Genomic DNA, 72089 nt, shown 5'->3' on the forward strand with positions numbered 1-72089 from the left:
GATTGCATACTAGCTCATTATGAAATACCTTAGACCGAAGCCCTTTAGCGGCGTCCCCATGCCACTGCTGACATCTTCCCCGGTGTTTCTACTGGGTTTGCGGGCTCCGGTGCTGTGATTGGTGTGCAGGAGCCACGGGTCACGGCAAAGGTCCTGAAGAAACAGCACAGGTGGCTTTTCCTTCAAAAGGCATGTGCCGATGACTAATCGGCGCAGTATACAGTAAATATCTCCTAAACATTGAAAGTTTAGGAGATATTTACAGTAACTTTAGGTAAGCCTTATTATAAGCTTACCTATAGGTACAAACAATCAAGGGGAGTTTACCTTCTGTTTAGTGCCGGTGTTCCGTGAGAATTACCTACCCGTGAGAAAAACCTACCCCTCGTCACTTCCGGTTCACGGCACTGTATGGAATGCAGAGGTTACATTAAAACAGCGGGGCTGCAATACGAATCATCTCCGCTCCTGTGCCTGTCACTTCCCTGCTCTCGGCAAGTAAATCTAAAAGCGGTGGCGGGTGTATGTAAACATAAATCACGGAGACGCCAGCCGCTTTTATATTTACTTGCCGAGAGCAGGGAAGTGACAGGCACAGGAGCGGAGATGATTCGTATTGCAGCCCCGCTGTTTTATTTAACCGCCGCTTCGGTAGGTTTTTTCCACGGTACACCGTGCTATTTCCATACTAGTGCGCATGCGCACTAGTCTGCTCCTCTGTTGTCCCTTTAGGTATCCGGCCCTGTGAGCATGCGCACTGCTGCGATGCTCAGCTGTTCCTGGCCGGAAGTGATGAGGGGTAGGTAATTCTCACGGGGTAGGTAATTCTCACATTACACCGGTTCACACTGTTCTGACTTGTCAGGCGACTTGGTCGCCTGACAAGTAGCGGACCGTGATGTGCAATTGGAACCGTTCTAATAGGAGCGACTCAAGTCGCTCCGAATTAGAAAAAGGTTCCTGCACTACTTTGGGGCGACATCGGAGCGACTTGCTGACTTGTCAGGCGACTGGTCAGCCTGACAAGTCGCGGTCCGTCACGGTCCATTGTGTGTTACAGGAACCGTTCTAATAGGAGCGACACAGGAAAAAGGTTCCTGTACTACTTCGGGGCGACCTGGAGCGACTTGCATAGACATTCATTATATGAAGTCCTTGCAAGTCGTGCCGAAGTTGCGGTGCACGCGACTTCACAGGTCACCCCCAAAGACGTGCCGTGTTAGTGTGAACCGCACTTAAAGTGGAGTTCCACCCTAAAATGTAACTTCCGTCCATCTTCTTGCTCCGGGTCACCTGAAAAACAAATGGATGATCGCAAACTTTTTTTTTTACTTACCTTGTTTTAGAAGATAGTATACTTACCTTACTTCCTCTTCCTCCCTCGGCGGCCACGGCGAGTTGTCACTTCCTGGCTTGCAATGATTCCTGGGAGCTGAACGTCATCGCTCCCAGGAATCAATGCGCCTGAACCGGCCCCGATGTCAGTTCCGGTGCAGGCTCCGTCATACCTTGCTAAACAGCTTCTGGGCATGCCCAGAAACTGTGCAGGGATGACGCTGCAGCCCCGGAAGTGACGGCGGGGCCGGTGTAATGCATCGTGGGACCGAAAAGGACGCAGAAGAGGATCGTGCTGGCTTCAAGCTGCCCACACCTGAGATGGCAGCGCTGAACAATACATTTTCAAGGTAAGTATTTCTTCTTGCGGGTAAGTGCAACCTGGGACAGATCAGAGGCTATCCATTGTAGAATGTACTAGCCCTGACTGTCCCGGGGGTATTTTTTTTGGTTTTAGGTGGAACTCCGCTTTAAGGTCTTGGTTTTTTTTTTTTATATATAAAATAAAATATATATTTACAAAAAAAAACAAAAACATGGTACAGCAGGCACATATCAAGAATATGAAATGTTGGGTTTACATGTTCTTTAATGCTATAGCTGTGTCAACCTGTGTTTATTGTCCTGAATCTCCAATAGTGATGAGCTCAGAAGTGTTCCGGATGGTAGTAGAAACCCACCTGAACAATCCTGCCAGGAAGCCATCATTGTGCACCACCAATCAAAGGCTTTGAGACATTTCCCAGCCCGCAGCTGTACAGACCAGGAAATGCCTCACTGCCTATGATTAGTGGTGTACAGCAGGGATATGCAAACTGTGGCCTTCCAGCTGTTGCAAAACTACAAGTCCCATCATGCCTCTAACTTTGGATGACCATGCTTGTGGCTGTCAGAGTCTTGCTATGCCGCATGGGACTTGTAGTTCTGCAACATCTGGAGGGCCACAGTGTATACTGTATATCCCTGGTGTACAGTATCGGCGTCCTGGCAGGATTGCTCAGGTTGGTTGGGACTACGATCTCGCACAAGCTTGAGCCAATCACTAATCCCTAAGTCCTGAGGGTGGCCAACTATAGTCCCCCAGCTGTTGTGGAACTACATGTCCCATTAGGCACTGCAAGACTTGACAGTTCCACCACAACTTAACAAGGCATGAGGGAAAGGCTGACAGTTGCTGTCAGAGGCATGATGGGACTTGTAGTTCCACCACAGTAGCTCCCCCTTGTATCTAAATGGCCATATACACTATAAAATTTTCTGAAGACTTTTTCCTTCAGATTGCATACAAATGGAAAGTGTTTAGGTTTGACCTCATATTATATGGTTTTGGTAAATCTAAAGGAAAAAGTCTTCAGAAAATCTTATAGTGTGTATGGCCCATAAGACCAGGAGGATAAGGCCTAACACCAAGAGCTCAGCAGTATATGAGTATTACTCTAGTACCATATTATTACCATAGCAGCTATACAGAAAACACTCCTCGTGAGAGATACAAATATAAAGATGTGATTTTATGAAGCTTCATTATGAATAAAACGTCCAGAAATTTCTACCAGCTCGTCCTAGCCCAGCCATTGCTGATGCTCTGCACCATGTGATAACTCTCCGTTGACCCCGCCCGCCGCCTCGCCTCAGCAACCAATCAAACAACGAGAACTGTGACAGGCTCTCTGGTATGAGGAGAACGCAGCGCGGCGTCCCGAATTCGAGCGCCTCCCCGCCAATCAGACGCGCGGAAAGCATCCTGGGCGTGGACATGCAAATCCAGTTTGAAAAAGACGGCGGGAAATCTGAGTTTCGCGGGAGGACCTTCGCGCGTAAACCGCATCCCTTCATTCATTGTCAGCTTCCTGGAGCCATTTTTCAGCCGCGGCGGTGGCAGGGAGGTCGAAGCGGGGCCCAATCACTTCCAGTCGCACAATCCAACTGCATCTGCCCCCTCCGGTGCCCGATCGGCCTCCGACAAGCTCACCCCAGGCACCGAGGGGGTCCCTGCTATCGGCATCGGTGACTATTTCCAGGCTACGGGGCCGGGCCCGCACGGATTCCAGGGGTCGGAAGGAGGGAAGGAAGCCGAGTGTGCCCGGGATCGGAGAGCGGGAGGAGGCTGTCCCCAACCAGCATGAGGAAAGGGATCCACTCCGGGCACGACAAGCTGCTGGTGGCCGGCCTGCAGAGCTCGGAGAAGGGCTCCGGGGGGTTCGTGGCCGGGGGAGGCGCCGCCACCGCTACCGTGGTGGGAGGAGGGGGATACCTGCACATCCTGTCCTCCCCCGGCCCGGTACACCACCCCCAACACGGACTATGTCTGCCCGATCAACAGCACCAGGCGGCTGCCAGCTTCATCTACTCTACCCCGCATGGACCCGCCGCCAGAGCCGGCCTACTGCAACCCACACTGGGGCGCCCTCCGGTAATCAGCGCCCATCCCCCACTCTGCACCACACCGGGGAAGGGGGGGGGGGAGTTCATGGGGGTCGTTGTGTCTGTAGAGGGAGCTGGGCACTAGGATTTCTGTGCAGGTTCCCGCCCCGGATGGAGGGGGTAGGGGAAAGGTCACCTGTGTATTAGCTGTTTATACATCTGTCACTGGGGGGGGGGGCAGTGTCACACACCGATCTACACCAATTCATAGGGAGGGGGGCACAGATCATCAATGTTCTCATCAGGCAATCAATTGATGATCAACCAAATTTCATCCATATGACAGTTTGAGCGATAGTTGTGATATCGTACAATCTGATCTTTCAGCTATCGCTCATACTCTGATTGCTAATCAATTCTCTATTATCAACATTCCTATCAGACAATTGATCGATGATCAGCAGTGATATGACAAAATTTGAGTGATAGTTATCAATAGTGTACAATCAGATCTTTCAGTTATCGCTTATACTCTGCTTTTCCTGTGTTTGATTACTAATCAATTCTCTTTTATCAGCATTTTTATCAATCGATCGATGATCAGCAGTGATATGACTAAATTTGAGTGATAGTTATCAATAGCGTACAATCAGATCTTTCAGCTATCGCTCATACTCTGCTTTTCCTGTGTTTGTTGATTGCCAATCAATTCTCTTATCGACTTTCCAATCGATCGAAGATCGGCAATCAATTTGAGTGATAGTTGTGATCAATAGCGTACAATCATCTTTCAGCTATCGCTCATTCTCTGCTTTCCTGGGGTTGTCCACTGTCAATTCTCGACATTCCAATCGGTTGACAATCCACAACCAATTTCATTGATAGGACAGGGTTTGAGCGATAGCTGTGATCAATAGCGTACAATCGTATCTCTCAGATATTGCTCATACCCTTTTTTTTTTTTTTTTTTTTCAGTGGTTTTAGACTTGGGGCTCTTTCACACGGTCCGCTCCGTAGGCGGATCCGTGTTGCTCAGCGGGGATCGATCCGCGATCCCCGCTGAGCCGGGCGGGTGACAGCTCCGTCTCCACTTGCGGAGAGGGAGGTGTCTCAGCCCCTGCTGCCCTCTATGGGGGATCGGATGAGAGCCTGTCCGCTCTCATCAGATCCGATCCGATTACTGAACGGATGGAAAAATAGGGTTTCCATCTGTCCAGATTTCATGGATCGGATGCGGATGGCAGCGGGTGTCAGCGGAGGTGTCTCCGCTGACACCCACTGCCCCATAGAGATGCATGGAGGATCCGATCAGATCCGCCTAAAAAACTGACAGGCGGATCTGATCGGATCGCCCGTGTGAAAGAGCCCTTATCGATTTTTTTTTTTTTTTTTTTTTTTTTTTTTTTTTTTTTTATCGAAATCTTGATCCTAGAAGAATTTACTGATCCGATAAGGAGATTAGACGATGAAAGATATGATTATATGCAATCACATCTGTTTTTATCATAGCTCCTCATCTGATTTGTCAATTCATTTCCCCTCAACATTCCTATCAGATAAACAGATGTGATTGCATATAATCATATCTTTCATCGTATAATCTAAGGTCAATTCTCTTAGGATCAAGATTTCTATCAAAAATCGATAGTGTAAAACCACAGGAAAGCGGAGTATGAGCAATAGCTGAAAGATACAATTGTATTCTATTGATCACAACTGTCACTCAAACTCTGCCCCAATCAATGAAATTGGTTGTGGATTATTGACCGATTGTCTGATAAGAATGTTGATGACAAAAGAACTGACCAATCAGATGAGGAAATTGCATGATAAAAACGGATGTGTTTGACAGCGTACAGTCATGCCTTTCATTGTGTAATCTCCTAATCAACAGCAAACTTCATACATATGACCGAGTTTGAGCGATAGTCAAGATCGATGGCGCACAATCCTATCTTTCAGCTATCGCTCATACTCTGCTTACCTGTGAATGTTGACTATCGATCTAATCTCTTAACATTCCTATCGGACAATCAATCGATAGTTGACAACCACAGGAAAGCTGAAAGATACGATTGTACGCTATTGATCACAAATATCGCTCACGCTGTCATATCAATAAATTGGTTGCCGATTATGGATTAATTGCTATATTGGGCAATTTTTTTTTTTTAGCCTCAACATACCCATCAAGCAACCAATCGATAATCAGCAACCAATTTCATGTGTGAGCGATTGTACGCTATTGATCAAAACTATCGCTCACACTGTCATATCAATGAAATTGGTTGCTGATTATCGATTGGTTGCTTGATGGGTATGTTGAGGCTAAAAAAAAAATTGCCCAATCTAGCAATTAATCCATAATCGGCAACCAATTTATTGATATGACAGCGTGATCGATATTTGTGATCAATAGCGTACAATCGTATCTTTCAGCTTTCCTGTGGTTGTCAACTATCGATTGGTTGTCCGATGGGAATCTTGATACGTGATTTTATCGATAGTCGACATCCACAGGTAAGCAGAGTATGAGCAATAGCTGAAAGATAGGATTGTGCGCCTTCGATCTCGACTATCGCTCAAACTCGGTCTTCTGTATGAAATTGGCTGTGGATTAGGCGATTACACAATGAAAGGCATGATTGTACGCTGTCAATCACATCTGTTTTTATCATGCAATTTCCTCAACTGATTGGTCAGTTCTTCTGTCATCAACATTCTTATCTGACAATCGGTTGATAATCCACAACCAATTTCATTGATAGGACAGAATTTGAGCGGTAGTTGTGATCACTAGCGTACAATCGTATCTTTCAGCTATTGCTCTTACTCCGCTTTCCTGTGGTTGTCGACTATCAATTGATAGAAATCTTGATCATAAGAGAATTACCGGTCCGATAAAGAGATCACATGATTGTACGCTGTCAATCACATCTGTTTTTTATCATATCTCCATCTCATAGGAATATTGTTAAAGAGAATTGACCAATCGGATGAGATATGATAAAAACAGATGTGATTGAATATAATCACGTCTTTCATCGTGTAATCTCCTTATTGGATCGGTCAATTCCCTTATGATCAAGATTTCGATCAATCCATAGTTAACAAATAATTTGATTTGACAAATACAGCAAAGCTGAGTATGAGCAATAGCTGAAAGATATGATTGTACACAATCGATCACAACTAATCATATCTTTCAGCTATCGCTCATACTGCGCTTTCCTGTGGTTGTCGACTATCAATTGATAGAAATCTTGCTCATAATTATTTATTTATTAGAACTATCGCTCAAGTTCTGGGTCATATCAATATAATTGGCTGTTGATTGATTAAATTTTTTATTGGACAATTGATCAATAATTAATAGCCAATTTCATGGATCTGACCCAGAATTTGAGCTATAGTTGTGATAGCGTACCATTGTATCTTTCAGCTATTGCTCGTTTGCCACTTGCCTCTGGTTGTTGACTATCAATTGATAGAAATCTTGGTCATGAGAGAATTGACCAATCTGATCAGGAGATTACATGATATGCAATCGCATCTGTTTTAAAATATCTCCTTGTATGAGAAGAATGTCGATGATAAAAGAAAATATTCTACTCAATTGATATTCCCCAGCCAATTCCATTATCAATTGATTGTCTGATAAGAGAATTGATCTATCCGATGAGATTACATGGTAAAAACAAAAGATATGTTTGTATGCTGTATGCTGTCAATCGCATCCGTTTTCACCATGTAATCTCATCTGATTGAAAAATTCTCTTCTGATCAGAATTCTTATCAATTGATCTATAGTCAACAACCAGTTTGATAGGACACAGACAGAAAAGCGGGAGTTTGGGCGATAGTGGTGGTGGTGTACATTTTCAGATCTTTCAATCTTATCGCTCAAACGCCACTTTTCCGTGTGTCCTATCAATCTAATTGGTTGTTGACTATCGATCATTTGATTTGAATGCTGATCATGAGTTTTTCGATCACATGAGATTACATGATGAAAACAGATGTGATTGACAGCGTACAATTATATCTTCTGTTGGTTGCCATGTAATCTCATTGGATTGGTCAATTCTCAACGTTCCGGTCAGACAATTGATCGATAGTTAAGAGCCAATTCTATTGCCTGCATTTGATTGTCTGATAGGAATGTTATAAGAATTGTCCAGTCAAAGGTGATTCTATGATTAAAACAGATGTGATAGCATATAATCATGCATTTGTTCGTGTAATCTTATCGGATTGCTCATTTCTTTTAATATCAACATTCCCAACAGGCAAATCGATTGATAGTCCAACAACCAACAGATTCTTAGGGTAGGTTCTAGACTCTGCAGTCTTTTGAAGCAGATCCACATTCAGATCGCTTTTCAGAGATTGATGGGTCACATGATGCCACCTCAATGGTTCTAACCTCATTTTTTTGCTAACAAATGCTCTGTATTCGTCACTTACCATGCTTCCCCCCCCCCCCCCCCCCTTAGCCATGATGGTGGGCTTGCCACCTAGCGATACTCCAGGTAGTTTTTGACGCAAAGCAAACACCCCCATCTGCTGCCTGTTTCAGCTTAAGGGGGGCATTAAATACGTACCTTTTTTTTACCAGCTGCCCCCCCCCCCCCAAAATGCATGTTGTAAATGCTGCATATCAATGCAATGCGATTGCTCAATTTTATATCCAGGCTGTGCAACTCGTTGATTCAATCTGCTCGAAATTGCATAGCCTGAAAGTTGTCTGTTCAAATATTTGCCAATTTGTGTTGTAATTATCTGTTTTGATGGAATCACACTGCAGTCAGATGGTAAAATGGCACATGTGTGGTCACCATTATGGAAGTGCATCTTGACTTGCCTGTTTTTTTTCCCTCCAACATCTGATTGGGAATTTTAAACTTCAACATGGCTTTCCTTGATTTACCAGCAGTTTACTATCTGGCCTAGTTGTTGCTTCTTTGCCTACCCATGTCTGCTTTTTCCTTTGATGAGCAGGATCTCTCACCTCCCATCCTCCATGGCTTTGGTATGGAAATGAAATGAGGTGGCTGGCTGCATAATTAGGCCTGCAGTGTGGCTCTTCAGGAGCGTCTGAGGCCTGCAAGTTGGGTGTCCAATTGTCTGAGACCAGCAGCTCCTGATGCAAAATCATCCAGTTAAGCTGTCCATAGATGGTGTGACTTTTCTTTCTTGGCAGACATCCCTGCTGGGGAAACCCACTGGCAATAATCACCAAAAAAAAAAAAATCCGGCTGGTTGATCGATCACTTGATTCACTTTACTACAATCAGCCTGCCTGTACTTGGTTCGAATTGCGGGCTGACCCTGCTCAACCAGGTAAAGTTTGAACCAGTTTGATAAGTGGAACTTTCTCCGTTCATTGTACTTTGTACACTCATTCCATCTGCCCTGTTACATAATTTTGTTTTGAGACCTGTATACAGTGTCTTTACTAACTTTTTTACAAATCTTCCTGTGCATTACAGCGTCCCTAGTACATAATAATGCATCACTCCATTTTGAACAGGAATGCTTACCTTTTCAGTCGCCCTCCCCACTTCATCCCGCAGATTGCAGAACATACTGAGCATTGGATGTGCAGCCCTTAAAACTCGGCAAGCTTTTGGCATCGTTCCTACCCACGCATGCGCACCCTGGCAGCTCAGTGTTCGGTTAGTAGACTGCACATGGGTGGGGAATGAACCCGAGTGCTGCACATCCAACAAAAATAACACTATCTTCAGTGGAAGGCAATTGAATGAGTTACTGAAAAGGGTGATCATTCTGTTAAAAAAGCGGAGCCCTGCATTGCTTGATGTACTGCAGATGCTATAATGCTTTGTGGCAAGTGGGTAAAGCTGAACTAACCCTAACGCCCCTTAAACACGATCAGGAAGATCAGGTCTGCCTGTCCATTTTTCAGGAAGACCTGATCAGGCCACCCATTCTATGGAGAGGCTGATGTCAGCGGAGATGTCTCTGCTGACGCCTGTCTGTCCGGTCAAACTTGACAAGAACTGCTTAAAGCGGTAGTATACCGCTTTTTTTACTTTTAACTACAGGTAAGCCTATAATAAGGCTTACCTGTAGGTACAAATAATATCTCCTAAACCTGCACGGTTTAGGAGATATTACCTCTGCCTGCAGCCGCTGACGAGTGTGGCGCATGCGCTCTGAAGGTCCGGCGGACCTTCAATGTTCCTTGCCGGGAATTGCCAGAAAATTACTCCCGCGCGCATGGGCAGGAGTGACGTCATCGCGGCTCCGGCCACTCACAGCGCCGGAGCCGCGGTACCCGGAAGAGACGCCGAGGAATCATGTCAGCTCCCACAGCGGTGTCCGGGGTCCGTGTCGGGGCTTCGTTCTAAAGTAATTCATAATGAGCTAGAATGTGATGCATACTAGCTCATTATGCCTTTTGTCTTGTGAGTTTTTTCTTTTTCATTGGAGTATACTACCACTTTAAACAGTTGGATGGCGATGCGTTCGTCATCCGTCCAGGGCATTGGATGAAAACACATTCTGTCCATTTTCATCTTTTTTTTTTTTTTTTCCCCATAGAGGAGAGAGGGACTCTTGACAGGTCCGTCTCTGCACAGTGAGAAGAGACGGACCTGTCTCTCATGCCATGCTGAGTGAGAGGATCCGCCCCATAGGAAAGGAGTCTTAAGCCTCATACACACCATCAGAATATCATACCAAAAATACCGCTTTCAATGCAATCATTTAATGTGGGGAACAAATACAAAAATTTTTCTCATATGATACGAGACCGTATGGTTTTTTTTTTTTTTTTTTTTTTCAGTATGGTTTCTGTCCAAAAATACGCAACAAAACATAACTTCCAAATTTTGATTCGGTCTTAGTAACCTATTTGTTTTTGATAGACTAGCATGCAAAAAAAATCACTCGCACACATTGTGTGTACTAGGCTTTAGGCCTCTTTCACACTTCCCGGGTTGCTGTGGCCGCTGAAATCTTGCTGCTGGAATGGAGTGCTATCATTAGCGGCCGCTAAGCCCATTTTAAACTGTCAGTGGCCGCTGCTGTATTGCATGTAGCTGCACACATAGTCGATGGCTGCGGTTGGGGACGGGTGTCCGAACCTGGATGCAGCGGACTGTCCATGCTCGGACATCTGTCCCTAACCTTTGTGTAGCTACATGCGACCAGCGGCCGCTGTCAATCTGCTGTTAGTTTAAATGGGCTGAGCAGCTGCTGACCGCATAACATGGTCATTCCAGCAGCGAGAATTCACAAGTTCTTGCCGCAGGAAGCTGATCGCTGCAGCTACCTGGACATGTAAAAGAGACCTTTAGGCCTGGTTCACACCTATGCAGTTTGCTTTTGATCAGTTTGCGGTTCATTTTCCTTTTTTTTTTTTTTTTTTCCCCACATGCGGTTTAACTTTTTTTTTATTTTTTTTTTTTTTTTTGCGGCGTAAATTTTGTTAGGCAGATGAAACGCATGACTTTAAATGCACTACACACGTTTCCACAGCGTGTTCATTGACGTTTATTGAACCAAAAACCCAGTGTTAAATTTTAAAAAAATGCTTACATGTGAACTTGTCCCATAGGAAACGAAGGTAAATGGACTGTAGTGTTTTTGCAAAATGCAGTAAACGTGTAGGTGTAAACCAGGCCTAAATGCCTCCATCCTCCCATTTCCTTGTTACTCCTGGTAAAATGCCTTTAGGCGTCCAGGATTTTCTCATCGCACATCCCGAAAGGCTTAAGGTCGATTAGTGCCAACTATCATGAGATTTCGTCCCCTGTACAGCTGACATCTATGCAGGTGGAAATTATGAAATGCTTTGGCACAAACTGACTCAAAGCCTTTTCATATGTCTGTGACTATCCAGGGAGGCTGGGAGCAGGTAAAGATGTATTGCTCTTGCCAAGGCAAGAAGTTGGAGGGTGCTGGGTCATGTTAAATTTAATACGGGTCACCAACCCTAATTATTAGCAAATGTGTAGGGGAAGGGAAGGGAAAGATCTAAAGTGCAGAGAAAGGAATGCCTAAACCTCTGATTACACCTTAGATGGCTTTACAGGGGGATAATGTGGTTACAGAGAATGCCTGGTGCTGTTGGGGGTGGAGGGGGAAGATCTACAATCTAAGGAGTGATATTGCAGCTGATAACCATAGGCCAGAGGGGGATGGGCAGGCTTACTACTCCCCTTGTTGGTATGTATGCGTTACTAAGATGTTGCCATGCTTCAGGAACATATGGTCAATTAGAAGCATGTTGGGTAGAGATGTGTTGAAAACTGGTGATTGTACAGAATGAGGTTTTTTTAGGGCTGGCCATATACTGCGTTGATGCCACTTGAAAAATATCTCAGGTCTCATTGATTTAGGGTGGTTTACTACCTTTCTGTATTCCAAAATCTTTCTCTCGAATGTAAAAAGAGAGGTTTTTTTGGAATTAATCTTTTTGCTGCTGACTCCAATTGGATCATCTAAGGCAGGGATTCCCAAACTATGGCCCTCCAGTTGTTCAGGAACTACAATTCCCATCATGCCTAGTCATGTATGTGAATGTCAGAGGTTTATAATGCCTCATGGGATGTGTAGTTCTGCAACAGCTGCAGGGCCGTAGTTTGGGAATCCCTGATCTAAGGCATGGGTGTCCAACCTTTTGGTTTCTCTGGGCCACATTGTGTGTAGAGAAATTTTCTCAGGCCGCATATAAAATGTATACTATCGTTAAGGTATATAAGTAATAAAATGCCGCCGCGCGCCCTGCACTAATTTAACACAACTAGAGGATGATCAGATGAAATGGAATCGGTATACAGAGGTTTACTTCTTCTGAGAGATAATAAAGGAACACTCTAACCACCATGACCACTTCAGTGATTTGAAGTGGTCATGGTAGTAGGAGTCAGAAACGCTGCACATGCTCGCCTGCCCCCCCCCCCCCCCGAGGCAGCCTCTGCCCACCGTTCGTTGGAAGCTGCTGTGGCTGTGCCCCCAACCCTTCCTTCATTCCTCCCCAGCAAAAAAAATTGTCGGGGCAGTGGGCCGCATTGCCTGCGGATCCGGGCTGCAGGTTGGACATGCCTGATCTAAGGTATAAGCAGGTATACATGACATTTTCAGGAAGCAACAAAGATTGGGTATGGTTTTTTTTTTTCTTCCTTCCCTTCGGTTGATCACCCAAAAGCATATGGCAAGGGAGTCTGCAGACCAGAGATTTTACCTATCTAGCTAATAAAGATGATCTGTTAGGCCGGCCATAGACTGTTCGAGTCTCGGTCGGTTTAGCAAGAATCAGCGGAGATTTGAACTATGTATGGGCAGACTGGATGTACAAAGGTTGATGGTCAACTTGGGTACAAATTTCTGGTCTCGGGGGAACCTCTGCTACTTATAAAAAATCTATAACTCGTGACACAGTGTTGACAGTCAGTGGGAAAAATGCTCCTTAAGTGGGGTACACACTAGTAGAAAATCTGCCGAAAATTCCTGTCCGAGGTAAAAATCGTACGATTTTTGGCTAGTGTGTACACCACTTTCTGCAGCCGATGCTGCCATTTTCAACGAAAAAAAAACGGAGGGACATACACCAACATTTTTATCGTCCGTCCCCAGACAACCAATTTTCTTTGTGTGTGCAGTACGTCTGCGAAAAATCGGATGCGAAAGACCGCGCATGATCTGAAGTTGCTGACGACCCCAGGAGTCTAGGAACAAATGTGCCAAAATATCAGACGAGAAATTTTGTGAACATTTTATGCACTGTCAATTAAAAACGGTTGTGACCGCTGAGCATGAGAGAGAAAAATCGGAGGATATTTTGTCCGGTTTTCGTCAAGTGTGTACGAGCCTTTACTCTTGTCAGCATTTGGAAGAATTCCCCCCTTACAGATGGCTAAAAGGAACAATAGTGTCATTGGAAACGTATCTGAGAGGCAGAAATTGACCATTGCTAAAGGAACCCCTAGCAACCTCAGGAGGAACCCTACCCCAGGGTCTATAAGAACAGACTGCATGAGATTTCCGCTTTAGCTTATTAGTCAGAAAATTTGTATGCCCCTCTGGAACCTAGTTTACGTTAGCTGGAACTTTTTATTTCAGGGCAATCCCTGCCCGCTACTGGCTAACAAAGGGAACGATGGGTATCTTGTCTTCTTCTCACTGTTTTTAGGAGTTAAAATGGCTGACAGATGTCTCTAATTTCAGTAGTGAGACCATTCCTGTGAGTTTTCAGATCTGTGAAGTTGCTGTGGCTATTAAAAAGGGGTCCTGCACCTTTTGTTAACTTTTTTTATTTTGGAGAATGCAGCACTATGGACAGGAACAGATGCGGAAACTGCAGGGAGATCTTAATGCTGGTGCCTCCAAGCAGTACAAAAAGCCAGCAGGTAACTTAGCCTGCCACACTACCCCTTAGGTTCTGTTCACATACACTATATTACCGAAAGTATTGGGACGCCTGCCTTTACACGCACATGAACTTTAATAGCATCCCAGTCTTAGTCCGTAGGGTTCAATATTTGGCCCATCCTTTGCAGCTATAACCGCTTCAACTCTTCTGGGAAGGCTGTCCACAAGGTATAGGAGTGTGTCTATGGGAATGTTTGACCATTCTAGAACTGGATTTGTGAGGTCAGGTACTGATGTGGATGAGAAGGCCTGGCTTGCTTTCTCTGCTTTGATTCATCCCAAAGGTGTAATATTTGATTGAGGTCAGGGCTCTGTGCACATCAGTCAAGTTCCTCCATCCCAAACTCGCTCATCCATGTCTTTATAGACCTTGCTTTGGAGTGTGCAGTTATGTTGGGACAGGAAGGGGCCACCCCAAACTTTTCCCACAAAGTTTAGGAGCATGAAATTGGCCAAAATGTCTTGGCATGCTGACGCCTTAAGCTGTCCCTTCAATGGAACGAAGGGGCTAAGCCCTGCCCTTGAAAAACAACCCCACACCATAATTCCCCCACCAAATGATTTGGACCAGTGCACAAAGCAAGGTCCATAAAGACATGGATGAGGAGAAATTTGAATGGCCTGCACAGTTCTGACCTCAACCTGATAGAACAGCTTTGGGATGCGAGCCAGGCCTTCTCTTCCAAGGTCAGTGCCTAACCTCACAAATGCGCTTCTGGAAGAATGGTCAAACATTCCCACAGACTCCTAAATCTCGTGGACCTCTTTCCCAGAAGAGTTGAAGCTGTTATAGCTGCAAAGAGTGGGCAAAATCAATATTGAACCCTATGGACTGAGACTGGGTGCCAATAAAGTTGATGTACATGTAAAGACAGGCGTCCCAATACTTTGCGTAATAGTATATATGCAAATTGGCTGCGTTTCGAGCCGCATGCAATTTGCATGACATGAAAAGGCAGCCTTTTCTATGGAGGCGGTTCACATTAATGCTGACTGACCGCTGTCTTTCAGTCCGGTTCAAGTGCGATTTTTTTTTTTTTTTTTTTTTTTTTTTTTTTTTTTTTTTTTTTTTTTTTTTTTTTTTTTTCAAATCAAAATTTAATTTAAAAAAAAAAAAGCAGGGAAACCATGGCTGGACACATGTGAACCGAGCATAATGGAACAAAGCTTCTTGAGGACAAACTGCACTAGTTCACTAGTAAAGCTACAACTATAAACTGGAATATAAATGACCAAATATTTTGGCGCTATATTGTGGATCATAAAATAAGAGTGCATCTCACTTGAAGTGTTAACCACTTCCCGTCCGCGCTATAGCAGAAAGACGGCTACAGAGTGCACCTTATTTGCCGGGAGGGCGTCCATGTATGTCGTCCTATACTTAGACTTCAGCATTACTTGTGTGTGTTCTTGCTGAGGGCTGCCATTTTGTTGAAGCCCAGAGTCTTGAGCAGCAGTAAATCTTTAGGCTGTCAGATCAGCCTCTACAATTTTGGCACTGTGTGGAAAAAAATGTAACTGAGCACCTGCAGAGCAGGGTAAGACAATGTATTACCGGATTTTAAACCGGTATTTAAAGTTTTTCACACACACACACACACACACACACATTCTGCAAATGGGGCCAGCCTGAAGTGATCTGTCAGGACAATTTTCTGACTAAATGTTTTTTCTTTAGAAGCAGATGGGAGTCTTTCACCTGCACTGTCCAGATGATTGTGTGATGCAAATTGAACATATACTGAATTGACTGACGTAGCAGCCTGATTATTGTTCAGGGTAAAGTTTTGTTGCAGGCTGTCGGCTTTGTCACCCAACTGTTTCTACTTGTCAAGAGTAAAGTTCAGAGTGAGGATATCTGCAGAGGAAACTTGAGGAATTCTGCTTTCTCAGTTATACATTAAATGGGAAGCTGGCCATACGTTATACAATGTTCTTCAATTTCCTTCAGATTTACCTTTTAACCATGTAATGTGAGGGCCTTCCTGATTGCATACAATTTAAAATAGTTTAAGTTTGACCTCCATAATCTGTTGGTAGATCTTAAAAAAAAAAAAAAAAAAAAAAAATTATACAGGAACATTGTTAACCGCTTGCCAACCAGCTGCCGTACTTATACTGTTGCAGGTCAGTTCTGCCCTGTGAAATGGCCTACCTGCACGTCATTTCATCGGACCGCTAGTGGGGCGCTGATGGGCCACAGGGGGAGCCATTCAGCAGGTCCCACGCCCGCGATGGCAGCCTGGCACCTGTGATCGCTCACTGTGCAGACAGAGCGGCGGTCTGCCGTTTTAAACACTGCAGACTGCGGTTCCGCCAGTAATGAACACAGGGATCCTGTGTTCCTCCTATTTAGGAACACAGGTCTCTGTTTTTATTCAAGCCCATCCCCCAGTTAGAAAGCACCCCCCTAGGCACACATTTAACCCTTTGATTGCCCCTGGTGTTAACCCCTTCCCTGCCAGTGTCAGTACAGTAACAGTGCATATTTTTAGCACTGATTACTGTAGTAATGTCACTGGTCCCCCAAAGTCAAAATGTCAGGTGTCCAATCTGCCTGCTGCAATGTCGCAGTCCTGCTAAAAATCGCTAATCGCAGCCATTACTAGTAGAAAAAAAAAGAAATCAAAATGACCTAAATCTTCCCCTAGTTTGTAGGAAGTTGTAACTTTTGCACAAACAATCAATATACACTTTCTGGTATTTTTTTATTTTATTTTTTTTACTAATAATATGTAGCAGAATACATATTGGCCTAAAATGATAAAAAATCAAAACTCATGGGAGAGGCCATAAAAAGGTACCAGAAAGATCCAAATGTATCCAAAAGAATTTTACTGATTTGAAAAAACATCCCAAAAATCTGAATATGGAAAATGACCGCCACCAAAACCCCATTATATTAAAACATTAAGAGATTGTCACATGTTTAGAAGGTCCAGGATCCTAGTATGAAAGTGCAATAATTGTCACTATCTGCTTCCGTGTGGCAGGGCTCTGTATCCACTACCACTGTGGAATTAATCGGAACATGTATATGTACAGATGGGATAATACGTAAATGGCTGTAATGCGTACAACAACCATCTGCTGTCATTTGACAGTGCTTTGTATCCACTGCCTCTGGAATTACAGCAGATATGTGGTATTGGAGCCGGTTCACATTAGCGCGACATGACTCCTTACTACTTCAGGGGCGACTTGTGCATTACATTGCACCACGACTTCGGATCGACTTGCAGGGACTTCACATAATGGAAGTCTTTGCAAGTCACTCTGAGGTTGCCCCGAAATAGTACAGGACCCTTTTTCTAAGTCGGAGCGACTTGTGTCACTCCTATTAGAATGGGTCCTGTAGCTGTCAATGGACCACGAGGGAGCGTGACTTCTCAGGCTGACAAGTCGCGCTAATGTGAACCGGTTCTTACTAAGTGGAGCTAAGTCGGCACAGTGTACATGTACAGATGGGGAAATCCCTAAACTGTGATATAATATTGTAAAGCCCCCTCCTGAGAATCTCAAAATATGCATATACCACGCAGGAACCTGCTTAGCCCAGTCATGTAGTGTATCACATCCCCATGGTGAGGGATAGTCAAAGGGTCATCAGTCCAGGACCCTCATGAAAGCAGCCGTTTTTTTTTTTTTTGGATCTGGAGTTGACACATGAGCATGGGAGGATGATTTCAAAAAATCATTGTAAGCCAACTAGTGGCAATTAACATCTGTACTATTCCAGCTGCCACCACCCTATATGGCGGAATAATATTACTGGTGGCCCTTTCCAGTGATTGCACCGAAACTGCTCTAAAAAAGATTATATCGAATAGCGCCAAGTACTTGTGGCAAAATTACGTGAAAAAAGGTTTTCCCAAAGTCTTATTAAATTAGGCTTTTCTTAAATATGAAACTTTGCCCTGCTCCCTGTCCACTATAGCTGAATGTGAACCTTCAGAGCCAACAATTGCCAGGTTTGTCACTAATTATCATGACAATTTTTCACAAGATTACCCATATCTTTGTCGGCTGCACTGCATGCACTCTTCGTAAACGAATAGACGAACATAGGAAGTTGATCAACGGTGGAAATGATAAACCTAGTGTACCCCAACATTTCCTGCATTTTCACAATAAGGACTTTAATGGAAGTCATGCCCACTGAGTTTATTGGGGGTCAGACCATGACTGACCATGAGAGATTTACTTCACTTTGTAAACGTGAGGCCTTTTGGATCTTTAAATTAAATTCATCATTCCCTGTGCAATGTGGTATGACTAAGGAATTCAGAAGGCCCAAAGGATATATCATTTTTAGAAAGTTTTTATTAATCCATTCTGTTATAACCCCTATATTTTTTTTCTAATAAGTCTTTTTCACTATAGCGAGAGTCTACATTATATTAACTGATTACATATAATTTACTCGGACCTTGGACTGTAACAATGCCTAGAATTGAGATCAATGTTCAATATCTACACGCAACTTGAAGCATGGGAGTGTGTATGTTTACACATAGATAGAAATATATATTCTCCTTGCACATCTTTTTTAGTTATATACCATACATATAATATAATTTTTTTTTTTGTTATCCCATATGCAATATATTGGGTATATTTTATTCATACATATTTTATTCATACATGTATATATTTTTTTTTTCCTATTTTTTATGGTCCCCTGTCTGGGCAGATATGCTCAGCAGAGATGTGTTGCTATTGTTTTATCCCTTAATCTGTGTGGAGTCTGCATCCTGTACATGACAGTCTGATGGCTAGATAATCTTTTCAATCACTAAAATCAAGCCCACCCAAGGGTTATGACTTCCACCCTTTTCTTCTCCCAGTTTCAACGTTGGAGGATTAGTCTGTCCCGTCACATGGCAATGTTGGCTAATCCTATGTTAAAAAAAAAAAAAAAAAAAGCGCAGGTGTGCGAAACATGTTTCTGTAGCCGTGGTAATCAACTCCTGTCCTCAGGACCCCACTAACCGGCCAGGTTTGCAAGATAACTGAAATGCATCACAGGTGATATAATTTGCTGCTCAGTGATTGCAGTACTCTAATCTGCATCTCCCCAAGGTAATACTTCAAATCTAGCCTGTTAGTGGGTCCTTAGGACTGGAGTTGAGAGCCACTGTTCTATAGTGACGGGACCAACCCTCCGAAGCTTGCTTTCCAGTGCCTCTGTCCTCTGGTTTTTCCGGTTTCCAGGCGTGGTGATTGACGTCATCATCGAGCACCCCGTCTACTTCCGGCTATCCAGTGTGTTCCACGGACGTGGAACACGACTCTTTTTCCATCCAACCTTGGGCACCCGTCCACTGGCCGTCCGGGCTCCCTCAGCAGGACTGGTGGGTCCTCCCGGCCAGAGCCTCCCATTGGTGTGCCCTTCCATCAACAAGTGTGGCCATCCATCTCCACTGTTTTGGGCAAGGATGCAGACAAAACCACCAAGGCCACAGTAAGGTTACTACCCTATGTTTTTAATTCAACTGCACAATTTGCAGTTTTCTCAAATAAACATGGACTTTTAATACTTTATTGAGGAGTTCCTTCCAGCCTGTTTTTAGTCTTTTTCAGAAGCATCAGTGGATTTATTCCCTTCCAAGCCTGTCCTTTAGCGCTCTAGTGTTCTACATTGTGGGTCCCCTCATGAAAGTTGACTACTTTCATTGTGTTTCACCAGCTTGTGTGGACACGGGCTTCATCAGGAACAATAGGGGGTGCCAGGGAGGTTCAATTTATACACTCGCTTAGTTCCACATACCTCCCCAATTGAATGGCGCTCGCACGTGAACAAAAATACTGTAAGGGCTCTTTCACACGGTCCGCCTCCGTAGGCGGATCCGTGTTGCTCAGCGGGGATCGATCCGCGGCGATCCCCGCTGAGCCGGCGGATGACAGCTCCGTCTCCGCTTGCGGAGAGTGAGGTGTCTCAGCACCCGCTGCCCTCTATGGGGGATCGGATGAGAGCCGACCGCTTGTCCGCTCTCATCAGATCCGATCCGATTACTGAACGGATGGAAAAATAGGGTTTCCATCCGTCCAGATTTCACGCACCGGATCGGATGCGGGTGTCAGCGGAGGTGTCTCCGCTGACATCCGCTGCCCCATAGAGCTGCATGGAGGATCCCATCAGATCCGCCTGAAAAACTGACAGGCGGATCTGATCGCATCGCCCGTGTGAAAGAGCCCTAATAGAATGAAGTTAAAACATCACAATGAACTAAAGATACTTGTGAATTAAAAGGAAAGTACAACAAATGATAGCAGAACTAGGAATGTTAATAAACATTCAAAGATTGTCAAGAGAATGTGTAGAGATTTACCAAAACAACCCAACAGGTAGCCTTGATTATTTTGTAAATACTATTTCTTCTCCTTCCAGAAAGACCCCCCCCCCCCCCCCCCCGATTTAGTTCAGTATTGAGGCCTCTGGGAAATAAGGAATCCAGTCTGAAAATCAAATGGATTTTGCACCCTCCCACTGACCTACCAAATTTGGTAATAAATCTAGTCAGAATCTTACCCAAAGAGATCCCACAAGTTTCTGCCTTCTGTTCGAGGAGGGTATCTTTCACATTCAAATGCAGCCTTTTTGGCTTTTTTCAACTCCCGATGGGAGTAGCCACGATCTCAGAATTTATCATACATGGTTCTGGACTCAGCCTTGAATTGATCAATTTGGGTACAGTTCCTCCAAAACCTGAGGAACTGATCCGTAGGGACTCCATGCTTGAGAGATCTCGGGTGGTGGCTACTAGCATGAAGCAGGGTATTTGCTGCGGTTTCTTTTCTATAGGTCCTAGTATTTAATACAACCATCTTGGATAGACCTATATATAGGTCAAGGAAAGTAATTTCCAGATGGTGAAAATTATGTTAGTCTAAAGTTTTTCTAGTTCCTCCATAAACGCCTCAAACTGTACAATAGAGTCTGTCCATACCATAAGGACGTCATCGATGTGCCTAACCCAGGAGCTAACATAGGATTGGAATGCTGATAAACAATAGACTAAATCCTCTTCCCACTCACCCAGGTGCAGGTACGTGTATGTGGGTACCCAAGGGGCCCCATAGAGGTACCCCTTATTTGTTGGAAGTTCCAAGAAATTGGAAACAGTTGTTTAACAAAGTCAAGCAGTTCGATAACGAATTAATTTTGCGCTTCTAATAGTGGGAAATGGATATCAAGGAAGAATTCAACTGCATCAATGCCGCACCTGTGGTATGGCCGTATAAAGTGGTTCACTCCAACCAGGAGGGCTTCCTCGGGTATCTCCATGTTGGCTAATTCTATGTAAAAAAAAAAAAATGTGTGTATGTGTATATTATAAAAACATTTTTTTTCTTTTTTTTTTGGCTATATTTGGATCTTTGTGGTACCTTTTTTTTTTTTTTTTTTTTTTTTTTTTTTTTTATGGTCTCTGGTTTTTTTTTTTTTTTTTATACAGTGCTTTTGGTACATAGAGCCACGTCCTATATTTTATTTTGACATTTTACATGTAACATCTAATGGTTTATGGCATCAGTACCCCTCATTACACCTGTGGGTGTTATGCCCAATCAGGTGTTTTTTATATTATCTAAAATTATGAAAAGTGTTTTTTTCTTAATTTTTTTTTTTTTTTTTTTTTTTAATTCCGAGACTGTTTTTAGCAGAAAGTAAAATCTGTATTTTTTTTTTCTTCCCTCGCCCCCCATTTTTTTTTTTTTTTTTTGTTTATACCATACCCAAAAAAATGCAGAGGTGAACAAATGCCCCCAAAAGAAAGCTTTGTGGGGTGGGAAAAAGGACCTTAATTTTATTTGGGTACAGCGTCGCACGACCGCACAATTGTCACTTAAAGTAAAGCAGTGCCGTATCACAAAAATGGCCTGGTTATTAAGGGGGTTAAACTTTATGGTCCAGAAGTGGTTAATGTATGGGCAGTGTTAGTATTTTATTTAATAATGATGATCAAAGAGGACACTTCAACTCTAATTCACACTTGGCATGAGTGTAGCCAGACACCTTTTGAGGCATTTTTGCACGTTTTGTAAGTACAGGAGCTGAATTGTGCGTTGTTGGCTCCATACATTAAGTGGGAGTACCCGAAAATTTCAATCAGTTTCTTTTAATTGGGGCTCCCATTATAGTCTGTGGGGTCAAAAATGCGCCATGCCCAGAATTTGGGGATGCACCGAAATAAAAATTTTGGGCCGAAACCAAAAATGCAGGATGCCCTTGGCCGAAAACCGAAAATTACTTTTCCCCAAAAAAAAAAATAAAATGGATAGAACAGGGGCATACACCAAAAACAGGCAGTGACGTACACCTGACGCTGCCACCCTGTCACAGTATATGTACTGTGATGGGTTGGCAAGAGGTTAATTTAATTACCAATGTTATTTGTATTATGAAGCATGAGGGGGTTAATGTATTGTCACTGCTGGTCACTCATCTATTAGTGACCGACCAGTGGCAGGTAATTAACCCCTTTGTGCTGCATTAGTGCAACCAGTGTTAATTAACACTGACACTGGTTGCACTAATGCAGCACAAAGGGGTTAACTGCCACTGGTCGGTCACTAATAGATGAGTGACCTGCAGTGACAATACATTAACCCCTCATGCTTCATAATACAAATACCATTGGTAAGCTGCCTCAGCTCCCCCCCCCCCCATCTCCCCCCCCACCGCCTCAGCGTCCCCCTCCTCGGGTGTCCTTCATTCAAAAGTCCCGCCTCTGGCCGGCGGCACCGCCTCTCAATGACGTCCCTACTACGATCTGTGCATTATGAATGGACATACCAGGCGGGGGGGGGGGGCGGGGCGAGCGGCCGCTATAGATAGAACTATGTGAATTATCCCTGTCAGCTCAGCACGACTGTGTGAATGAGAACAGAACTGACCTGACACCGGGCGGGGGGAGCGGCTGCTATTAGCTGTAACTATGTGAGAGCTTCACTTCCCTGTCAGCTGAGATACATGCCTGTCAGGGAAGTGAAGCTCTCGCATAGTTACAGCTAATAGCGGCCGCTCCCCCCTCCCGGTGTCAGGTCAGTTCTGTTCTCATTCACACATAGTCGTGCTGAGCTGACAGGGATAATTCACATAGTTCTATCTATAGCGGCCGCTCCCCCTGCCCCCCGCCTGGTATGTCCATTCATTAATGCACAGATCGTAGTAGGGATGTCATTAAGAGGCGGACGGCCGGCCAGAGGCGGGACTTTTAAAACCTGCGCTGCGCCCTCCTCCTTCCCTACGGCGGCCATATTTATTTTCGGCAATGTTAACCCATTATTGGCCGAAATGAGAGAGGCTCATTTTCGGCCGATAATTTCGGTGCATCCCTACCCAGAATTCACAATCGAGTTATGCGACGCTCAGGTGTGAACGGGCCTATTGAGAATAATTGGGTTCTTCTTTCTGAGCGTTGTTGCACTTCAAGACAAGCGTGAAAAAAGCTTGAGTTTGAATGTGGGTTTTTAGGGCAAAACTTTGGAAGCAGGGTAAACTATTAGCCTATATCTTGAGTAATACTATGCCTTTTGTGATTATCCTAGTAGGACAGACACTTTGCTGCCCTCTCTCTAGGAATTGCAGTTTAAAGTGGTTGTAACCCTAAAATTATGCTTCTCTTTAAGGCATGAGATATAGCACAGTGCTTTTGCTAGGTCAATTGTCCCTTTCTATGTTCAATACCTGGTCCATCCTGCCGGTTCCGGTCTTCTCTCTGTAAACTGACCACGTTTATCATGGCTGCTGATCTGTTACATGGTCAGTTTTATCTTCCTTCGTACTGCTCTTATCAGCGTTTCTGCATCTTCCTCTTCTGTTATTTCCGTAGTCTGTGTGTGAGAACCCAGTCTCCTCCCTGCCCCTCCTCTCTCCTCCCTAGATAGAGCAATGCTGTTCCCCTGAAACTAATCCTCCCCACTTTACTAGTTTACACCCAGGCCGATTCTGACATTTTCTCTCCTACATGTAAGAAGTGTTTTTGCGCGAAAATTACACACACACACACACAGAATTATTTATATATATATATGTGTGTATAGTGTTCTAAAGCCTTACTTATACAGGTTCTAAAGCGTTACTTGGTAGCGGATCTCTGCCAGTTGTGATTCCTTACCCAAAAGGATACCCTCCGTGCCCTGCAAGGGCACTCATATTGGACAGAAGTCAATTTGTGGAACTTATCCATGAAGTCAAGCCTCAATGAGGCTCTTGCCACCGCAATGTGGCAGAGAATAGAATATGCTAGACATCTATATTTAGACTACAGTTTTAATGTTATAACCACAGGTGATGATTAACACTAAATGGGAATGGGGGGGGGGGAGGGAGGGTTCGCTAACTTGCTCAGGGGTTGGATATTGGATATAGTTGGATATCAAAGGACACTATATTTAGATCATTAGGCAGTATGTTGATCTACAGTTTGAAATTTAGGGATCGCTGTTCTGAATCTTTTTTTTCTTTATCTGTTTGCAGGCTAAGCGGCGGCTGGAACTTGGGGATGGAAGTCAGCAGTATCTTTCTGAAGGGCTAAAAACACCAAAAGGCAAAGGAAGGGCAGCTGTACTTTGTCCAGATAGTCCAAAAAGTAAGCTGTTCTTAAATCATATGCTCGTTGAAGGTATTAGTAGTTTTATCTAGTAATGTAAATCTAAACATTCATCTTGAGTATTGGTTATTATTCTGGTAAATCTTCAGTATCCTAACGGAAGTGGATAGTACCTTTTTTGTATTTCTCAGGACACGAGGTTCCATGTTCAATTTACACCTAAAATGTTTACTCTTCTATGTTTGGTCTAGCTCCAAAGTCTCCTTTGGAAAAGACTCGTTATGACACTTCACTTGGGCTCTTGACAAAGAAATTCATTCAGCTACTCAGCCAGTCCTCTGATGGAGTTGTGGACCTTAACAGAGCTGCAGAAGTCCTTAAAGTGCAGAAAAGAAGAATTTATGACATTACTAATGTATTAGAAGGCATTCATCTCATAAAAAAGAAATCCAAAAACAATATCCAGTGGATGTAAGTATCTTCAGTTCCTAGTAATGCAGTCTGAAAATCAAATGAGCTTGGGGTCCATTCTCCCTTAACAGTTTAATGGCTGATTCAGATCAGAAACTGTACTGATTGCAGAAGTGCTGGTGTGTGCTCCCAGAATACAATGCTATTGTGCCAATCCCAGTGCAGCTCATAAACTTATTTTTTTTTTTTTTTTTTGAGAGCTTAATTGAAATGTCAAAAGTGATAGATCTATTCATACAGTATTTTGGTGGTGTCTGCTGCGCTGAAAAAATATCTATGTGCAAAATTTTCTTTTTCAATGCACACCCTGTGGTTACTTTCTTGTTTTTGTATTGAATGTGCCAAATGTAAATGGAGCAAATTAAGACCTACTCTCCATTGGCGTACAGTGAGAAAAACTGGCTTAGGCACATTTTGAAAGGTGTCTCTTCTGCATTCTAAAAGTGGACCAGTGTGAGCCAAAGTAGAAGTTACAGGTATATGAATTTGCCACATTCTGCACCACTCGCACAATTTGCCTGCACCAGTTTTTATGAAGTCTTCCAGGGATTATTTGTCTGTGTTGGGACTGCACTTGGTAACGCTGCTCAGTGCACCCTAACGCAAAGGATGTGAATAAGCCCAAGAGTGTCACTAAACTCAAAACACCCATCCTAATTACTGTCTATTCCCTACAGCTCAAATCTTTTTACCTAAATTTGTTTTGCTGTCTAACCATTAGCTCCTTGGTAGTTCCAATGATCTGCAGGAATTAGAGCCTCTGCATTATCACCACCATGCTTTGCATGCTCTTCTATTTGTGTTAGCTGTGTCTAAAAAGCTTACTTTGGGAGGAAATTCCCTAACTGGCTATGTCACTACTGCACAGGTTGGGGGTGGGATTAAGCTGGAATTGGTCCTGTGATGTCTCGGCTTTTTCAGGCCCCCACTCGAGGCCATGCAAAGTAGATTGGAGTTGTCAGTCAGTTATCTGATCTGCTCGAGGGCATTGGTGGGCAGAGCAGATCCTCAACTGACAGCTCTACTCTGCACAATGTCTCTAGGTGAATGTTTTCCAGCGTCTCTACGAAGACCTTTCTTGGGACTTTGCTCCTACATTTTCAGGCCTGTTCCTAACACCCCTCTGTGCAGAAGTGGGCCCTGCTAACTGCCTCTATTTGTGCAATTGAATGTTGTTCACCCCCAATGTAGTGTTCCTCTGTGATGTTTTGGAGCACAGGATGTCTTTCCCCCTTATGGCTGATTTAAAAGGGGCCGGTCAGGCGGCCATTTTAATTTAATGGGGACTTTTGCCCACACTGCTTTGCAGCTTCCACAACCCCCTAACCGAGCTGACTTCTGTCTATTGGGGCAGGTGTATTTTGAGGGATGCTACGGCATGGACTGACATCCTTAAGCTGAGTGGTTGCTTTCTGCCTTCTTAAGTCCTGTGACTAATGCAGCATCGGAGGTGCGGGTCACCTTTGGCACCCACAAGTCCTCCAAAGCAGGGAGGGTGTTCCCCTTTCCCCAGGTTCTTTGACAATATTGGAACATGGGGAAAGGAGTTTGGGACTTTATATGAGACTCATGGCCAACAGTCTCCATCCCTAATTGCATATAAGCAAAAAAAAAAATTAATTAAAAGCTTGGGACTATATATGAGGTGTGACCAGCTACTAAAATGAGGGTAGAAATAATATAGGAGATAAGGAACCAATGTAACATGCATAGTAATTTTTTTTTTTTCGTGGAACCAGTAATGTTCAATATGTAGCCCCAAAATATGAGTAACCATGAATAATAGTCGTAAATATGCAAGACCATAATAATGCTACAAGGTAATAAAATATCATGATAACATAAATAAGGTACATGGATAAAACATATTAACAGTCATAAACAGTTGATCGCTTCGTGAACCAATTTCACTTCGTCAGGAGTAGGCACGGTAGATATCTAAAAAGAATGTACATAGATGAGCAACAGTATATATCCAATAATCACAAGGTCTCAAACCAGTGAGGGTATCACTTGCAGTATATCGAGTATATATGAGGAGGATTGGAGGTAACGGTCATGCGACGGTATGTCCAGCCAGGGAACTGAGGGGGCGAAGCCCGTGCATGTCGAGCAGGCATGATGAATCAAACGTTAGTGTAATATGGCTCTCCAAAAGAGGATCTCAAACCCTTCACTCCTAGAAGTGTATATCTATAATAGCAAGAATGCATAGGTAAATATAATGGGTAAGGATGAAAATTATAAAAGGTATGATATAGGTGAGATCATGGAGACGCCGAGACCCAAGTGAAGGGCATAATAATGGATGTGTCCAGGGACCCCTAATGATGAGTGAATAGTCCAAGAGAGAATCGAGAGTGGAATGTCAACCTATAGAATCACCAAATAGGTGAAAAGGAGATGTGTGAGGAGTGTGCCCATAAAAATGAGAAACCACCAAGCGAAAAAGAAAAGACACAAGGTGCAATAAGGTAACCATCTATAAAAGATGTGATAGATAAAAAATATGAGTGTAAATGACTGAATAAAAACAGTATCTGGCATAAGACAGTGGACAAAGGTATAAGGCAGTGATAAGGGGGAGTATACCAAGAAGGGAAGCATACCTGACAGGAAACGGACACAGGGTTCACACCCAGCGTCACACTGGTGCTCCGAAATAGAAAAGCCGCGGAGCCGACAGTCGCCAGGTGCAGCCTCCCCATATGAGCACAGATGGAAACCACGTGACAGGACGCCTGCGCCAAGGATGGCCTCACGTCCCACATGTATATTGCGTGGCGCCGATGCACTGCGGCCACCCCCCCAGAAACCCACACATCCACTCCGCCCAGCTGGGTCAGAGGGGAAGGGGAGGGAGGCATCGCAGTTCCCAGGACAGACAAAGCCATGGACAACACCGCTGCCAGGTAGCCAATATCAACATACATAATTGTACTCAAAATAAACTTGGCAAATGGAGTGAAACCTTGAAGTTATAAAAAAGTATATACAACTAAGATAAACCTCGGGCCTTCACAAAAGTGTTGGCCCTGGTTCTAGGGGACCGGGGTACCTGGACGATCTGCTTTTGCGAGTAGTCTTCGACTGCTCTGTTGATCAACTGGAGATTCCTCTGCGTAATCTGAGGGCGTTTGGTTGGTTTCTGAGTCTTCAGAAGTCAGCTCTGGTCCCGCCCACAAGCCTGTACTATCTGGGTCTGACCCTGGCCTCGGCCAGAGTGTTTCTTCCTCTGAAAAAACTTCACGTTGCAGGAGGCTATTCGGCTCCTGCTGTCCAGCAGACTGTCATCTCTGCGGGATAGCATACAGTTGCTGGACCTGATGGGGTCTACCTTCGTAGCAGTTCCGTTTGCCCAGTTCCACACGAGATCTCTGCAAAAGGAGATTCTGGTGAAGTGGAACAAGGATCCTCAGTCTCTGGACAATCTGATCCTGTTGAGCCAGAACATGAGGGGGTCCCTGGTTTGGTGGCTTCGTTCTCTGGCACTTCTGGGAAAATCTTTTCTTCCCCTGTATTGGACTATTGTCCCCACGGATGCCATCCAATCTTGGTGGGGAGGCGTCCTCGGTAAAGTGTGTGCTTAGGGGGTCTGGACGAGTCCAGGCTACCGATCAATGTACTGGAGCTCCGAGTGATCAGACTTTGGATTATTGGACAAGTCGTCTCCAGGGGTGTCTGGTACGGATCCAGTCGGGCAATGCCACAGTTATGTCGGTCAATCGCCAAGGGGGCACAAGAAGTGTTCTGGCGGCCTAGGAGAAGTAGCCAGCATTCTAAGGTGGACAGAACGGTTCGTTCCAGGCCTGTGCTGTGCACATTCCAGGAGTGGAAATCAGGCAGGCGGACTATCTGTCAACAGGTGTTAGATCAAGGAGAGTGGTCACTTCATCCGGAGGTGTTGTGTCTCCGGTGGGGGTACTGCTGTGGTGGATCTGTTGGCCTCTCGCCCCAACAGAAAAGTATGAAGGTTTGTGGCACGGTCTCAGGATCCTCCAGCAGACGCCTTAGTGGCTCCCTGTAGTCATTTGTCTGATATACGCCTTCCCTCAAGTTTCTGCTGAGACTCCTGCGCTGGATCCAGGCAGAAGAGATTCCGGTCGTCCTAGTTGCTCCAGACTGGACTCGCCGGTCTTGGCATGCCAATCTGGTACAGTTTGTTGCCGATTTACTCCTTGGAGACTTCCGCTCAGGGAAGATCTTGTCAGGGTGTCGGGAAACCAGACCACACAGGGATGCAGGTAAAATAAAGCAGTTTATTGGATCAAACAATAAGGCTATGTTCACTTGTGGGCTTAGCGGATCGCGGGCAGCATTACCATTATTCTGCCCACTATCCGGAAATCATTGCAAATCGCGGGACGCCTGTGCGTTGCCCGTGATTTGCAATGGCACTCTAAACGCTGTGCGATGTTGCCGCGATTTCTGCCTGCCGAATCGCGGTAACATCGCGCAAACAAAATCGCTGGACGCAGACGCATGACGCCCCAAAGAAGCTCTTGTACCTTTTTTGGGCATCATGCGTCCTGCAATTTTGTTTGCGTGATGTTACTGCGATTCGGCAGGCGGAAATCGCGGCAACATCGCACAGCGTTGGGGGTGCCATTGCAAAGCACAGGCGCCCCGTGATTTGCAATGATTTCCTGATTGCGGGCAGAATCGCGGTGATTCTGCCCGTGATCAGCTGCGCCCACATGTAAAAGTAGCCTAAACGCACAGCAAGACTGTGCAAGTGACTGCAGGAGCAAGCCAATGTGGTACAGCTGGTTGCTGATGCTCCTTGGAGGCTTCTTCAGGGAAGATCTGCTGTCCCAAGGACCCATCTTCCATCCTGCTTTTAAGTTGCTGGCTTAAATGGCTTGGCTGTTGAAAGCCAGCTGCTGAAGGATAGAGGGTTGTCTGAATCGGTGATTCCTATGCTGTTAAAAGCTAGAAAATCTACTTCTAGGAAGATTTACCATCATACTTGGGAAGTCCTACATTGCGTGGTGTGATTCCCTCAGAGTTCACTCTCGCTCCTTTTCTGCTACTCGGATCTTGGTTTTCCTCTAGCGAGGGGTTGTGCTCGGCCATGGCAATTTTCTTTCAACTTCCGTTGGCCACATTTCTCCTTGGTGCATACCTTTTCTCCAGGTAGTGAGACACTTTGTTCCCCCTGTGCTGTCTCTATTGCCACCGTGGGACCTCAATTTGGTGTTCGTTCTTCAGAAACCTCCCTTTTTTAAAACATTCAGAAGATTCCCCTGCTTACGTTGTCCCAGAAGGTGGTCTTTTTGGTGGCTATTACTTCACGCAGGGCGTCTGAGCTGGCGGCGCTGTCTTTTTGCTCACCTTATCTAGTAGTTCAGAGATAAGGTGGTTCTTTGACCATGTCAGTCCTTCCTTCCAAAGGTCGTTTGATTTGCATTTGAATTAAGACATTGTGCTGCCCTCCCTGTGTCCCAAGCCTAAGCATCCTAAGGGAGTTGCTTTGCATTCACTGGATGTGGTTTGGGCAATTAGGGAGTACCTGGCAGCTACGGAGTTGTTTCGGAAGTCAGACTCGCTATTTGTTCTTAGGATGGACCTCGCAAGGGGCAGGCTGCTTATGCTGCAACCATTTTTCAGATGGATCAGACCGACTGTGGTTCAGGCTTATTCGGTTAGGGTCAGGTTCCTTCTTTTCCTGTAAGGGCACACTCTACTAGGGTGCTTAGTGCACCCAGGCCTTCGGTCCTCATGTGTCAGTGGTGCAGGTTTGCAAGGCGACCACCTGTTCGTCTGTACACACATTCACAACGTTTTTTTAAAGTGTGTGTTGGCATCTGTGGATGTTTCTTTTGGCCGCAAAGTTTTGCAGATTGCTTTGTAGAGCACTTTCCCTCTTTTGAGGGGGTGTGCTTTTTTCAGGCGAGCTCCAGTTAATAGTTGAGCTCTAAATTGCCTGGTTGACTATATTGTGCCTTTTTTGTAAAGTTGTTTTGTTTTTTTTTTTTTTGTTTTTTTTTTTCTGCTGTTCCCACCCGTGACATTACTTTGGGACGTCCCTACGGTCATGGAGAGGAAGAGTGGTATCCGTTTTAATGAATGAAAGAATTTGATTTCTTTCGTTCACTGACACGGCTTCAAATCTTCAGACCATTGGGCTTTATGCTCTCTTTCGGAGTAGGACTAGGCAGAAACCCTTTTGGTTACGCCCCTGGTACTGTCCCAGAGGGTATACCATCACTTCCTGCAGTAGGACTTCAACTTTTTCTGCCTAGTCAGGAGTAAAGACCGGTCTCTTTGCTTGGATCTGCGGTCCTGACATTTTTTCATATTTTAGATGGAATTTTTTACTTTTTTTTACTGTGTGAATGACAGGCAACTGTTCTGTATGAACTACTATCAACAGCCGGACTGGGCGACGTACTGTATGTTTTTAGATCCTTAGTCTTCCCAGCGAGCCTGACCCAGCTATTATATTAACTCCACGCTAGGTTGGCCGTGACATAGCCCCACTGGATGGGGGCTGACCGGCGAGTGAAAAACCTTGCGAGTGAAAAACCTCGTACCTCAGGCCGCAGCACCCCTATTCCAAGATGGTTACGGTGGACTGCTGGGAGTGGCGCCCGCCTGGTGACCAGGGTATGGTGAGTATTGCCCCCCCCCCCTTCCCCCGAGGATGGTAGGCACCTCTTGTGTCCTTCCTCCCCTTTGTGCTTCCCCTTTCTGCATTGCAGGGTGCCCCCCCTTGGGGGGGCTGGATGGTGCTGAGTTGGAGGAGTCATGGTTAATTCTGTCGGCCCCCCGGGGGTGTCCATACCGGGGGGGGCATGCCCCCCCTTGGGTCTGTGAACCTCTTCCGTGGGGTCCAGGGTCCCGTGCAGCGCTGCCATTTTGTTGTGGTCTGTTTTCCCGGAAATGTTTTTGTAGTCCATCGGCCATGTTTTTGTTTTCCCAAGAGAGTTTCAATGGCGGCCATTTTTACTGGTGGTCTGATGCAGTGCTCAGGCTGCTGGGGCCTGTAGTGTCAGGTCAGAGTTCCTCTTCCTGCAGTGTGGCAGACCCTTTTGGCGCTCTGAAGCTCGGGTGGTGAGTCTCTGGGGGCATATATCCTTCCTCTGCTGTGTACAGCGGTGCACGGGGAAAAAAAAAGCCTTGTTTTAAAAAAAAGAGCGCGCTTTTATTTAACCCTTTTATGGTCATGGAGCACATTTCACCACCCAATCCACTCATGGAAGCTGCTTGACCCTCTGGGTCTCAGCCTGCCCGGGCGGCCATGACGGCGGCCCTGCAGCCGCTAGTAGCCAAAGTAGATATGGCCCTGCAAAGGAGACCTGGCAGGAAGTGCCCCCGCCTTCACCTGTATCCTCAGATTCTGAGGTTGACTTGTATGCTGCGGATGAGTCGGCCCACTGAGTCTGCGGTCTTGCACGCTGAGTGCTCGAATAGTGTGGATGAGTCGTCCTCTGCCACGCATGAAAAAGTTAGTGGAGGCCCTGATTGTATCAATGCAGCAAACTGTACAGTTGGAGGACTCTGCTGCTGAGTCGGCGACACCGGTGCAATTTGGCACCTGCAAATTTCAGAGGTGAACAAGGGGTTTCCCTTTCCTGCCTATTTTTGACAAGATTGCCACTAGTCAGTGGGGTTCCCCGAAACGCATGGCTGGTATACCTAAAGCATTTTGCTAGAAATCCCTTTTTGAGGAGTCTCTTCTGAAGAAATTAACCGTTCCACCGTTGGTGGACTCAGGCTTCCAGGCTAAATAAGGCCACACTTTTGCCGGTGGAAGATTGCCTGTCTTTTTAAGGCCCCCGTGGACAAAGAGCTGAGGCTCTGGTCCTGTACCTCTTCACTGTGACTGGTTCAATGTTAGGACCAGTGTTTGCTATCACCTTGGTTTCCCAGTCATTAATGGAATAAGATAAGATTTTGCGCCAGTATTTGGAGGGGCGTCAACACCCTTCTGAACTGGCGGATCAGTTGATCCAAGGGTTACAGTATATTTGTTATGTGGCCCCTTTGGCCGGCAGGGTAGCTGTAACAGTGGCAATCCTTTGCTGCATGATCTGGTTGAAGTACTGTTCAGCTGATCTAAAAAGTTACTGACCTTCCTTTTTGTAGGTGACGTCGGGTGCTTTTATGGAAGAGATCAAAGGTTTAACGGGCGGTAAGGGTACATTACTTCCACAGGCTGTTAAGGGCAAGGAACCTCGCTGTAAGCGGGGCACCTTTTCGGCTCCCAAGCGGCCCTTTCGTCCAGCTGGCTCGCAGGATAAGGACTTGAGATCCACCCATAACTTTGCGGGAGGTTCCAAGAGACCCTGGAATAGTAAGTCCAAAGCTGGCGCTTCTGGATTTGCAGACAAGCCTTCCCCAGCCTGAAGAGGGTGCCGTCTGGGTCAGGGGGACGTCTTTGTTTCCGGATCCGTGGACCTTGCTCATTCAGGACAAATGGGTCCACAAACTGGTTCGGTTACAAGATCGAGTTTCGGTCCTTGCCTCCGGCAAGTTTCTTTCCTTCCAACTTATGCCTGTCTCCAGAGCGGCTACAGGGCCTCTATGGGCCAGTGCAGGACCTGTTCGTATAAGGAGTTATTGTGCCAGTTCCAGAGTCAGAACATTTTCCAAGGTTTTTATTCAAATCGGTCTACAGCTCCCAGGAAGGTAGGCAAGGTTTTGCCGCTCTTGGATCTCAAGGCTCTAAACCACTTTGTGCGGGTGCAGAAATTTCGGATGGGGTCCATTAGCACAGTAGTCGCTTTTCTGCATCAAGGAGGTCTGCTGGCCTCTTATCGATCTCAAGGACGCTTACCTTCATATTCCAATATGTCGGGCATCAGCGGTTTCTTCGTTTTGCCATGGGCGAGGAGCACATACAATTCGTGGCATTACCCTTTGGTCTCGCTTCAGCTCCTCGAGTGTTCACAAATGTTTTGGCCCCATTGTTGGCCTTGTTGCAGCAGAAAGGGATTGCAGAACCAGGTTGCCTGGACGATCTGCTTCTGCGTGCATTCATTTCGGGTGGATGCTGATTTTTCAGAAATAAGCACTGTCTCCGTCCTCAAAGCTGGACTACTTGGGTCTGACGCTGGATTCAGCCCTGATGTGGACCTGCTGGCTTCCCGTCTCAACAGGAAGGTGCAGTGGTTAGTGTCAAGGTCTTGATCCTCTGGCCGCCACTGCAAACGCTATGGTGGCTCCTTTTGGGGTCATTATCGTCCGATTTACGCCTTTCCTCCAATACAACTTATGTTGAGACTGCTACGCAGAATCGAGGTAGAAGGGATTTCAGTCATTCTGGTGGCACCAGACTGGCCTCGGTATGCAGGCCTTGTAAGGCTGGTAGCAGACGTCCTTTGGAAACTTTTTCTCGGAAGATCTTCGGTCTCGGGGACCAACCTTCCATCCTGCTTTATGATCACTGGTTTTAACGGCGTGGCTATTGAAAGACAGAGGGCTGTTGGTGATTCCCACGCTGTTGAAGGCTAGCAAATTTACTTCCAGGAAGGTTTGTCATAGCTAGGAAAGCGTAAATTACTTGGTGTGAGTCTTGGGGGGGGGGGGGGGGGGGCAGAAACAATGAAGATACTGTGCTACCGTCCCTGTCTCCTAAGCCTGCACATAAGGAAATTGCCCTGCATTCTTTAGATGTGGTTAGGACGAGTTGGGTTTACCTGGCGGTGACTGAACCAATTAGGAAATCCGATTTTGTTTATGAATGTACCTCGTAAAGGGCAGGCCGCATCTGCTACGACCATTTCCAAGTGGGTCAGGCAGACGGTGGCGCAGGCCTACTCCATTAAGGATCAGATTCCTCCTTTCCCTGTTAGGGTGCATTCTACAAGGGTGCTTAGTGCCTCCTGGGCCTTCCGTCATCAGGTGTCAGTGGTTCAGGTGTACAAGGCAGCTACATGGTCGTCTGTACACAGTCGCCAAATTTTATAAGGTGAATGTTCTTGCATCTTCGGATGCAGCGTTTGGCTGCAAAGTTTTGCAGGTTGCGGAGGCTTCTGCTTCTTGAGGGTGTAATTTTTTTTTTCTTTCCTAATCTTCAGGGTCAACTACACGGCATCCCCTTTTCTGATACACTCCTGGTGTGAGCTAGCTCCTTGATCCCCTGACCTTTCTGGAGTGGTCCCCTCATAGGCAGACCCCCTAGTCAGATCTCCTGGTACTTGCAATACTGTTTTTCCCAAGATGATTCTGCCAGCAGTTTCATTTGTCAGCACTCTGGATCCTCTGCAGCTCAGCTCCACACTCCTGGTTCACTAGGCCAACCGCCTGAACCACCTTCCTCACACCTGCAGGAAAGGCAGCTGTCCACCTCCTCCTGGGACTTTGCTCCCGCCAAAAGATGCCCTGTCACATGCTCCCGCCGGGTTTATAGCCAATCCCAGGATGCATTGCAGTAATGCCCACCTACTGAGACAGCCATAAACCCTGGTGTCCTACTGGTTAGGTTTCCTCCACTGTCCAACCAAGCTCCCTCATTGGATGCAGTGGGTATACTCCCTCAGACCCTGCAAGTCACACCTGGACATGTGACAGGCTAAACCAACAGATCAGGCTCTCCTGATGAGCATAAAAGAGCCACCAAATGTGTTTCTCTTACGTCCTCCGACAGTCGCCGCCTCTTCATATTCGTCACATATGGGGTATTAGACTTTGCTCCGAAGGAGTAGCTAGGCAACAGAATATGTTAATAAATCTTTTAACATATCCAACATATCCCACCCTCAAGGGGTGGTCCCCTCAGTCAATACCCTCCTACTTCCTGCAACCATATCTCAGTTTTAATGTCTAGCTTGTCAGGAGTGGCTGGCTCTCTCAGTGCTGGGACTTTATGTCCCAGACTCTTTCTTCTTTTTAATATTTTGTTTGAGTTTTTCTCTCTACTTTTACTTAGCTGTTGTTTTATCAGCGTTAGTTAGTTCTTCGGACGAAGAGGATCATGCGGACTGGGTCTCGGGCTGATCCCCCTGGTCGCAGGTCGTGGGTCAGTGGCTTCCCAGTCTGCCATCGAGCGTTCAGCCAGGTAACGCTCCTGGCATAGTGAACGACCCATCCCTGTTCGGTGCAGGGATGCTTGGTGAGGTGGCTACCTCACTGGACGCTGTGCGGTTTCTTAACCCACGTTCGGAGCGTCTTGTATGCGACTCTCCCTGCCTCATGTGTAGCGGCTTGTTCGCCTGTGCGGGTCCCCCACACCATGGTGAGGTAAGTGTATTTATGTGGGGACTTGTCTGTCTGGAGGGGTGTCAGTCTGGGACTGTGTAACCTGTCTCTATGCACACTGTTTGTCTCCCTATCTCTCGGCTGCATGCTGTGGGCTGCAAGGGGGGGGGGGGGGGAGTTGTGTGACACTATGGGTGTCAGCATGATCAGTGTGGAAAGCTGTGTGCTGTGGGGCATGTTTTATGGCATGTTTGGGCACTTACAGCGATCGCTGCGGCGATCGGTTCTGTTTTTTTACATACAGACATGTGTGCATTGCTGCACTGTGGAGCGACGGTTTCGGCGCCAAAAGACGCCATTTTGCCTGCCCTCGCTCCGGCCGCATGTTTTACATGCATGGCGGCCATTTTCTTGTAGCCTCCATAGGTTTACATAGAGCGCCCTAGCAGCATCACTTCCTCTTCCCAGGAACACCGATCGAGGCAGCAGCAGCGGCGAGGGTCTCCTCAGGTTTTATCCTTCTGTTTCTTGCTATCCATTGCCTGTGTTCAGTTTACATATCCCTGTGGGGGTCTCATTGTGCTTGAGTGTGACGCGGTGGGCTGCGCTTGCCGCGCTTGCTAAAAGGGGCAGTTAACCCTTGGTTGTCTGGCATTACAGGGGCAATGGATTCTCAGGAGGGCAAATTTCCTACAGTATTGGTGGAAAGCCAGGGGACCGCTGCTTCCCCCCCAGGGGGGGATTTAGCCACTATTGTGGCTGGCCTTGCTGCTCAGGTGCAAATGCTGGTGGCTGCTCAATCTACCAAAAGGCCCAGAGTTGTGCTCTCCTCTGATTCTGAGGGTGAAGGTGATGGGGCTGTTCTAGCAGGGGCTTCCCTATCGGGGTCCCGCTCCTCTCTTGATCTAGTGGGGTCTGAGGTGGAGGCTGAAGTTGAGGGGGTTGATAATTCTCCCCCTGGCTCGCCTGAAGAGCTTGCAATCATGGATGAGTTGATTGCTTCTATTAAGCAAACGCTGCGTTTGCAGGACGAAGTGTGTCCCCCCGCTGCCTTGGCGGCTTATGGGACGCAGAGGAAACGCAGGACGCCACAGGTTTTCCCCTGCAATGCTGATTTTCAGCGCGCTGTTAAGGATCAATGGCGCGATCTGCGCAAACCTTTTGCGGTTCCAAGTAGATTCAAGCTGCGTTATCCTTTTTCACCTGCCACTGATGAAAGGTGGTGCGTGCCTCCACCAGTGGATCATGCGATTGCGGTTTTGAACAAAGCCACTGCGATTCCTGCAGAGGGTTCACCCATTTTCCGTGATGCCACAGATAGGAGACTGGAGTCTCTGGCCCGTCATACGTATTCTGTTACGGGTTCTATGCTTAAAGCTCTGTTTGCTTCTCTCATGGCGGCCCAGGCGATCGCAAGTTGGACGCAGATGCTTAGGCGCGTCTTGGTGGCCGACTCGGCCTCGCCGGCGACCCTGGATATGGTGGATCAGATCCACCAGGGTGTCATGTATCTGTGTGATGCGGACCTGGACCTGATTCCGTTGGCTGCACGGGTGCACAGTGTGGCGGTGTTGTCTCGCCGCCTGGTTTGGTTAAAATGTTGGTCGGTGGACCAATCTTCGCGTAAGACCTTAGCCAATCTGCCTTATGATGGGTCTCGCCTTTTTGGGGAGTCCCTGGATGTGTTGATTAAGGGAATCACCGGGGGTAAGAGCACTCTCTTGCCTCATTTCCCCAAGGCTAAGGGGGCTTCTGGGAAGAAGCATGCTAATTTTCGGCCCCCTCAGGGGTCCTTTCGTGCCTTTCGGCCGCACTACAAGGGCAAGCCGTTCAAAGGTCAAGGCTCTCAGAAGAAGCCCTGGTCTGGTAAGCAGAAGTCCGGCCAATCCGGACCTGCAGCCCATAACAGTTCGGCCTGAAGGGGCGCCCTCACCCAGTTTTGGGGTGGGGGGACGCTTGCTCGGTTTTCTTCAGCCCTGGTTGGCCCGTGTGCGGGACAGATGGGTTCAGGAAATCGTTCGGTCTGGTTACAAGATCGAGTTTCTCTCTCGGAGAGCAGATTTTTTCCTTCAAATCTTCAACTGTCTCCGGAGCGCCTGCGGGACCTACACCTGGCGGTGCAGGACCTGAGGGCTCAGGGAGTGGTGGTTCCGGTGCCTCATCGGGACAGATTTCGGGGGTTTTATTCAAACCTGTTCACCGTGCCCAGGAAGGAGGGCAAGGTTCGTCCGATTCTGGACTTGAAGGCTCTGAACTGCTCTGTGCGGGTTCGCAAGTTCCGCATGGAATCCCTGCGGTCGGTGGTGGCTGCCCTGGTTCCGGGGGAATTCATGGCCTCCATCGATTTGAAGGATGCGTATCTTCACATCCCCATCTTCGAGGGTCACCAGAGGTACCTTCGATTTGCCATTGCGGAGGATCACTACCAGTTCGTGGCGTTGCCTTTTGGCCTCGCCTCGGCTCCGCGGGTCTTCACCAAGGTGCTTGCACCGGTTCTGGCGTTATTGAGGGCCCAGGGCATTTCTGTCCTGGGGTATCTGGACGACATTCTGGTTCGGTCTGCGACCAGCCGGGGTCTGGAGCAGGACCTGTCTGTCACGATGCAAACTCTGCAGGAGTTTGGTTGGACGATAAATTTTCCAAAGTCGGCACTGAGTCCGTCTGTTCGTCTTCCCTACCTGGGAATGATTTTGGACTCGGTGCAGGCGAAGGTCTTCCTGCCGGAAGACAAACTCAGAACTCTTCAGGAGGAAGTCAGGTCCCTCCGGGACGTTCCGTACTCGTCTCTACGGACGTGCATGAGATGTCTGGGATTGATGGTCTCGGCCTTCGAGGCGATTCCCTTCGCCCAGTTTCACACGCGGGGTCTCCAAGCGGAGATCCTGTCCAAGTGGGACGGGCGACCTCAATCTCTGGATCTTCAGATCTCGTTGAGTCATCGCACCAGAAAAGACCTTCTGTGGTGGCTCCAGTCCCCGATGGTGTCCGGGGGCAAGTCGTTTCGTCCTATCTCGTGGACGGTAATCACCACGGATGCCAGCCTGTCGGGCTGGGGTGGTGTTCTGGGCGTTCTGTCCGCCCAGGGAACTTGGTCGGAGGGGGAGTCCTCCCTTCCGATCAACATTCTGGAATTGCGTGCGATAAGTCTCTGTCTTCGTCGCTGGACGGACCGGCTGCAGGGCTGCCCGGTTCGGGTGCAGACGGACAATGCCACGGCGGTGGCCTACATCAACCACCAAGGGGGCACCAGGAGTGCCCGAGCGGCTCGGGAAGTGGCCGACATTCTGTCTTGGGCCGAGACTCATGTCCCGGCGATAACGGCGGTTCACATTCCGGGGGTGGAGAACTGGCAGGCGGACTATCTGAGTCGCCAGACCCTGGATCAGGGGGAATGGTCTCTCCACCCGGCTGTCTTCCAGATGTTGTGCGCGAAGTGGGGTCTTCCAGATGTGGACCTGTTCGCGTCACGTCTCAACAACAAGGTGAGGAGGTTCGTGGCACGGACGCGCGACCCTCGGGCAGACGCGTCAGTGGCCCCGTGGCATCAGTACAGACTGATGTATGCGTTTCCACCGATCCAGTTGCTGTCCAGGTTCCTTCGCAGGTTTCAATCGGAACGCAACACGGTGATTCTTGTGGCACCGGACTGGCCTCGCCGGTCCTGGTACGCAGACCTCGTGAATCTGGCGGTCGACGCCCCGTGGCGTCTGCCTCTTCGAGGCGATCTACTGTCTCAAGGACCGATATACCATCCTGCTTTACAGTCGCTGGCTTTGACGGCCTGGCTGTTGAAACCGAGGTCCTGAAGGAGAGGGGTCTCTCTCCGGAGGTCGTTCATACTTTAATCAACGCGAGGAAGTCTTCCTCTGGGAAGGTTTACTACCGTACTTGGAAGGCCTATTTTGCCTGGTGTGAGTCCAGGGGGTTTTCACCCCGCACGTACTCGGTGTCCCGTGTGCTGTCTTTCCTTCAAGCGGGTGTTGATCAGCGCTTGGCGCTGGCTACGATAAAGGGTCAGGTGTCTGCTCTGGCCGTTCTGTTTCAACGTCCCGTGGCATCCAACCTTTTGGTTGGCACCTTTATTCAGGGTGTGCGGCATCTGGTTCCTCCTAGGAGGGATCCTCTGCCCCCTTGGGACTTGAATCTCGTGCTATCTGTGTTACAACGTGCTCCTTTTGAACAGATCAGGGAGATCTCGTTGTCTATGTCAGTGGTTCTCAAATCCGGTCCTCGGGACCCACTAACAGGCCAGATTTTAAGTATTACCTTGGGGGATGCAGACTAGAATACTGCAATCACTGAGAAGCAAATGAGATCACCTGTGATGTAATTTAGTTATCTTGCAAACCTGGCCTGTTGGTGGGTCCCGAGGACCGGATTTGAGAACCACTGGTCTATGTTGTCCAAAAAGGTCGCCTTTTTGGTGGCGATCACTTCGGCTCGCAGAGTGTCGGAGCTGGCGGCTTTGTCCTGCAAGTCTCCGTACTTGGTTATTCATTTGGATAAGGTGGTCTTGCGACCTAATCCTTCCTTTCTTCCGAAACGTGTTTCGGAATTCCATCTTAATGAGGACATTGTCTTGCCTTTGTTGTGCACGAAGCCTAAACATCCACAGGAGGTGAGATTGCACTCTTTGGATGTTGTTCGGGCGATCAGGGTTTACCTTCGATCGACTGAGTCTTTTCGTAAGACTGACTCCTTGTTTGTTCTTCCGGAGGGTCCTTGGAAGGGCATGGCGGCTTCGGCCTCTACCATCGCAAAATGGATCAGACAGACCATTGAACAGGCCTATGCCTTGCAGGGGAAGGTTCCCCCTGTGCCTGTGAAGGCGCACTCTACTAGATCTCTGAGTACGTCTTGGGCCTGTCGTCATGGGGCTTCTGTAGCCCAGGTGTGTAAGGCGGCGACTTGGTCGACCGTGCACACTTTCACAAAATTCTACAAAGTAGATGTTCGGGCATCGGCGGATGCTTCCTTTGGCCGCAAGGTTCTTAGTGCGGCTGTTCCCTAGGGTCCCTTGTTGGGGACTCCTGGCTGTTGGGATAAGTTTTGTATCCCCTGGTTTTTGCCTTTTCCTGGGTTGTTGCTCCTGTTGAGCACTTGTTTTTTGCTGTTGCCCAGCTGGTTTCCTTCCTTTGGTAAGGTTCCTTTCTTGATGTGGAAACTGCGTTGCCTTTCGGCGCGGATGTGTTTCCCACCCCTCATGTTTGCACTGCTTTGGGACGTCCCCATATGTGACGAATATGAAGAGGCGGCGACTGTCGGAGGACGTAAGAGAAAACTGAATTTTTGTAAAATCTTACCTGTAAAATTCCTTTCTCTGAGTCCTCCGACAGTCGCCGCCCCCGCCCCTCTTTTGGGGTTTGGTTGTATACTCTACTGCTATTCCACTAAAACTGAGATATGGTTGCAGGAAGTAGGAGGGTATTGACTGAGGGGACCACCCCTTGAGGGTGGGATATGTTGGATATGTTAAAAGCTTTATTAACATATTCTGTTGCCTAGCTACTCCTTCGGAGCAAAGTCTAATACCCCATATGTGACGAATATGAAGAGGCGGCGACTGTCGGAGGACTCAGAGAAAGGAATTTTACAGGTAAGATTTTACAAAAATTCCGTTTTTCCCAGCACCTACCTAGGGGGGTGCTACACTCCCATGGGACGAGTTTCAAAAATCTGTCCACACGAGGCATCCTGCAAAGAGATTCTTGCCATGTGGGGCAAGAATCCAGTCTCCAGACCATCTCATCCTATTGAGCCGGGGGGGTACGAGAGGGTCCCTGATTCGGTGGCTTTGCTCTCCGGCTGTCCCCTCAAGACTTGTTGCAACTTACTCTTTGGTCAAGTGTGTGTTTTTTTTTTTTTTTTTTTGTGTTACTCAGGTTGCATTGAGTGAATTTGATCTGGTCAGTTTTTGCATTGTTCTCACTTTTTTGAGTCTCTTTAAGATTCCATTGCCGCTTCATGCTCACAAGGTTATTTTTTCTTTTGATGGCCATAACCTTGGCTAGCATGGTCTTGGAGTTGGCTGCGTTTTTCTGTAAGTAACCCTTCCTTGTTCACCTTTTTGCCTAAGGTGATTTCTTCATTTCACCTATATGGGGACATTGGTGGACATTTACTAAAGCTGGTGCAATTAGATTCTGTAACAGCTGTGCATGGTAGCCACTCTTTTTAACTTCAATTAAGCTTTGACAATAAAACCTGGAAGCTGATTTGGTATCTGTGTAAAACTGCATAAGATTTTTCACCCTCCAGTTTTAGTAAATCTCCCCCATTGTGTTGCCGACCTTTTTCCCCTTGCCTTCCTCACACTTTATTGTTCAGGCTGATTGAGATACATGTGTGTACACATGTGCATTTAAAGACAGGGGGTCCCAACACCTTTGTATATATATGTGTGTGTGTGTGTATGTATGTATGTATGTATGGTGTTGGGACCCCTGTCTTTAAATACACGTGTACGATGTTTACTAGGATGCTTCTGCAGAGGTTAGTTTCAGACAAAGGGTCATGCATGTGGCTTTATAAGGGGTCCCCCCAGCTTCTATTTGGGATAGTTGCTGTGTTGCCCTCACCTCAGACTGATTTTGCTTTGGGGGCATCAATTGTATTCATACCTATTTCAGGCCCCTTTTACACAGAGCGTATCAGTTTGGACACTCCACTTGCTCAGCGGGGATAGTGCGGGTTATCCCCGCTGAGCAGGCAGATGACGGGTCCGTCTCCACTCATTGAGTCCCGCTCTCCTCTGTGGAGATTGGATGAAAACTGCCAGCCTGTCTGTTTTTGTCTGATCTGACCCTCTGGACGGAATAGCAAACGTATCGCCATCTGTCTGTTAGTGGATCTAATCAAATGCCAGGTAGATGTTAGCAGACACATGTCCGCTGACATCCGCCACCCCATAGAGGTTAACGAGTGGCCCAATCTGCCTGAAAAAAGACACGCGAACCTGATGGGTCCAATCGTGTGAAAGGGGCCTAATGCTTCTTTCTTATTCTATGCTATACTGTTGGGAAGTTAGGACTTTTGGCTCGCCTGTAAAATCCTTTTCTTGGAGTACATCACGGGACACACATGTCCATTACTTGCTACAAAACAGAGGCTTTAATGAGCTGGGAGGATGAACCAAAAATTATTTTATAGGTAAACAAAAAATACTAATTTTGTTGCTTGTTGACGTGAATAAGCAATTAATGGAGTTTTTTATGGTTACTCAAGCAGTTAGGCATAAAAGCCCGGTGCTCTGCTCGACTTGAGATAAAAAGGTAACTGATTTGTTTTGAAATTTCTACTTTTAGGGGCTGCACTTTGCCTGATGATGGCATCAACATGGCACGGTATCAAGGATTATCCAAGGAACTGTCGGAACTGAGCCAGGAAGAGGCTAAATTAGATGAGTTAATACAGAGCTGTACCCTAGACTTGAAACTTCTAACTGAGGATTCTGAGAACCAAAGATATCCTTTCTCTGTGTGGTGGTTTTTTTATTTATTTTTATTTTCTTCTATCGCATGAGGTAATGGTAATTTTTTTTTTTTTTTTTCAGACTAGTGCTTTAGTAAAATGTAAATCGGTCTTAATGTAGTGTTCATTTTCCTGTGAATATGCTGCCTATAGTGATTAGTCTTTCATCTTCTCTTCTGTGGGATAAACCATGTTTGTCAACTTCAGCTAACCCTAAAATCCCTGCCTCTACAGACCTCCACAATCTAACACTAACCTTTCTAGCCCTGTAAAGAAGAAATGGGTATACATTTTTTTTAAGCCGATCTGACCCGATCCCACGCTGAGCTGTCAGCCACGGCTTCACTGTGGAGGCGGGTGCAGAGTACACTACCGACAGCGGAAACACCATAATACCTATGGATGATGTCTCCCCATTTATATCACAGCCGTTGCCGGCTATGTCATCTACAGAGCTTCCCCTCTGGAGACTGGACCGGCTTCAAAAAAGGTTCAAGTATTTTTCATGGCTGGAGAGGTTAGTGTTAGTTCATGAATGTATATAGATGCAGGGATTTTAGTTTTAGGGTGGACTTACACTTTCACGATTTCAGCTCTTTGGACCTACTATATGACCAAAGAGTATATGACCAAAGTTACCCTTTTAATTACAAGAAGATGACTGCAGTAGCAGCCATCAGCTTGTGTGGCTTTTGTTCAGTCAGCTCAAAGATTAAAAGTGATGCGGCCGATCACTTTCACAGAGGCGGCCCCAGGGTTCCTGGGCTCTCCCACGCTTACCTGAAACACAACTGCCAGCTAGAATAGGGAGAGCCATGTGAAAGCAAGGCAAATCCATGCCTTGATCTTGCATGTTATGCTTTTGTCACTTCAGGTTTAAGATCCACTATTTTACTGGCCAGTACAGCCAGGGGACACATCTAACCAGGTCTAATCTGTGCTTGGTTGGATGGGAAGACATTGAGGTCTACTAGACACCTAATGTCTTTAAAGTGTACATGTCGTTTGGCCAGTGCTATCACATTATGGTTTTATTAACACCTTGTGATCGCAATCAAGTTAAAATAAATGGGAAAAAAATATATTCAGTTTTTTATTTTTTAAATTCCGGTAACCCCCGTTGCTTGCACACATGTGCAAATGCAGGCTCAGGGTACGCACACACATGTAAAATGTAGATATTAAAAAAAAAAAAAAAAAAAAAAAAAAAAAAAAAAACAGCTGCACCACATGTGACCTATCGCCACGACCGTCAGAGCAGTAATTCTAGCACTAGAGCTCCTGTGAAAACCTTTCTCCACCTCATCAGTTTAAAGTGTCACCTATGGTGATTTTTGAGCACCATAAGATTTTTGCAATAACTCAAGCGCACGCAATTTTAAGACATGGCATGTTTCCTGTCTATTTAATTGATGCAACCTCTTTTTTTATATTTTAACCAAAAAATGGGTTTTGTGTATTTTGCACAAAAAAATGTAGTTTATATTTTTTTCCTGAAAATTGGCATTTAATCAACAGTTGTGAAAATATCAATTGCACAATTTCCTCATGACATAAAAAATTTTCTATTACCCTTCTACAGGGCCTCTGCTTTCAGGAAAATGTATGTTCTGGAGGTTTTAGGGTTTAGTGTTATTGCCAGAAATTGAAGATTTTTACTTGTCTAAAGTTATTCGCTAACTGTTGGTGCTATATAAATCTTTTTTTTTTTTTTTTTTTTTTTTATCTTGAATAATTGCCTGTGGGGAAAAAAAAATGCTCTGAAACTAAACTGGTTAAACCCAAAAGCAAACTGTACTTTGTGGCTTAAAAATTCTTTATTTGTTTTTTTTCTGGCTTTCTTTTATTTTTACTTGGTGGTCCTGTCAATAAGGCATCCTTCACACTTGTGCGACTTGGGACTGCAAAGTCGCATGACATGCCGTACCACATGATTTCCAAAATACCATATCTATGTGACTTCAAAGTAGTCCCTGCACTACTTTGGTCCAACTTTGATGCAACTTGAGGTCCATAGACCTCAAGATTACAGACAATGCTTTTAAGTCCTGTCAAAATCGTGGCAAAAGCACATAACTTTCTCACAAGTGTGAGAGGAGCCTCAGTCTGTTCAGCTAAACAACTTTGTCCTGCAGATGTAGTAGAGGGTTACAACCATTTAGCACTACAGTAGTAGGGGTGCTTACAATGGTCCCAAAAGGTAAAAACTTTTGGTGTAACTGCCTTTTTAAAAGTCTACTAAAGTATCTACTGTACATCTGCTAGAACATTTAACCTTCCTATCCTCCATTGTGGATTCCCAATAATATAAATTGCATAAACTGCTAGGCAGCTATATACAAAATATAGTCCAGTTACCGCATACTAATAAAGCTTCAGACAAGCTAGCAGTGATCTCTAAATGTCTTTAGTTTGAAGCTAATCGGGGTTCTTTTATGTTGCACGGTGCTGTCAAGTCTGCAGTATTAAGGCTTAGTTTAGACATGCAGCGGGTGGGAGGGAGGGGAAAAAAAACATGGGGAGTTGTGTTTTTACTAAGGACTTAACCCCCCCCCCCCCCCCCGCCAAAGCTGCAAAAAGCCAAGTAGTGATGCACTAAAGCGAATAGGTAAGCTATGTTAACCCCCTGTAACCACGTCCAGTGGTTGTGGCACGTTTTCATGCAAAATGGGGTTAAGATGGGTGCTAAGGGGGCATCCCATCTTTTAATCACCTGTTGATAGCCTCTGAAACGTGATCCGAACGCAGGTAGGGCTGCAGAGGAGAGGTAAATTCAGACACATGTTTAAATCTACTATAAATATGTATGCTGGTTATAAGTCCTGGTATTGGCACTAGACCGAGTTTAACTGATTGCAGTAACGGAAGGTGGGGTCTCAAATCTGACACTGCAGACTGCCAGGGATGTCTGGATAATAAGGTTGGCCAGACAGAATTGTAAGTCCTTTTTTGCAGGTATCTGCATGTATGTATTGCAAATGCATATTTGACTATCCTGGGGTTTGGCTTTAAAGTAATCTATTCTTGATGCAGTATATTCCCTTACTGTACATTTGGTCCTTAAGTTTTTTTTTTTTTTTTTGACATTCCAATGTAAGAGTACTTAAATTAAATTTCATATTGAGTGCTGCCTTTATGCTGGCTATCTCTTTCCACAACTTCCTGGATTCCCTAAATGCTTTTGCAGCTGCTTCTGTTAACTTTCACTTTGTAAGGACTACATATCCCATGGTACCTTGCTGCCCGCAAGCAATGATTCCTGTACTGACTAGGCCTCCTGAAACTCCTCTAAAGCCCTCTAGTTCAGAAGACGGGCCCTGATTTCTTTGACACAACAGTGCCTACAAGCAGGGCATAGTAAAAAGGTGTCTCAGAATTCAAGGAAGTAACTTTGTGGGGATCTTCACAAAGTTTAGCAGGTTCAAGATTTCTTAAGATTATTAGGAGTAAGCTAGAAATAATTGATACTGTTTTGAAACTATGATTTTAGATTTTGACCTCAGATACACTACGTTTTCCTTAATTTATTTTACGTTGGCCTATGTAACCTATCAAGATATAAGGAAAATCAGTGGCCTTAAGGATCAAACCGTTATTGTTGTCAGAGCTCCCCCTGAAACTAGACTTGAAGTGCCTGATCCTGTCGAGGTAAGGATCAACTGGATACATAAGTGATTAATGGAATAGTAGTGTATTGGATTAGAATTCAATACACAGATTTAAAGCATTCTACATTTTAAGAATCCTGACTTGGTTTTGGTTCTCCAAAAGTGCATTTGTAAGTCTCTTATACACCGATCTGCCATAAATTGATGGCTCCCCACCCATATAGTAGCTCCCCCTTTTTGCTGCCGAAACAGCCCTGACCTATTGAGGCATGGACTCCAGTAGACCTCTAAAGGTGTGTTGTGGTATCTAGCCATCGGTGGCATGTTTGTGGGGGGCCTCCATGGATCAGACTTGGTTGTGTGGGTTCCCCCCCGTACACCCTACAAGATTGCTTGATTGGAATGAGATCTGGAGATAATGAAAGTAAAGTCAACATCTCAAACTCATCTTCCTCAAACCATTATTTAATTCTGTAGTGCGGCAGAGCACATTACCCTGCTGAAGGAGGTCATTGCCATTAGGGAATACAATTGCAATGAAGGGGTGTGCTTGGTCAGCAACTATGTTTATCTAGGTGGTATATGTCAAGTATCATCCAGATGAATGGCTGGACCTTGTCCAAGCATCACACTGCCTCTGCTGGCTTTCCTTCTTCCTAAACAGCATCCTGGTGCCATCTCTTCCCCAGCTACGCGATACACATGCACCCGACCACCCACATGATGTAAAAAAATGTTTCATTGGACCAAGTCACCACCTTCCATTGCCTCATGGTCTAGTTGTAATGCTCACATGTCTGCAGCTACGTAGCTCCATACATAACAAACTGAGATGCACCATGACTTTCTATCCAACGTTTTTTCCATCAATTTGAACAAATAGCCTTTCTATTGAATATAAGATCTTAGATCCTTGGCGACCCATGACCCTGTTGCTGGTTTTCCTTCTGTGCTCCATTATTTATAGGCGCTGACCACTGCAGACCAGGAACATCCCACAAGAGCTGCAGTTTTGGTGTTGCCTAACCGTTAAAATTTGGCACTTTTTCAAAGTCTCCCATATCCTTACCCTTGCTAATCCCCCCCCCCCCCTTTTTTTTTTTTTTTTTTAAATCTTTCCTAGTTAACCTGCTGTCAGATGTTTTTTTTTTTTTTTTTTTTTTTCCCCCCCCACAGAGTGGCCTCTTCTTTTTCTGTGGTCCCCTGCTGGCGCTCCTGCCTTTGTGAGTGTCCACATAGACAGCAGCTTCCTATGTGGGACTCTATCCTGAGCTGCTCTGCCTGCGTCTGTTTCAGACAGCGTGGCTCAGCCCTGCTCCCTCATCACAGGACTTGATTGCTGCAGGAGCCAGTGGCTCCCGCTTCTGCCGCTATCCTGTGAGGAGAGAGCTGCTGCTCTTAGGTAAAGTACTGGTTTGAGATCAGGCTTGTGTAAGTGTTTAGAGAGTGGGTGGGAGGGTCCTGTTCACAGAATGTTTGTGTTTTAAAAAAAAAAAAAAAAGCCACGTTTGCTTGCTGCCAAATATATACCCGTATACTTTTAGATGCCATTGTAACACGATAATTAGTGTTGTAAAGTAATGCCTGTTTTGTGTGCAGCCCAATATTTGCTTACATACACATTGTTTAAAGGCTTGAGTTTATATATAAACCTTATTTAACCCCTTGCCGAACCCCAGCAGTACATATACTACGACAGGTCAGCTCTGTCCCCTGAAAAGACTTGACTGTACATCACTTTGCGGGACCGCTAGTGGGGGATCATGCCGCTGGAGGCACGCACAAATTGGCAATGGGGAGCCAATCGGCTTGTCCGGCGGCCGCGATTGCTGCCGGGCGATCGCGCTCTGTGGAGACAGAATGAGTCTGCCGTTGTAAACACGCAAGACTGCTGTTCTTATTTAGGAACACAGGTCTGTGTTCATTCACTGTACATCCCCCACACAGAGCATCCCCTAGGGACACACTTAACCCTTTGATCGCCCCTGGTGTTAACCCCTTCCCTGCCAGTGTCAGTACAGTGACCATGCATATTTTAAGCACTGAGTACTGTAGTAATGTCACTAGTCCCCCCAAAAAAAAGTGTCAACGACAGGTGTCCGCTCTGTCAGTCCTGCTAAAAATCGCTGATTGCTGCCATTACTAGTTTAAAAAAAACCTAAATCTTTTGTTTGATGTGATAACTTTTGCACAAATCAATCAATATACACTTATTGAGATTTTTTTTTTTTTTTTTTTTTTTTTTTACCAAAAATATGTAGCAGAATACATATTGGCCTAAAATTGATGAGAAAATTACGTTTTTTTTTTTTTTGTTTTTTTTTAATTGTTCTGTAGCGGTAAGTAAAAAATATTCTTTAGTTCATTGATGGACACAGCTCCTGATTCTTAACCATTGGGTTATACTGCCTCTACAGGAGTAGGACATTAGGCAGGAAAAAAGCTTGACTACGCCTATGGGCAGTCCCAGGGGGTATACACCCACTATAAGCACTTTTTTTTTTTTTCTGCCTATTCAGAAGAAAGGACCAACTTCCTTGCCGGGATCCCTGGTCCTGGCAATTTTTTTTTTTTTTTAAATATTTTCCTCTTTGTTCCTGCTCCGGACGGGTTGACAGACTGGATAATCTAGATCCAGAGGGTCCCCCCTGTCTGGCCTGCGAGCGCATGCAGGCCGTGAGGACGCATACGGCCTGGCTTCGGCCTGAGTCGCAGCGTTTCTCCTGACCAACAGCACCCACATTACGATGGAGCGGAGGTTATGAGCTGGCTGTTGCTACATGCTCTTAAGGGGGGCTGATTGGACTTTCTGCTGACTGGGTTTTCCTGATTCGCAACTGGGGGATTGTGCAGGGTTTCCCTGCCACCCAGGGGGTTGGTGACTAAGGCAGGGATGGCCTCTGGTCTCCCTTCGGCGGCTGTTGGGCTGGGGGAGCGGATATTCTAGCATCTGCGGGTATGCGTCAAATTTAGGCCACAGCTTTGCCGCCTACTAGTCGGAAGCTACGTGAGGTGGCCCTTGAGAGAATGGCTGAAGCCAGTGCCTCCCATTTGGACATCCGCCCTCCCCTCCACTGCCCCTGGGTGGTAGGCTCGGCTGGGGCTCGTGTCCAAGCGGCTGTGCGCCCACAAAAATTTAGGCCGCGGCTTGCAGCCTACTAGGTCATGTGGCCAAGTTGGGCGCCTCCGTTGAGAGGCAGCCCCAGTGCATTTAGCTGATGCCCCCACTCTTCCTTTGGGCATCTGCTGGGCTGAAATCCGTGCACTTGCAGCTGAGCCTCCACAAAAATTTAGGCTGCAGCCTGCTAGGACGTGTGGTCAGCTTGGTGCCTCCCTTGGAAGGGGTGGCGCTGTGGGGGTGCTTCATTTTTTGATAGCCGTGCCGCCATCATTGTGTGGAGCACGTGCCCCTTTTAGCGCTGCGGGACCATTTGTGTACCCTGCCTGCGCGTCCACGTCACTGCGGGTGGCTCCCTTTTTTTAAGGGGACTACTTCTGTTATGCCCTCTATGGAGAGCGACCACCCCCCCCCCCCTGTTTTTATTGCAGGGTCCAGTAGGTGGTCATTTGGTCGGCATCCCCTTTGCGGGGTTGCAGTTGGCGGCCTCCCCTGATATTTGTTTTCCGGGTGAGCATAGTAAATAGCGACTACTGGGTTTGCGTCCATGAGTCCTCAGTGCGTGGCACTTTTTTAAAAAAGAGGATGCGGCTGATGCTGCATAAGAGGCGTTGGTCCCTTTTGGCACCCACAGGCCCTCTAAAGCAGCGTGGGTGTTCCGTTTTCCACCTACTTTGACAACATTGTCACAACTGTGGGTTAGTCCAAAATGCACTGGTTCCTAAGTGCTTTTTCCTTGCTGTGTCCTTATGAGAAACAACTACGTTTTTAAGGTGGACGATCCCACCTGTAGTGGACTCGCTGGTTTCCAGGTTAAATAAAGCTACCTTCATTCTGGTTGAGGAGTCCTTGGCCTTTAAATATCCAGCTGATAGGAGGGTGGAAGCTCTGGCCTGCAATAGGTTCGCTGTGGCTGGTTTGGCACGTAGGCCGATATTTACTATTGCCCTGGTGTCGCAGGCTGTGACCGAGTGGCTAAACCTTTTACGCCTTTATCTGGCTAAAATACTGGTCTGCGGACCAGACTTCTAAGAAGGCACTATCTGATCTCCCCCTTGTAGGGGATTGCCTGTTTGGAGACTCCTTGGATGTTACCAAGGGCAAGGAGCCCCCTATCGACGCAGGCCATTCTCCTCGTCTCAGAAGAGGTATATTTCGTCCCCCAGGGTCTCGAGATGAGATAAAGGTCTCACCGGAGATTCCAAGAGGACCTGGTCTGGCAAGCCAGGAGTGGTCTCTTCTTGACCTGTGGACAAGGCTTGACATGTGGACAAGGCTTGCCTCTGCAGGAAGGAGCACCCTCACACTTCTCTGGGGTGGAGGGGCGTCTTTGCTGGTTTCCAGATCCATGGACCTCCCTGGTATAGGACACGTGGGTCCACAAAGTTATTCAGTCAGGCTACGAGATCGAGTTCAGTCTTAACCAAAAAAGGTTTTCCCCTTCCAACCTGCACTTGTCCCCCAGATCACTTATGGGTCTCTTTGGGGTAGTGCAAGACATGTGCATTCAAGAGCCGTTTCTGATTTCGGAATGTTTTCAGGGGTTTTAACTTTACTAATTTACAAATTCCAGGAAGGCATGCAAGATACGCCCAATTCTGAACTTCAAGGAGCTAAACTGCTGGTGCTAGTAAAGAAGTTCAGTGTGGAGTCCATTCACACAGTAGTGGCGTCCCTATGTCAGGGGAGATTTCTTCTCGCTTCTGTCGACATCAAGGACGCCTACCTGTGCACATTCTAACATGTGCCAGTCACCAACACTTCTGTTTTGCTGTGGGCGAGGAGTATTATTGTTTTGAACTCTTGAGGGAGTTTGGTTGGGTTCGGAGCCTTCAGGAGTCTGCTTTTGGTTCGGTGTGCTAAAACTGGACTATTTGGGTCTGACTCTGTCTCAACCAGAGTGTTTCTTCCTCTGGAAAAACTCCAGACATTGTTGAACAGAAGCTGAATTGCCTTCTGCAGACTGTCATCTCCCAGGGCTTGCATGCAGGTGCTGGGCCTGATGGTGTACACCCTCAAGGTAGTCTGTTTGCACAGTTCCACGCGAGATCTCAGCTGAAGAGATTCTGGTGAAATGGGACAAGGATCCACGGTCTGTAGAGGTGGCTTACTTCTCTGGCACTTCAGTACAGGGGGAGAGAGGATTTTCCCTGTTGGATGGTTGTCACCACGGATGCCACCCTGTCAGGGAGGGGAGGCATCCCTAGCACAGATGTGCTCAGGGGGTCTGGACTCTGGTAGTCATGACTGACGATTTTATGTTCTGGAACTATGAGCGATTGGCCTTTGGCTCATTGGACAACTCGTCTTAAGGGGTCTCTGGCACAAATTCCTTTGGACAATGCCACGGCCGTGGTCTGTCATCACCAAGGGGGCACAAGTAGTGTACCGGCGGCTAGGTAAGTAGCTGGCATAAGTTGAGCTGACCGCTTTTTTTTTTTTTTCCACCCATCTCAAATTTCTGCCACGACTCCTGTGCAGGATCCAAGGAGAAGGATGGATGAGACGGATGGAGGTTTGTCTGAGTCTGTGATTCCTACGCTGTTGAAAGCTAGGGAATCTACTCCTAGGAAGATCTACCATTGTGGAATGTTGGGAGGTTTCCCTGCTTGCGCTGCCGGAAAGGTGGCCTTTTTTGGTGGCTATCACCTCTGTGCGCAGGGTGTCAGAACTGGCGGTGTTATCCTGTCAATCTTTTATTGGTGGTTCACAAGCATAAGGTCCCTCAATCCTTCCTAAGGTGGTATCGGACTGTCATTTGAATGAAGATATTTTGCCTTCCCTGTGTACCAGGCTAAACATCTGCAGGAAATGACTTTGCTTGTCTTTGTGGTCGGGGCAATTGGGTGTACCTGGCAGCTACGAGTCTTTTAGGAAGTCACTCTCTTTGCTCATGAACGGAACGCGCAAAGGGTTTGCTTCTTCTGCAACTATTTCCAGATGGTTTAGACAAACAGTGGTTCAGGCCTTTTGCATTAGGGGTCAGGTTCCTCCTTTCCCTGTCAAGGAGCACTCTACTAGGGCGCTTAGTGTCACCTGGGCTTCGGTCATCAAGCGTCAGTGATGCAGGTTTGCAAGGTTTTCACCTGGTCATCAGTGCGCTTTTTTTTTTTTTACAATTTTTTTTTAAGTGGATTTGTTGGCATCTGCGGATGCTTATTTTGGCCGCAAGGTTTGGCTGGTTGCTCTTTAGAGGGCCTGGTCCTTTTTGAAGGGTATTTTTTTATTTTTTTTTTCTCTATTTGAGCTCTAGTTGTTTATGGGTAAGCTCCATGTTACCTGGTTGGCCATGGTTAGCCTTGGGAATTTTTTTTTTTTTTTTTTTTTCCCCACCCCTCATGTTTAACACTGCTTTGGGACGTCCCAATAGTTAAGAATCAGGAGCTGCCCGTCCATGCACATCAGAGAAATTTGACAGCTCCATTGCCAGTTAAAGTAATGCAGTGTCGTATCTCAAAAAATGGCCTGGTCATTAAGGGGGTAAAACTTTCCGGTCCAGAAGTGATTAACATACCGGTATTGAGAGGTGGATATTTATTTTTTTGCCTCACAAAATAAATGGACTAAGCATTTTTCTCCCAAAAAATCTTCGAAAAACATCTGATATAGTAGTACAGTGAAAAACATGTCATGTAGAAAATAAAGGTTATTGAAAATATTTGGCTACAGCTAAAAATGGTATGTAGATCATTAGTTTGGACTTCACTGGTTGTGTTTTTTCCAGATCAAATGTCCCAAAACTACTGGAAGTCAGCTTATCGGGGACACAGGAAACTTGAAATTGTTAGTCTTGATTCCAAAGTTTTACTCCATTGACAGTCTATTAACTAAGATACCTATGCTGAGTTTTTCTTACTAGGGAACAAATACTCAGGGTATACTTATATAAGCATTTGGGGTTGCCATCGAGAATCAAACTGTAAGTTGTTAGTCTTAAATATTTAATGTTTGCTAGTTTAACATGTCTGCAAAATTTTTAAATGTTTTTATTTTAAATGTGTAATTGTGATTTTTTTTTTTTTCCTTTTAGAGTTTACAAATACACTTGTCTAGCACCCAAGGAGCAATTGAAGTGTATTTATGCCCTGAAGAAAGTGAATCCAGTAGTCCAGTGAAGCAAAGCCATCAGGACCAAAATGGAAATATCTCAAAACCAAACTCCAAAGGTATTTGTATATTCTTTGTTGGGACATTGAAGCTGGCATATAGTTATGACTGTCTGGTAGTAATTTTCTTTTTCTCCCCTTTCCCTCCAGATTTACTATCACCTAAGATAGAAAACTGTACAATGGAAGCAATTTCTCCCTTGACCTCTCCATCAAACCTCCTGCAGCAAACAGAAGATCAAATACCTTTAAATCTTGACAACCCATTTGTGAACTTGCTCCCTCCCCTTATTCATGAGGATTATTTACTAAGCCTTGGAGAAGAGGAGGGCATTAGTGATCTTTTTGATGCCTATGAGCTAGAAAAACTTCCATCTCTTGAAGACTTTATGTGCAGTTGACTTGTATGATCCCAAGGCCACGGTTTTGTTCTGTATGAATTTCAAATGGAATTTTATCAACTTGCTGGCGTTGCCTACTTGACACCTTATTTGCCTGTGTCTTTAAAGAAGGCATGAATTTAAAAAGGCAGCAATTGCTGAAAAAAGTGCAGTTATTTCATTCCATACTACTTGAGGCTATGCAAATTTCACTGCATTAGGATGGTCTGCTGGGATTGCTAAAGGCACAAATGAGCAACTTGAATTGGTTTAGCTTTCTCAGTTTGTTTCCATTTAATAGTATATGGCCTGGTGAAGTCGGTCTGTGCCTTCCTGTACAATACGTTTTCCCCAGTTCTTGTGGAGAAACTCCACAATAAATAATGAACTGTTGTTTTGCATATAATTGTGTGCATTTTTATTTGTGGTTGTTAGCAAGCATCCGGAAACTGCCCAATACATTGCATGTTACACAAATGTACATTTAATAAGATGTACACTTCACTATCTTCCTGTTTTTCAAGCCATACGAGTTGTCATCTTGCCTTAAATAACCTACTTTGCTTGCTCAGAACTTGGGAGAATTGAAGTGCCTGAGACCTTCTGCACATGAAGGATTTCTCAACATACACATGGAAGGTTTTTTAAACATCTTTTATTTAAGATGTATGTTCTAACATGAGCACCTGTTCATGTACATTCTTTTATATTGAGACTCCTGAGTTCAAAGTAAACCTTTCACTGCTAAAGTATGCTTGATTGTTGCTGAGGAAAAAAAGGCACCTTGTAAATGGTGAATACTTGCTTCTGTAGCAGGTGGTGATGCCTATCTCTTGCATAGCCATGAAAGCCATGCAGAATCAAACACTTTCAGGTGTGATACCAAGTTTTCTGTTGAATTATGCCATGCAGTACATCACTACAGGACTGAATTCCTATATGGGGAAGAGGGGCAGATGTACTACGCATAATTACACCTAGAAGTGTCTGTAGAGATGCTGAAGTCTTCAGGTGCTATAGACCTGCAAGTGTCAAGATGGGTGTTCCTGACTCTGGGACTGATAATCCCATTTTGCCCAGTGCCTTTTTTGAAGATGGGCTTTTCCCCCTAGTAACTAAAGAATATGCTCATAACCTTCCTTGCAGCTCCTTTTTAGTGAAGGAGAGTCCCAAGTCCTTGCAAACCAGGAATTTAACCCGTTAATTCGGGGCCAGCTATCCTCAACATTTTGTGCCATTTAAGTCCTTGTGTATATGGGTGCCAATACTGAGAGCCGGGTTTCTTATATTGGTGCCTGCCAAGTGTTTACAGGGTCAAGAGACTAAATGCTTTTGGGGAATATCTGCTTTAAGTAATATGTGGGCTGTATTGACTGAGACATTTTCTGCCTTTTCGTGCTAAAGCCTGCGTTGGCATAGAAAATATAAATAACTGTGGACTAGGAGCCCTTTTGTATTTGAGCTCTTGTTGCAGATGCTTCCTCTACTAAGCTCAGTAGCTCTGAGTTTAGATGAGACAGTTTGCCTCATTGGAACTCGTTATGGTAGGTTTGGGCTCTGCCTTCCAGCTTGGTCTTTTGTAAGGAGAGGCAAAAGTTGATAGGTCATAGAAGAGGAGAGGAATATTTTATTTTAATGGTGGACCGAAACCGAAAATTCAGGATGCACTTGGCCAAAAACTGAAACTGAGGACAGTATATAAAAGAAAAAAACACAGAACAATTTTTATGTTGCTAGTGATTTTTGCCTTTAAGTCAATGGAACACGAATTTGCATTAAAGTCAATGGGATGCAGCATGCAGTTATCAGCACTTCTTTTTGTTAGCAAAGAGCTGATTTTTGGGCAATAGGTGCATCGCTAATTCATTTTTAAATTAAAAATGAACATCTGCAGGCTCCAGCAAGTGCCCTTCTGTGTGGTGGGGTTTTTTTTTTTTTTTTTGGTTTAAATGTAGAAAACTCTTGAACTGTTCTTCCCAAGCTTTTTAGGTTTGCAGCAATGGTTCAGCAGATTTGTGCATGAAGTCAATTGCAGGTACCATCAAGACTCGTGATGTCTTTTTCAAAGTACCCAACCTAACAATTCTAGAAAGATGCAAGCCTACATACAGTGCCTGGTAAACAAATCCTGTTGGTATGAGAATAAAAGTGCCAAAGGTTTACATTTCACAAGGAGGTAGTTATTAGAGGGTGATTCTTATATTTGATAATGCTGTATGTGTGCCCTCTGTACAATTGGATTGAGATCCATCCACTTGGGTTCTATGAATTGATTGCTAATTTTTGTATTTGTACAAGTCTTGGATGTTAAATTAGGGCAAGGCTCCAAATTTTTCCTCTTAAAATATGTAAAGCTTTTATGGATGTGTAAATCCACTATGGTACAGACTGTCGCCTTGAAGTATTTATTTGAAGTCTTGTACCATTCAAGCTGCTACCTGGTGTCTTTTATTGGAAAAAAATTGCATTAATTAGCAGTTTTTTTTTCAAAATATAGTGGAGTGTTAGTATTAAGTGTGTGTATAAATGTGTGGGTGTTTTAATTATAACCTTGTACTTTCAAGTCTGTTTGTTTGGACTGGAAATCTACTAGAAACGCTTCAGGTTTTGTTGGTCATATTTTTTTTTTTTTTTAAATTAAGTTTTTTTTTTTATTTTATTATTTAACATGGTTTTGTGTGAGCTTGTGAATTCCCCCTCCCCTTGGTGAGGACTTTTTTTGTCCATTCTTGTACCTTTTTTAGACCTTTTTGTGATGGACTTTCTTCCCTAAAAGTATGAATCATTGGAATATAAAATTATTGCGCTTTTGTGGTTTGTAGACTGTAAAGTAATGTAAAAAAAAAACTATTATGCTATTTGTAAATAGTAAATACAGGATAAACCTGTAATTTAGCAGTTTTGTCATTTTAAAGTACATTTTTGTAAAGTAATCAATAAATGATTTTTCTAATATTTGTAAGCTGTGTAACTGCTGGTAATGTGGTATGTGTTATGTCTGTAGTCTTCAGTGCAGGTTTTTTTGTGTATATAGTTATTCCCTTCCTTCCAATATGTTATTTTGGTTGGCTCACTGGCAAGTTAGATGGCCATTTAAGCCCCTGCTTTCACCGTTGGTCTGTCTTAAATTTATCCTTGCTTCTCTTTTTTATATGCTCTGTATAAAGCAGAATGAACAAAAGGGGAGCTGTCCTGTGGGCCTTTTCAGCTCACAAACCACTGACAGCTTGGGTGGTCTTGATGCAGACTGGCGTGGTCACTGTCCCTACTAGAATCTAAAGCTGGTCATACATTATTCAAAATTTGAGTTGATACTTGATCAGAGCTTGCAGCCAATGGCTGCAGCGCTGATCAGCGATGAACCCAAATAAAACTACACCATGTATGGCCAGCTTTAGTTGTCCATGGCTCCTTCTGTTATTTTGGGTGATGTTTTCTGGTACGGTACGAATTTGAGAGAATAGTTTCTGCAATGATAGTGGTCTGGAAAGCCTAAAATTTAGTGTTTCTACACCCTCTCCATCACTCTGATTTTTTTCTTCAGCTGCAGCTAGTTTGGCACTCAACTGAGGATTGTAATCTATCTTTGGGGGATTTTGCCTTATGCAGTTTAGTTATGCTGACCACCTAGGTTTAAGGATACAATTTAGGTCCTTGATGGGGACTCATTAACACAGCACACACATTGTCCTGGAGCCAACAGCCTGAATATCCGTTTGGGTTCCCTTAAGGGTTTCCAACCTGTAAAGGTGGGATTCCCTTTTTGTACATTTGACTAGCTTAATCTTGACAAGCAAAGTAATATTCTAGGGTTTTGCTCAGCAATACCCCATCAAATACTGTAGTTCCTTAAGTGGGCCATTTTAATTTTTGTGAATCCAGTCTTTTCTTGCCTTAACAGGACAGTGTTTGTTCCTGTCGAGGACATCCCAGTGTTTAAAGAGCTACTTCTCTTCACCCATAAAAATATCCAACAACGGCACTTTTTTTTTTTTTTTATAAAGGTTTAATAATGGCCATCTACAAATGGTTACTTATTGCAGGCTTTTTATTCTCGCATACTTTATTCTTCCCTTTTCTCCTAAATTTTGTCAAGGTGCCCACTTTTCCCGAAGATGAAATCCTCTTCCTTTACATAACTGAACTCTGCCTAAAACACCGGTTCTCTTCTTGAACATGTGAAAGTTTTTCTCCAGATGCATCTGCAAGGTCAAAGTTGCATCATCTGTGTCTCGCTCAACCAGAAAGTGGAGAAAGTGTAATGGAAACCTAAAAGCAAAAGCTTAATGTAAGATTTTATATTGACATTTTGAGCCTGAAAGCCAATGTGATTTTTGGTAAAAGATGGGAAAGGTCTGATTTTAAGGACACTGGATAAAATCCTCAAATACCCTTTTTTTTTTTTTTTTTTTTTTTTTTTCATTGCACCTGCTTTTAAATGGCTTCCTTTATGGGGATCGAACGCCCTGACATGCCTGTGACAAAATCCTTCCCAAACGAGAACAATTGGAGCAAGCATTTGGTAAAGTGTGAAACGGGTATCAACTTCTGTTTTTTATATATCAGTAGAGCACCTTAACAATGAGACCACTATGCTAGTGGGGGATGTCCCTGTATTCAAAGACCTTACCACTGATCAGTATGAAACTGTTTTCGTCGACGTGTTTTGCCCTGTATTTGCTGTGACTGTCAAACCCTGGCAGAATAGTTAAGTGCTGTTAGAATCTCTCCCCTGTGGCAGTGCATCCCTCAGTGTGGTGCTTTACACCTCAGCTCTGTGGGTTCTGCTTCCAAGAAGTACCTGACCCTTCATCGTCTGGAGGAAATACTTCTGATTGTCCCTTGATGTCAATGAAGGATAGAGTACCCATCTGCCTCAGTGTAAAGAGCCTAGGGGAAAAGGTCTGCAAAATGTCCTCCCATTTTTTTGACTCTTAGAGTATACACATCCAGGCCTCCCAAACTTGATTCTCTGGCCACCTGCAAAGTCTTAAATCCTGCTAAAATAAAAAAAAATTGCATGAAGGTGTTCCCCACATTCCTAAATAGACATTTTGTTGACCTTTAGTGCACACCCGGACAGTTTGCTACTTGGGCGCAGGCAGTGATCTTCCAGGAATACAAACCGGACCTTCGCTTTGAGCTTCCTGCGCCATCACACAGATTAGCAGATCTCCAACTAGTGTCTTTGGAGTCTGATGGGCCTGGGGGTCACTGCATGTTTTTCAGGAGTTGTATTGGGAGTACTCTTTGCCAAAGAACATCCACCTAACTTGGTCTGTAAACCCAAATACTTTGCCACAATATTCGTATTTATAATTGCTTCTCTTCTCACGTTGAATTGTTTTTCCAGTTCTGCTGTGAAGTCCTGCCTTCTGGAAGATCCTGTGATCAGATGCCAGCCTGTTGGGCTTTGGTAAAGGCATTGTTGACCTTGTTGGGTCAGGAGCCTGACCTCTGTTCTTTCCCCCCAGTCTGTCTTGAGTTTCAGAAGATATTTTTGTTTCTATAGTGCTGGATCATACCATTGGAATGTTACCTGAACTGGAATTAGTTAGACAATGTCAGTGTACAGTGTCCCACTCGCATACGAAAAACAGGAGATCTTGATCCATCTAAAACTTCCCTTTATAATCTTCGTCATGTTCATCTTGGATGCGGATAGGTTCCCTTGGCTGGTTGCAGCTGGACCTGGTGGGACAGTCAATATGCCAGAGTGCTTTCTAGGACCTGCTTTCAACTCCATGCTTAATATGTTCGTTTTCAGGTGCAGGACTTCTCTAGAAGTAGCAGTGGATTCTCTGGGGGATCTCTACATCCAGATCTAGACCGTTCTTGTCAGTTTTACAGTCTTGACATAAAAGAGCATTTGGTGATTGCTCTTAGCTCTGGACTGAATCGAAAAACAGTTGCCTTGTGGGTAATTACCCCCTTGGTGGTGGTTGTTTTTTTGCATTACAACCTGGAATCAAAAGGGGATGGGCATTTGTATTGTATGTGATTTACAAAACATTCCTACACCTACAACAGCTAATGAGACCTAAACTGTGCTTGATTGGCTGCTTGCCTAGCTACAGTAGTTGATCAATTGCTCGGAACCTGGAAGTAATGTATACTCATCACTTCCTGGTTCATTCATTAGAGATTTTGGGAACAGATATTTCTTGATCTCCCCCTGCGCAACGTGTTTGGGTACAGTATTTATTTTACCCGGGCTCTGGGGAGGAGAGGGAGAGCCTGGAAAACACTGTCCTTTACAGAAGGGGGCTCTTTAGCTGCCAGTATCACTTTTTTTTTTTTTTTTTAAATGCTGGCTTACTACCGCAATAGCAACTGAAATTGATTTAACCCTCCTGAATACCAGAATGTGTTTATAAACATAAGTTGGTAGACAATGGGTTAAGCGAAAGCTTTTTTTTTTTTTTTTTTCTTCCTCTGGTCACTCTTTTTTGTAAAGCACTGCTCTGGAATTTAGGGCCTAAAGCTGCCCTTTGGGTAGATACTCCCATCTACACTGAATCTTTGCAGCTCCTCTAGTGTTAACCGGTTGCCGACCGCCGCAAGTACGGTCAGCCCCGGCCAGGCAAAGTGACGTACCGGTACGTCACTAGCCTGGGAGCCAATGGCGAGCGCGCGCCGCCTGAGGCGCGCTCCCGCCTCTGCTCGTCCACGGACACCTCCGAGCGTGTGACCGGCGGACCCGATCGTCTGCTGTGAAGGGAGAAGGCCAGGCGGCTAGCGTAAACAAAGCCGCCTGTCATTCTTCCCTGTGTAAAAGCACTGATCCCTAACGGTCCTGCTATGTAGGACTGTTCTGTGCTGTTACACACACTCACACTCACACATTCACACTCGCACAGCCACATCCCTGCACAGTTAGAAGCTCGCCCCTAGGGACACACTTACCCCTCCCTCTCCAATAAAGTTAACCCCTTCCCTGCCAGTGTAATTTTTACAGTAACAGTGCATATGTATAGCACTGATTACTGTAGTAATGTCACTGGTACCCCCAAAAGTGTCAAATGTCAGTCAAGGATCCGATCTGTCCACCGCAATGTCACAGTCCCGCAAAAAAAAAAGACAATCTTTCCCTTAGTTAGTAAACGCAATAACTTTTGCGCAAACCAATCAAAATACGCTTATTGTGATTTTTTTTATATATATTTTTTTTTTTTTACCAAACATAGGTAGCAGAAAACAAATTGGCCAAAAATTTTTAAATTTTGATTTTTACATTTTTTTGGGGGGGGGGATTTCATATAAAAAAAATGTGAAAAATATTGTTTTTTGCAAAATTGTCTTTTTTTGATTATAGCGCATGATCAAAAAATCGCAAAGGTGATCAAATACCACCAAAAGAAAACTCTATTTGTGGGAAAAAAAGTATGTCAAATTTGTTTAGGTACAGCATCGCACGGCCGCGCAATTGTCCGTTAAGTCATGCAGTGCCGAATCGCAAAATACCCCCTGGTCAGGAAGGGGGTAAAATCTTCTGGGGCTTACGTGGTTAAAGTGATGCCTGTTATTAAAAAAAACTGCTCTATGCAGTTAGTTTTGCATAGTGGCCCAGATCCTCCGGTCCCTCTACTAATGTGCTCCTGGCCCCTCCCTCCTATTGAGTGCCCCCCACACAGCAAGCAGCTTGCTGTGGGGGCACCCGAACTGAGTCACAGCTCCTTGTGTCCATTCAGACACGAAGCTGTGACCTGCCCCCTCTCTTCTGATTGGCTGACTGACTTTGACAGCAGCGGGAGCCATTCATGCTGCGCTGCTCTTGGCCAATGAGGAGAGGAGACCTGGGCAGCTAAAACTCCTGCAGCATCACTGGATAAAGATGGGCTCAGGTAAGTATTAGGGGGGCTGCTGCACGTAGAATGTTTTTTTTTTTTTTTTTTTATCTTAATGCATGGAATGCATTAAGATAAAAAAAATAAAAACCTGCCTTTACAATCCTTTTTAAGTCTGACCACCTTGCCCAGTCTTGGTGTTGGTGGACAGACTTCTCATCAGGTTTGCAGTGGTGCCATATTCTTTCCTGTGTTATGTATTTTAATGGTGCTCTCAGGTATTTGAGGTTTTATGTATATCATTTTTTATTTTTTTTTTTTCTTCTCGGGCCGGATCTATACTTTTACTTAACTTTAGTAACTCTGTAGAGTTCTTTGGTCTTCAGGTTACTTGGTGGCGTTGCAGAATCAGAAGTCTTTCAGAACAAGTGTATTGTATTTTACACTGACATGGACACTTTGTGCAAGTAAACCTTTGTGCAATCTTGCATTTCTTATGTTTACTCTTTATGACTAGGGATTTTTTTTTGCTTTTAAGTCTTTTGCTACTTTAGATGGCAATTGCGTGGGCATCAAATACTGTAGCCGAACTAAATTTAGACTTTTCACACATCACATCCTTCCTTTTAGTGGTTATTGATCACTACCGAGGTGTGTTTTTATATCCCGAAAAAAAAAAAATTCAAAGAATGCCCAATAAAATCTCTAATTTTGTCATAAAGGCCAAAATGTATTCTGCTACATGTCTTTGATAAAAATATAAAATCTCTTAAGTGTTTATTGGTTTGAACGTTAGTATCTACAAACCATTGGATAGGATAGATAAAAATGTATCAATTCTGATCTACTGACGGTCTATCTCATTTCTTGAGGCTCTAAAATGCAGGGATAGTAGTGCAAATCCACCCCTCCCCCCCAATAACCCTTTTGAAAGCAGACAGTATGAGGAATTTAGTAAGAGGCAGTGAGCTTTTTACATTTTTTTTCGGTGGTAAAGAATTAGAATTTTTTTTTTTTTTAATTTTTCTACATCCAGTCACAAGTACAGTGTCGTCATGACTGAAACAGTGTCATCATGACTGATGTGGTGGTGATCAGGGACACTGGTAACAGTGTTACATTTTCTTCCTTTTTTTTTTTTCCACCTTTACATCTGGTCATCAGATCAGAGTAGTTGTCACCAGTGTAACATTACTACTCTGGGGATGGGGTGATGAGGGATTTTTTTTTTTTTTTTTGTTACAATGAAGATCATTGTAATGGCAGTAAACTGCAACTAATGGTTTATAACCATTCATGACAGCTGTGATCTGTGATTGGCCCAGGTACCATGTGATAGCTGTGGGCCATTCACAGCGGGTATGAATGAATTGTCAACTTTGTTGACACTGTGATCTCATAGCTTTAACATGATCATCCTGCGGACACAGCAGTTGCTGGGGGTGCGCTGTGTGCACTTTAAAACACTGCAGGCACATATGATGTACAGGTATGTGATTTTTGTCTGAACGTGCTGATCGGCCGCAGTATATGTAGTGTGGCAGGTTGGCAAGTGGTTAAGAATGTTAACCTCACAATTTTTACATAAGACCTTTTTGTTGGTTAAAACCTCAACCTTTTCTCTGCATATCCCATGTCTCTGTAAGATCAAGAACTGCTGTAGAATTCTCTAAACTTACTATGTTTTTTTTTTTTTCTTTTCCCCCTGATCACCTGTGTGAGGGGAGTCTTATGCTCACTGTATACTAATAGATTTTAAAAACAAAGGTTACTAATAAAATGTAACAAAATATGATATATCTATATAGATATGTTTGTATGTTGAATGACTAAGTGTTGTTTGGTAGTACATCAGTGTCTTGATTTTGGAATTCATGTAATTTCTTGAATGAAAATCACATACCCTTTTAGAAATTTGTTTCAGTTGAGGCCTAGGAATTTCTTCTGTCTTAAGCCCCGTACACACGTACCGATTGTCGGCCGTAAATATTAGGCCGACGACCGGTCGGCCGATTGTAGGCTTGTTAGTATGATGCTGCCGACAGCGCATTTTCGGCTGAACAGAATCTGTCGTGCAGGCATTAAAATTTTTGTTGGCCAACACCAGAACGGCCGATTGTTCGCCAGTCAGGTACAGATTTCGGCCGACAGACAGCAGATTTGCAAGACTGGGCATGCTCAGAAAAGAAAAAAGACAAGGAAAGTTAACCATCACATGACATCACTTCTGCAGTCGGCTGTTGTTGGCTGACTAAATTCGTGTGCAGTCTTTTGCAGTTTTCAACAGACATGACAGCCCTGGACAAAAGACGGCCGATCGTTCGGCCGACGATCAGTACGTGTGTACGGGGCTTTAAGATTGTTTGGATCTCCTTGAACCTGGACTTTGTCTTTTTGCTTGCTATGTTTGTCCCTAGTTCAAGATGGGTATCTGGGTGAAAGGTTTACAGCCTGTACTCCATTGACAGCTAAGGGATTACTTTTGGTAATCCTGGATGAACCCTATAGGGTGATTTGGTTTTCTTTTTCTACTGAATGCCTCAGATAATTTTTTTTCCAAGTCTTTGGTCTATAATTGTTTTGTCTTATGTCAGTACATCACTGTTTGCATTTTTGTTTTCAAATAATTTTAGTGGTATTCCTGAGTGTGGCTCGGGATAATATAGAGTACCAAAACCGGTAACCCTACAATCAAACTCACCTTCCCTGGCGATCCCCTGCCGTCCTCCCCAGGCATCCTCACGCTGTCCTCCCACTGTGTGCTCAGCTCTGGTGTTCTGGTTCCCTTCCCTGCGAGCTTAGAGATGCAGGGGGGTGGAACCGGCGGCAATTTCAAAAAGGTAAATAAAATTAAATGACATGATACAAATTTATCGGATTTACGGATTACACTGTATCAAGTAATTTCACCTGGTGACTTTTCTAGTGCCCTGCCTGTGCTTTCCCAGTTCTTTGGGAACTGGAAAATTTGAGAACGACCATGGTGTCCAAAAAGTGTTCTTTTTGCGCAAAAGAGCTTTTAGATAAACTGGAAAACAGCAAAATTAAGTTATTGATGAAGAACTGAGCGATTATCCATTCGTGGGAAAATTTATCATCCGGTAAAGTGGAAAGTGACGACAGCGACGATTCTGCGACTGAGCTCAGCGATGTGTGGACTTGGTGCTCTATTGACTACGGTACAGATCATGCAGTGCCCCAAGATTTCCTTTTACAAGAGCACCTGGTATGAAAGTTTATGTTGACCATGACAACCCCTTGGCATACCTCCATATATTTTTGACCGGTGAGGTTATTGAAAAAATTGTTACTGAGACAACCGGTACAAAGACCAACAATGCGCTACGCTTTGGAGGTTTGCAAGATGCAGAAAGTGGGAACTACTGACCAAAGCTGACCTTTTTGGAAATTTCTGGGCCTAATAATTCTTCAGGGAGTGGTGGGGAAAATCCTGCAGAAGTGGTATTGGACAACCAATCAATCCATTACTTGCCACTCCATTCTTTGGCACGGTCATGTCAGAATACATGTTTTCCCCTCATAATGGAAGATCTCCACTTTGAAGAAAATGAAGAATTTGATGAAACTACTTATCCTGCACCAAAACAAAAAAAAAAATTGCGAAGTATATCGAATGATTCTTCAGAATTTCTAATGGAACTATGTGCCAGAAAGGGACATCAGCATAGATGAAAGTTTAATGGCCTACAAGGGAAGGTTAAGTTGGGTGCAATACATTGCATCAAAGAGCGCACGATTTAGAAAAAAAAATCCTACATGCTGTGCAAATCGTCAACTGGCAACATTTGGAATTCAGTGATATACACTGGAAAAGGAACAACATTTGATGAAAAATACAGCAGTTTATGGAATGGCAACATCTTCTGTTCTTTCACTAATTGAGCCATTGTTAAATCAGGGCTATTATGCAACAACGGACATTTTTTTATACATCTCCTGAACTTTGAGGTTCTACTGCACAACAAAACTGTTGCCTATGGAACCGTAAAGGCTAACCGGCGCGTCATGCCGCCAATGTTTGGCAAAAAGAAGCTCAAGACAGGAGAAATGGTTGCCTGGCAGAAAAACAAAATGATGGCACTGCGATGGAAGGCCAAGAAAGATGTGGGCCTAATGAGTACAGTGCATAACACCAACTGTTACGGTACGCATGAAAGGTGGGGAAAAAAGTAATGAAGCCACAAGTAGTGATCGACTACCAAACACCATTGAGAGGTGTCGACAGCCAACCAAGCAATGACATTCTACCCAGCTATGAGGAAGCGGCAAAAAAAAATACTAGGTCTTCAGACCTCCTCTTGAGCAATGCTTGTGCAATATCTACATTCTGCAAAAAAAAAAAGTGACAAGCCTGTGATTCATGCGGACTTTATTTGGAAAGTTGCCGAACTAATCTTGAGTCACAAAACACCAATGGCTGTGAGCAGATCTGGACGTTGTGCTGTTGGCGTTGTCAACCCGGAACGCCTGACTGGTCGTCACTTCATGGACTACATCCCACCAACGGAGAAAAAGTCAGCACCTACAAGGATGTGGGTGGTTTGTTGCTCGAAGAGAGATGACAGTGGAAGGAAAATAAGAAAAAACAGATTCTATTGTCCCGTTTTTGGACTTTGTGCAGACCCATGTTTCAAAATATTTCATACCCGAGATGTTTGCTAAACCTTTATTAGTGACTAGTTATATCGCACCCCTTGTTTGTACATATTTCAGTGTTTTTTGGTTTGATTATATTATTGAATAAAATTTTTATAATTTATGATTTCCGGTTTCAAACTTTATCATACCATGGATGTCTACTAGACTTGTTTGGACAGATTAAAGTGGATTATTCTTAAGAATTACAGGCCTAAAGTATAAAACCACATTTCCATGCAAGACAATGTACCGCTTTTAGCACAAAAATTCTGACATAATCAGACTGCCAACGAGGTTAAGAGATTAAATGTTTGAATGTATGTAAACAAAGTTATACATTGTCAAGGGGCAAAGGTCCCAAATGCAGTTATAGCTCTTCGGACAATGTGCACATAATGACTAATGACTGCATACATATATTTTTGGCTCAGTAGGAAGTATCAGTAATGCATTTCTAAGTAGCTGATGAGCTTTATTGTACTGAAATATACGACAAATGTATATAGAAAAGTATTCTTACTGTTAATTGCTAAATATGCAGTTAGAATTAGTAAATTCTTGGCTAAAGCATTGCCATTGAACAATTCTAAACTAAAAGCTAACCCAATGCTAGCAGCCTGTTAGATTTTACAATCCCACCCATATACTTCAGAAAATGGCAATAACTACAACCATCTTTGATCTGCTTCCATAACCCTGTGCAAAGCAGCGTGTTAGCCTTTGCAGTATTTGCAGAGATACCAGGGCTGCTGGAGCTTAAACTGGTACCTGCAACCAGGGTACCCATAATTTTATTGAATCTTAACCGGGTACCTTGAGATTTCAGAATATACTTTTCAACAGAATACATTTGCCAGCCAGGTAAAAACAGCAAAGAGTAAGCAGTCCTGGCTTGAGGTGTAAATAGTTCTTCATCAAGAAATCCCAAAATACAGGTCAGGGAGTCATTAGAGACGCATGAAAGGCCTGATTAATAGGTACTATTTTGTTCCAATAGCGTATCAGTTTGGTGTATTTCCAGAACATGTTTAAATGGTCATCTGGGGTACCTCTTCATCTAGGACGCTCTGGATTTTCTCTGCAGCGCTGTTTATACAATCAAAAAGGCGAGTTCTATGTACTCTGTAAAAACTAAAATGTTATGACAAACGCTGATAAGGAGAAATGGAATCCAAAGGCTCCTTTTCTAAGATGGTCTGCCATATCTCACCATCTATGGTAGGAATATCTGAGGACCATCCACTTCTGCCATGAAACTCACACTGTATTGTGAAAGCAAGTCACCAGAGACCCATATAGCGAGGATAGAAGGCTTTTTTTTTTTTTTTTTGTTGGTAACATCAGCTTTTTAATCAAAAAGGGTGTCTGTGTAAGCGATGTAGTCCTAGACTGAATAGCAAGTGTGTGACCAAGCTGGAGCTATTGAAAGAAGGTGGAAGAGGGGGATACCAAACTCTTCCTGCAAGGCTTTAATCACTTAAGGACCGAGCCCATTTCTGACACATGTTGTTTACAAGTTAAAATCAGTAGAAAATTACTTGGAACCCCCAAACATTAGATCTATATATTTTTTTTAGCAAAGACTCAGGAGAATAAAATGGCGGTCGTTGCAATATTTTTTGTCACGCGGTATTTGCGCAGCGGTCTTTCAAACACTTTTTTTTTTTTTTTTTTTTTTGTATATTGTGAAAGCCAAGTAAATAGATAACCAACAGGTTTAAAATTGCGCACACCCGCAGAATGGCAACAAGCTACAGTCAATAAAAATCCAACATTAGTGACGTTTTAAAACGTTTTAATGGTTACCAGTTTAGAGTTAGAGTAGCTCTTTTTTGCCAAACGGCATTTTTGAATACAGTCCCTTTTTAAATTCGGCGCCTTTAGCAGCCGAGTAACCCGGACGTGACGTCTTTGGAGACCCTATCGAAGCCACATCCGGCTTTGATTGGGACTTTAAACAGCCAGCGGGCTGGTTGCTCAGGTCTCCCGGTAGGACGGAAGGCAGCGGGTACGGGGGGGGGGGGTGCGGGGGCGTCCCCTCCTGCTCGCTGGGGTAATGATTGAGCGGCTTGGGAGCTACATCGGTCATTACCGCCTGAAAGCCGACTGCCGGCTCTAAAAAAAAAATGGTACCAGGACGATGCCTCTAGCTGTAGGCATCACCCCAGTACAACCACTTCTTGCAGCCGACGCTATGTCGTTTTGCGGTAAGTGGTTAATGGACTTGAGATGGTCATTTTGTTTTCTAATTGGTACAGAAAAAGTATACCCCTATTATACCAGCCAGCAAATCCCTGTAACTTTGGAAGCTACTCTGGCCGCCTCCTCTACCAGAGCGAATGGAACCGAGAAATGCCACCATATACCATAATCCTACGTATTTAGTCTCAAACCTTAGCCATAAGGATCAAAGCAGGGCATTGGAAGGCAGTCCAAAACCTGCCTGCTTCAACTGTGCTAGAAGGTAATATTTTATATCTGGACAATAATGCGGCTTGAATGGGATTGTAGGTATCAATAGTTTCCCAACCAGAGAAGTGTTTCAGCTGGGAAGCCAAAAGTCTAGTGTTTTTTTGCATGCTAGTCTCATATGGAAAGTGAAGAGAATTTTCAGCGACAGAATTCAACTTCAGAAGTGATGTCATGTGTTTTTTAATTGTTTTGTATGTGTTCTTTCGTTTCTGAGCATGCTTAGTCTTGCTCTTACGATTTTTTTTTTGGATGAAAACTGTATTAATTCAACGGAAATCGGATGTTGTTTGACATATGATAAAAATTTTATAGCCTACACATCCAGTTTTTGTTATCGACTGTCGAAAGCACTATACCATGGATCTTCAAACTATGGCCCTCCAGTTGTTCAGGAACTACAATTCCCATCATGCCTAGTCATGTCTGTGAATGTCAGAGTTTTACAGTGCCTCATGGGAAGTGTAGTTCCGCAACAGCTGGAGGGCTGTAGTTTGAGGATCCCTGCACTATACTAAAGCCCCGTACACACGATCAGATTATCAAACGATCTGTCATCTGTTTTTTGTGGCATGCTAGTCTGATGTGGAAAGTGAAGAGGTTATTTTCATACGAATTTTCCCGTACGACCGACTTCTACTTCAGAAGTGATGTCATGTGTTGGATTGCTTCGTATGTGTTCTTTCGTCTCTGAGCAATGCTAGTCTTGCTCTTAAGATTTTTTTTCTGTCAATCTGTATTAATGAGACGAAAATTAGACATTGTATTACGGACGACAAAAATTTTATAGCCTGCATATCAGGATTTTGTCAGCCGAAAAGTCGGAGTTGGCTGTCAAAAGCACCATACTAACAATCCGAAAATCGGTAGATCGGTCATCGGACAAATTTTCCCTACAGATTTTCTTATCGTGTGTACGGGCCTTTACAATCCAAAAATCAGCAGATCGTACGGGCGAAATTTTTACTTCCCGATTTTTGTATCGTGTGTACGGGCCTTAGCAGAGGGAACAGCCAAACCTCCACCATCTTTAGGTAGTTGTAAAATAGGTAAACTAATGCTAGGCTGCTTCTCCTTCCAAATCAGAATGTAAAAAAGAGTATATCTTTCTCTTTTGTTCATTGATGAACACTGCTCCTGTTATTCTTAACCATTGGATTATACTGCCCCCTACAGGCGTAGGATACTAGGCAGAAAAAGTCTGGCTACTGCCTAGTCGGGTGCAAGGACCTAGTTCCTTGCTGGGATCTGTGATCCTGGCAAATTTTTTCTTTTTAGATAGAAATTTTTCTTCTCCTGGATTTTTCCTGAGAGATCTACAATCCACTGCTGGACTGGCAGACGAGCTGGATAATCTAGATCCAGTGGTCACCCCAGTGGGGCCAGCGAGCGCGCTCAGACCTCAGCTCTGCGCTAGGTTGGCCGCGACATAGCTCCAATGGACGGTGGCTGGCCTGGGAGTTAAAACGTCTCGCGAGGGCGCATACGACCAGGTCTCGGCCCAAGTCGCAGCATTCCAGGCTGACAGCCCCCCATTTCAATGGAGAGGGGTTTTGTCTGGAGCAGTGCCCACCCGATTTCCTGGTGTTGTGAGTAGCTGTCCCCCCCCCATCCCCCCTCTCCCCTTGGAGGGTTTTGGGGTGGATGTGGGCCCCTCCTTGGGATGGTTGGATCCCCTGGTTCCTTTACAGCTGGCGCTTGGATGATCAGCTGTGTGGGAGTAGTTTGTACCTGGTAGGGGCTTCTGCCAGGCCCCTCTGTCCTGCCTGGGTCTGTCTCTGAGGCCTAGGGATCCCTGGCAGCCTTTTGATGCCACCATTTTTTTGTAGCCTGTGTGTTTCTATGCACGGCAGCCATGTTTGTGTAGTCCAGCGGCAATTTTGCCATCAAAAATCGCAGTGGCGAAGACCGGGGAGCTCTGGGCAGAGAATTTCGGTGATGGGAGACCCTCCTCACCCCCTGGTGCTGACTCCTGGAAGGGCATTCTCCGGAGGATCCAAACGAACCTTTTTTGGCAAACTGAGAGCTGGCTTCTCCAGACCCGTGGACATGGCTCCTTCAACGTGAAGGTGCGCCCTCATCCCTATCCGGGGGTGGGAGGATGTCATTGCTGGTTTCCAGACCTGTGGGCTTTCCTGGTATAAGACAAGTGGGTCCACAAAGTCATTTGGTCTGGCTACATAATTGAGTTTTGCTCTTGTCCTGGGCAAGGTTCTTTCT

The 72089-nt window shown here is 45.0% G+C and overlaps 1 protein-coding gene across 1 annotated transcript; it reads left to right on the forward strand.

Annotated features, from left to right (window-relative positions):
* Nucleotides 1–3150: 3150 nt before the first annotated feature.
* E2F3 (E2F transcription factor 3) lies at nt 3151–55585 on the forward strand. Its single transcript, XM_082259938.1, has 7 exons — nt 3151–3748; nt 24584–24695; nt 24908–25127; nt 43577–43735; nt 47276–47390; nt 54499–54634; nt 54725–55585. The coding sequence occupies exons 1-7, from the start codon at nt 3458–3460 to the stop codon at nt 54973–54975; spliced, it is 1284 nt and encodes a 427-aa protein (XP_082116064.1). The 5' UTR covers nt 3151–3457; the 3' UTR covers nt 54976–55585.
* The last annotated feature ends 16504 nt before the right edge of the window (nt 55586–72089 follow it).

Source organism: Pelophylax lessonae, assembly GCF_965119305.1.
Source record: "Pelophylax lessonae genome assembly, chromosome: 5".
Lineage (NCBI taxonomy): Eukaryota > Metazoa > Chordata > Amphibia > Anura > Ranidae > Pelophylax > Pelophylax lessonae.

Coding starts and splice junctions, on each gene's coding strand:
- E2F3 (XM_082259938.1), top strand. CDS start 3,458: ATGAGGAAAGGGATCCACTCCGGGCACGACAAGCTGCTGGTGGCCGGC. Junction 25,128..43,576: donor AAAAACAATATCCAGTGGAT/GTAAGTATCTTC, acceptor TTCTACTTTTAG/GGGCTGCACTTTGCCTGATG. Junction 43,736..47,275: donor GAGGATTCTGAGAACCAAAG/ATATCCTTTCTC, acceptor AATTTATTTTAC/GTTGGCCTATGTAACCTATC.